General features: G+C 36.9%; 5 protein-coding genes across 7 annotated transcripts; 2 read left to right on the top strand and 3 right to left on the bottom strand.

Annotated features, from left to right (window-relative positions):
- The first annotated feature begins 10,298 nt into the window (after window positions 1–10,298).
- LOC109083317 lies at window positions 10,299–23,535 on the top strand. The gene is made up of 4 exons (XM_042718937.1): window positions 10,299–10,350; window positions 10,497–10,534; window positions 10,734–10,831; window positions 19,568–23,535. Exons 3-4 carry the CDS (start codon window positions 10,738–10,740, stop codon window positions 23,311–23,313), a joined length of 3,840 nt encoding a protein of 1,279 aa, XP_042574871.1. The 5' UTR covers window positions 10,299–10,350; window positions 10,497–10,534; window positions 10,734–10,737; the 3' UTR covers window positions 23,314–23,535.
- Window positions 23,536–39,690: 16,155 nt separating this feature from the next.
- fzd8b (frizzled class receptor 8b) lies at window positions 39,691–43,562 on the top strand. Its single transcript, XM_042718932.1, has one exon. It carries the CDS (start codon window positions 39,888–39,890, stop codon window positions 41,613–41,615), a length of 1,728 nt encoding a protein of 575 aa, XP_042574866.1. The 5' UTR covers window positions 39,691–39,887; the 3' UTR covers window positions 41,616–43,562.
- Window positions 43,472–46,946, bottom strand: LOC109106950 (tripartite motif-containing protein 16-like). Of its 3 annotated transcripts, none has more exons than XM_042718936.1 (6): window positions 45,833–46,529; window positions 45,663–45,758; window positions 45,326–45,559; window positions 44,964–45,108; window positions 44,349–44,408; window positions 43,472–44,249 (listed from the first exon to the last, which is right to left on the bottom strand). In XM_042718936.1, the coding sequence occupies exons 1-6, from the start codon at window positions 46,421–46,423 to the stop codon at window positions 43,720–43,722; spliced, it is 1,656 nt and encodes a 551-aa protein (XP_042574870.1). In that variant the 5' UTR covers window positions 46,424–46,529; the 3' UTR covers window positions 43,472–43,719. The 3 variants fall into 3 exon arrangements, with proteins under 3 accessions (XP_042574870.1, XP_042574869.1, XP_018975767.1); XM_042718935.1 differs by lacking the exon at window positions 44,964–45,108 and having other exon boundaries at window positions 43,829–44,249; window positions 45,833–46,430; window positions 46,522–46,946; XM_019120222.2 differs by lacking the exon at window positions 44,964–45,108 and having other exon boundaries at window positions 43,829–44,249; window positions 45,833–46,427; window positions 46,522–46,946.
- Window positions 46,947–47,081: 135 nt separating this feature from the next.
- Window positions 47,082–61,433, bottom strand: LOC109106949 (tripartite motif-containing protein 16-like protein). Its single transcript, XM_042718934.1, has 7 exons — window positions 61,372–61,433; window positions 50,026–50,623; window positions 49,834–49,929; window positions 49,525–49,758; window positions 48,930–49,077; window positions 48,738–48,800; window positions 47,082–47,978 (listed from the first exon to the last, which is right to left on the bottom strand). Exons 1-7 carry the CDS (start codon window positions 61,380–61,382, stop codon window positions 47,440–47,442), a joined length of 1,689 nt encoding a protein of 562 aa, XP_042574868.1. The 5' UTR covers window positions 61,383–61,433; the 3' UTR covers window positions 47,082–47,439.
- Window positions 61,434–64,048: 2,615 nt separating this feature from the next.
- On the bottom strand, window positions 64,049–67,586 carry LOC109076698 (tripartite motif-containing protein 16-like). Its single transcript, XM_042718933.1, has 6 exons — window positions 66,954–67,586; window positions 66,577–66,672; window positions 66,198–66,431; window positions 65,808–65,961; window positions 65,603–65,662; window positions 64,049–65,490 (listed from the first exon to the last, which is right to left on the bottom strand). Exons 1-6 carry the CDS (start codon window positions 67,566–67,568, stop codon window positions 64,952–64,954), a joined length of 1,698 nt encoding a protein of 565 aa, XP_042574867.1. The 5' UTR covers window positions 67,569–67,586; the 3' UTR covers window positions 64,049–64,951.
- Between the last annotated feature and the right edge of the window lie 773 nt (window positions 67,587–68,359).

Here is a 68,359-nt window from a genome sequence, read left to right as displayed (position 1 = left end):
ACTAAGTATTGATATATAAATATAACATTTCTGTCCCCCTCACTTCTGAAATGATGGCTACGCCCCTGAAGGAATTGTTGAATAAAATCATTATTTTTGTTTTCTTTGCTTACAAAAAGTGTTCCCGTCGCTTCATATAACCCAGATTGCATGTCTGATGGCAGATAACGATATTTCATACGTTTTATGGACCTTGACACTGTTATTTACTTGGCAGTCTACGGGACAGTCACAAACCTTGCGGTTTTCATCTAAAATATCTTAAATTGTGTTCTGAAGACGAACTGAGCTTTTACAGGTTTGGAACGACATGGGGGTAAGTGATTAATGACAAAATTTTCATTTTGGCGTGGAGTATCCCTTTAATAAAACAACACTTGACCCTTGAAGACTTGCACTCTTTATTTTATTTATAGTTCTAACTACTTGTTTCCTTTTTATTTAAACAAAGAAGACCCTCCAACACCAGCATTCTGTATTCTTTTTCTATTGTATTGTATTGTATTCTACTTGTTTGCTTTTTATTTATTATAAAAAAATACCTTGCTACCTGTACTACATTAGGCTAACCAGGACTTGTCATACTTGCATATTATTGCTCTTTTGTTGGTTCTGATTGATTCTATTGTACTCATTTGTAAGACGCTTTGGATGAAAGCATCTGCTAAATGACTTCATTTAAATGTGTGTGTATATCTCTTTAGAAAACTATAATAACTAAACACAGCTCTGCTTCACGTCAGTTGGTTCTTGGCTTTCACCTTGTGCATTAAAATAGTTAAATGCACAGCTAGCCGTACATTATCCCTTACATACACACACAGTATATATATATATATATATATATATATATATATATATATATATATATATATATATATATACTGCCGTTCAAAAGTTTGGGATTAGTAAGATTTTTGATGTTTTTTAATGGAGTCTCTTATGCTCATCAAGACTTTATTTATTTGATAAAAAATACAGAAAAGTAAGTTGGGGTAAGTAAGCTTATCTAAAAACTTTTTTTTTGATGGCCTGAAGACAGAAATGCCCCTGCATTTGGGAAAGCAAAGAATCAGTAAAATTACATTCAATGACAAGGAAGCAAAAGTACCACAGACACAGAGATAGAGGATCCAAATACAAAGAATTGCTGAAAAGGCTTTACGGAAAAAGGAAGCAAAACTTGGATATTGATACAGTGACACGTGGGACTTAAGAATGAAAGTTCAAAGGTATCATGAACTGCAATTTTTTATAGTATTTTCTGAGGTCCACTTATAATGTTAGTTTGATTTTTTTTTTAAATCACATTTTAGAACTAATTAACTATTTTTTATCCTGTTTTTGAGCCTCTGCAGAACAGTCTGTTTTTATTGGCGGGGCACATTCAAGACTCACAAGTAAATGCCCACTGCTATGATTGCTTAACAGTTTTAGATTAAAATAACAGATGATAGATGGAACCCATTGTAATTGGCAGTTCTGTCTGCACTGGATGTGGCACTGCATTGACACAACAAATCCCAGACATCCCGGTCTATTTCTGATATACTCAAAGCATTCGTGCTGCTTCTAAAGTGAAAGAGAAATGGATTCATGACATGATGCTATAGCGCTCGCGTCAGATATAGATACAGTGAAAGCATCACAAGAAAGACTATTTTTCACAACTTACACTTCACAGTGTCTAATAATTTTGTAATGACATCTATATTGTTCTGTTGAAGGAGTAATCCTTTGTTTGCATCTCTCTATTTTTTTCTCTCCTCTACTACAAGCGCGTTTCAGTGGGTCGGGCTAAAGATGCAGTGATGTAGCAGTAGCCATTGATCTACACAATGGGTGAATTCCAAATAGCTTTTTTGCGCCCTTGAATGGCACTTCGGGAAGGGGATGCCATTTGTAGGGACGTTCCAAACGAAAGTGAACAACTGAATCCCTTCACGAAGGGCACTTCCAGAAGTCCATTAGCGAAGAGAACATGCGATGGATTCCATTTATGATCATGTGATCTCAGGTTAGGGGATCCTGCAATGCATTCTAAAGCAAAGTTGGGGTTGATTTCGACTTCACATACAAATGTTAGTAGAATAGGCTAATTAAATTTGTCTTTATTTTAATGTAATCCAAAATATTTTTCATAAGTAATAGAAATTTGATTTAAGATGGTAGTGAAAGCATGTTTAGCTTGAAAAACAGACACAATTATACAAATGTTTGAATAAAATAATAAGAAGAAATATTTATTTGCAACAACTGATGGAGTGCTGAATGCTGCACACATGCATGGCATTGTCAAGGTAACATTTTGTCAATCATTCCCTTCGCCAAGGGAGTTCCAAATGCTCATATGAAACAGTAATGCCCTACACCCTTCAAAGAACACACTTCAAGGGCTCTGCCCTTAGGGATGCTCACTTCCGTTTGGAATTCACCAAATGTGTAATAAAAAATAAAAAAATAAAAATGTGTTTATGGAAATAAAAACAAGATTTATGCTAGCACATAAAAAGCTCTAATTTGTATATCTTAAACATAAGATATTAATGGCTGTTTTTTGTTGGTCAATCACTTCATGCCTCATGTGTTTTTAAACTGTCGGCTCCCACTCTTTTCACTCTGGCCTGTTTTGAAGGGAATAACAATGCTGTTGGATTCAGAGCCATCCGTGAGTTACAGCAGATGATAATCTTTAAAATGTGCAGTGCTGCAAAAAATCGTACATAAAAAATAGTTATTAACCAAATTCACTGTTAATTTGTTGGAAATGGTGAAATGCTATGAGCAGTAAGCAAGACAGAACACATTTGAAAAAAAGAGAAGAGACGCTGAACAAAAACACGACTAAACAAGTTGTCAAGAATACCAGATTATTTTATAAACACCAAAAAGGGGACTCTAAATCCCATCTAATCCAGGTATTTTAGTTTTTTTTTTTTTTTTTTTTTTTTGCACTGTACACATTGTTAATGTGAGGATATTTTAGGCCTCTTTTTGGGCAATATATTTTGGAATCCATATCATTGTATCCATATCATTGTATCTTCCTATACCTCCATTATTGTAGCATGTTCCAGTACCAAATGAACAGAGAGGCCTGCACTCTCTACTTCAAAACTAAGCAGCAGAGATAACTGAGGAACACAGGAAAACAAGAACATTTAAGATAAAGGCCAGGAGACTGCTTGTCACAGTATGCATCAGTCACTTGGTGGAGAAGCATGAATATTAAGTATATAAACTGAATTTACTCTATGGTCTTTGCCCTGTCAGATAACAGTTTTGATATTGTACATGCCTGGCTGGAATTCAGTGTCTGTGGATTTTGCTCTGCTCTGTTCTCAGGTACCCATCAAGTGCTAAAAAGCTCGTTTTAGTCACCACTTTCCCATGTTTGTGGGTGAGCGTAAAAAATGAGATGGATTTGTAAGCAATGTCTAATTAATGTCAAAAACAACCAAATGTGATTTGTGTAGAATACTGTTTGTTGCATTATTGTCAAGTGGCCTTTAATGTTTCATGATATCCACTTCATTATTTTAATGAGATGTGGCCATGTGTAAATGTGTTTGTGAATGGTTTAAAAGTCTTGCACATTTATAAAAATAGCTTACTTCTGTATCACAAAATAAGGTAGATACTAACTTACAGCCTGTAACATCATAAAAATTATTTTAGTCTAACTTTTATCTCAAAGTATGTCCAACACCTACAAAGTATTCTGAAAAAAAAAGTTATATTGTTGAAATCTTTACTTTGTTCTTATTTTAGGAGAATTTTTAGGATCCACATTCTGGATTATTGGAAATGAGACTGCGTAACATTGGTGGAAACTAAGAGCAGGTCAGCATTGTTACTCAAAGAGCAAGATAATCTGTGAGGCTTGACCAGGATCTAGGATCTTGAACAGGACTAGCAGTATGTCCAGTGAGTAGATCAACATTATTAAACAACTCAAGCCCTCTTCAGAGAACATATCTTCAATTAAACCAGCAATGGAGAGGATGTAAATCAGGCATAGGTCTTGGATATCAAAGAGGACTCCCACAATGACTGAAAATGCAATGCTTCTTTGATATGCCAATTCTGGTAGGTCTGGTATTTATTTTCTTGTGTTACTTAAGATATTTTAATAGACAATGCAAGAGATCTGATATTGATAGTAACACAATTGATTTAGAATATATTCTGAAAATGTTACCTCTTTATGTTGAGTTTGGAAAAATAACAAATGGAAAGACTGAGAAGTTGAAAGCTGAAGCTGCTGTATCTCTTATAGAGGGAATGGAAGTCCAAACAGGTATGCATGTGTGAGCTCATGACTTTCACACATCTCCTGTGTATAATTTGTTATAACAAATATAAAATTTCACTAAAATATGTTTTGACCTGAAAGGACAGATGCAGGTAACTGCACATGCAGTTGGTCTGTTTAGGTTAGCTGGTGCAAATCTATGGAGCAAGTGTACAGTAATCATAACAATGGTACACAGTCTTAATGAAGTAAAAAAAAAAAAAACAGTTGGTAGAGAAAAAAATACTTTTTATATTCACTTCACTCAATGTGTTTAACATTGAAAACCTAATGAACAACATTCTAAAGCCTAATGAAACCAAAACCCAAACATCATGGTTGCAGCAGTTACTTGCAATCCAGAGAAGGAATGCCATTCCAAAGCGGAAGCAAATGTTCAGATTTTAATTAAATATTACCGAGACAAACAATTTTTTCAGTGGATTAACTTGCACGAATTAATTTTTCATCCCAATGCTCGCTAAGTAAATAAAATCAATCAGTAAACTCTGGGTGAAACTAGTCATGTGCACCACAGCTGAGTTTCATCTTCCCTTTATTTACTTTCTATCTGAGACTGAGATATCTGATATTGAAACACCACATTCTGTTCCTCTTAAAACTGACATTCCTACTTCCTACTCCTACATGTTGCCTTTTTTGTAGCCCAAATGTATTCATCAAATACGTCTATAGCAGATGTAACAAAAAGTATTACTTGTACACAATTACAATTTTACAATATTTCCAAGAGTGACAGTCATTGAGAAATAATTCAAAATGTTTCTTAATGTTTGTCTGATCTAAAATGTTTTCTTTAAATGTATCCAAAAGTATTTTTTTTTAGATTAATTTTGTTATCAGAAATGTTATTCACTAGTCTCATCTTGTTAACCATAAGTGTAATTGATGTTGGTAACAAGTTTTGATGAATACTGTTTTTAATAGTTAGTTAATTACAATTGCATTTGGGTCATGAAGCAAAATTAAAAAATTTCTATGTACACTGAACAAAATTATAAACACAACACTTTTGTTTTTGCCCCCATATTTCATGAGCTGAACTCAAAGATCTAAGACTTTTTCTATGTACACTAAAGGCCTATTTCTCTCAAATATTGTTCACAAATCTGTCTAAATCTGTGTTAGTGAGCACTTCTCCTTTGCCGAGAAAATCCATCAACCTCACAGGTGTGGCATATCAAGATGCTGATTAGACAGCATGATTATTGCACAGGTGTGCCTTAGGCTGGCCACAATAAAAGGCCACTCTAAAATGTGCAATTTTACTGTATTGGGGGGTCCAAAAACCAGTCAGTATATGATGTGACCACCATTTGGCTCAAGTAGTGCAACACATCTCCTTCGCATAGAGTTGATCAGGTTGTTGATTGTGGCCTGTGGAATGTTGGTTCACTCCTGTTCAACGGCTGTGCGAAGTTGCTAGATGTTGGCAGGAACTGGAACACGCTTTCATTTACGCCGATCCAGAGCATCCCAAACATGCTCAATGGGTGACATGTTCGGTGAGTATGCTGGCCATGCAAGAACTGGGATGTTTTCAGCTTCCAGGAATTGTGTACAGATCCTTGTGTAACCCCTCTCTCCTGGGTCCTCACCGCCACACCTCGCACTCGCTCTGAGTGGGCCTCGAACCCGGGTCTCCGGGATGGGAGGCGGACACACTAACAAGAAGGCTAAATGACTGCAGTCACTAGCGTCTGTCGCTAGTGCGTCTCTTGAGATCGGGGAGTGAGGTTTATCTGCACAGCACCTACTCGCTGGCTTCTGTTACACCTACCCCCCTAAACCTCACTCCCATCCGGGTCACGGCACCAATGTAACCTCTCTCTCCCGGGTTGTGTACATAGAAAAAGTCTTAGATCTTTGAGTTCAGCTCATGAAAAATGGGGGCAAAAACAAGTGTGTTGTGTTTATAATTTTGTTCAGTGTATTTTTAAAATTAACTGTCATTGACAAATTCAGGTTTTTGTTGATTTAAAAAGTTTCATCTTTAAATCATCTTTCTTTGAGATTAAGTTAATTATGTTGATCATAGACTGATTATGTTGATTATGTTATGACAAAAGATATCCACTAGTCTTAACAATGTATGATTGTTTCAGTTAACCATAAATGAAGCTGATGTTGCATACAGTTTTTAATATTTAGTATACTGTATTGTAGCGAATAGCTGTAGTACATTACAAAGCTTTTGTGCCATCTTTTATCTTAAGCAGAATTTATGCAAATAAGATTCATAACATTTTGTGGGCCTGTGTGCATACATTGTTCTCTACCTTGACAACATTTGGCCATAAACTAAATAGATAAAATTTTTGCATCTGCCTGTTTTGTTTTGTAGGATTACAAATACTGTCCATGTTTTATATTTTTGTTACATTAAAGCATTAATTAGCAGGGGAAGGGGACGTTGCTCAAAAGCACATCAATATCAGTCCATCACAACATCATAAGTCATTTAAGACATATATCTGAAAAATATGTTGCATGATCAAGTAGCTGCTGTTTTGACCTACTACAAAAACCCTAATCAGCCAGATCTTGTTTTGTGATGCAAATGCTAAAGGATGATCAACATGTAACTTTAACAGTAAATAAAGTAAAAGTGGTGCTCTAAATTTACTGATAATTAAAATAAAGTACAGAAAGTACAGTTGTTATAAGTCCAATGTATGTATAAATTTTGCAATAAACAGTACAATTATTTTTACACTGCAGGTGTTTTTTTTTTTTAAAGAAAACAAATACAGGCCTACGGCATTAATCTGTAGTATGAATATTTAAAAGTAAATAAAGCTAATTAAATGTTTGACCAGATCAGATATTGCTCCATTTGAACTTGACCGGCTAATTTTTTTTTTTTTTAAGTTGTTTTGTGAAATTGTATATCTTTGAGAGAAGCAGTCAATTAGCGGAAGTTGAAGGAAGCTTGCTTCACATATATTTCAGTTTTTATGAATGACCTTTACTATGAACTTTCAAATCCCTATTATTATTACTAACACTCGCAAACCATGCATCACCCACTGACCTGGCCCTGACAGAGACCTGGGTCAAACTAAAGCACACTGCTACACCTGCAGCACTCACCAATAATTTCTCTTTTTCCACACTCCCTATCTGACTGGAAGAGATGAAGGTACTGGTCTACTTATCTCTAATGATTGGAAATGTAATCCTTAACCATCTCTGGGTATCAACAGCTTCTTTGAATCACATTCAGTTACTATTACCCACCCTCTTAAAATCTATTTTGTATTTGTTAATCGACCCCCAGGTCCACTAGGTAACGTCTTGGAGGAGTTAGATGTGTTGCTCTCAAACTTCCCTGAGGAAGGTACTCCTTAGTTATGCTTGGAGACTTCAACGTCCACCTAGATAAACCTCAAGCTGCAGACTTCCACATTCTGCTTGCCTCTTTTGATCTCAAGCGAATGCTAACTGCGGCTACCCACAAATCAGGTTACCAACTGGACCTTATTTACACAAGCCACTCAGAGACAGATTAATGCATGGGCCTACCAGGCACATGTCCAGGGCACATGTGCTGATTACTCCACTGCACATCTCGTATCACTTCCTCTTCACTTCCTCCCTTAAACTTTTCTCATCACATGATGCTAACAGTGCCTTTCTCACACAAAACAACCTTCTGGACAGCAACCAGTCTGGCTTTAGAAGTGTAATCACACTCCAGTGGTTCCAGCCTTACCTCTCAGATCAAGTGCCTCAAGGTATCTTGGAGGGGTGAGGTGTCCAAGTCTCAATATCTAGCTACTGGGGTCCCTCAGGGCTCAGTTCTTGGACCACTCCTCTTCTCTATCTACATGGCTTCACTAGGTTCTGTCATTCAGAAACATTGCTTTTCATATCACTGCTATGCTGATGACACTCAACTTTACCTCTCATTCCCATCCTGGTGATCTGACAATAACTGCTTGCATCTCAGCATGTCTAACAGACATTTCTTTCTGGATGAAGAACCATCACCTCCAACTCAACCTTGCCAATACAGAAATGCTTGTGATTTCAGACAACTCTGCACTTTTCACCCATCACAATTTCTCCATCCAGCTAGGCACATCAACCATAACACCTTCCAGGACAACCTTGGAGTTATGACTGATGATCAGCTGATTTTCACAGACCACACTGCTAAAATTGCCCAGTCCTGCAGATTTGCCTTATAGAACATTAGGAAGATCAGGCCCTTTCTATCAGAACACACAACTCCTTATTTAAGCACTTGGTCTGCCCAGGCTTTGCAACTAATCCATAATGTTGCTGCAACAATGGTCATTTTTTTAGAGCTGAAAAGAGCGCATGTCACACCTCTGTTCATCAATTTGCACTGGCTACCAACATCTGCTCGCATAAAATTTAAGGCATTGATGTTTGCCTAAACAACCGCTGGTTCTGCACCCCTTTATATATATATATATATATATATATATATATATATATAATATATATAATATATATATATATATATATATATTCATAGATAGATAGATAGATTTATGTTTTGATGGTCTGAGGCCCCTGATCTGAATGCTGCTTAGGAATGTTAAGAATCAGCTAAATGACATTCAAGAAACAAGGAAGCAAAAGTATCCACAGACACAGAGCAAGTGAATCTAAATATAAAGAATGTGACATGCCATTTTTCAGGAAAAAGGAAGCAAACCTTGGATACTGTTTTAGTGACACGTGGGATCAAAAATGAAAGTTTAAATGTAGCTTTATGACAGATTTTTATAATACAAAAATCCAGAAGTAATTTTTATTTTTTTATTTTATTTATTTTACCTTTATTTTACCAGGAAATAATCCCATTGAGATTCAGAATCTCTTTTTCAAGGGAGTCCTGGCCAAGACAGCAGAAAAATAGTTCCATACTAAAAATACAGATACAAACATTTAAACAAAAAACAACAAAAAAAGACATTTTGGCAATTTTACATCTCAACATGATCACCAGCAGCACTCAGTAAGAGCACATGTGCATTTAGTACTCAAAAAGTAATTTATCCTCATTTTAAATTGTGTCATTGTTGGTAAGTAATCAAATTTGAGCTGATTCTGGAATTTATTCCAGGAAAAAGGTGCAAAAACTTTAAAGGCACTTTCACCCAAGACAGTTCGCGTCCGTGGGATATCATACAAGATTTGCCCATATGATCTAAGATTACATTTCCTGGTAGTGACTTTAAGAGTCAGAAGAGAACATAAATAAGGAGGAAGTTTACAAAGTATGGCCTTAAAAAGAAAAATATACCAGTAATGAAACAGGATACCAGCAATCAGCAAACATACAGGAATTTAAGAAAAAGATTTACACAGAAGTAGAAGGGGACGTTGCTCAAAAGCACATCAACATCTGTCCATCAAAACATAACCAGTCCTTTGTATAAAATTTATGTAAATGCTAAAGGATGAATGACCAGCGTGCACTTTTTCAGTAAAGTAAAAGTGGTTCTCTAAACTAACTGATAAACAAAACGAAGTACAGAAATGGTTGATATAAGTTCAATGGATGTAACCAAAAATCTTGCAATAAACAGTAAAAATATTTTTACACTACAGGTTTTTATTTATTTATTTATTTATTAAGGCAAACAAATACAGGCCTACAATTCCATTAATGTGTAGTATAGAGATATAAAAGTTAACAAAAATGAAAGCTAATTAAAAATTTGACCAGATCAGATATTGCTCCATTTAAACTTTGTTTAAAATTTTGTGAAATTATATAGCTGTGACTGAAATACAAAACATTTTGTTTCAGTTTGTACATAAAGCTCTTTGTACATGTAAAGACTCAGAAACCTTATAGTTATTTATAACTTTACAGAGTACACACATCACTTTTAGGTCACGTCTACATAATTTTATTTTCTATTCAAGAGTCACTTGCCCAATCGCACTGTTTTAAGGTGTGGCCATAACTCTATAAAACCCCCAGCACTCAGTTCACAATGATCAAGGTCTGAAACTTAGACTGAAAAGGACAGAAAAGTACATACAAAGAGGTATGTACTATTAAATTATGTCATCTCTGAAATGCTATACTGGGGCATAAGTGCAATTAGGTCTCCCTTACATAGCATGCTTTAGTAATTGCTCAATTATTTCTCTATAGACTGCATAATCTTATTGATTTATTGTTATTTTTCAGGTGTTTATACAGGTGGGAAAAAATCCATCCAAGTTCAGGTATTTTTTTTCTTCTGAAAACAAACAACTTTTTACTTTTTGTTAATTGAAGGTTAATTTTGAAAACTTTTCACCATGCCCTCAACAATTATATTTACTACTGTTAAAATGCCATTTATGTATAGCTTTTATTGTCTTACATTTGACCTGCTCTTTAAATACTTTAAATACTATTAAGGCTTATTTTGTCAACTTTTAGAAAGATGTCGAACTCGGAGACCATTGAACTGGCTTGTCTTGGCCGCCCTTTTCAATTAGGAATGCTTTATGACTGCCGAAGAGATTGCCTCATTCCAGGTAAAAAACATTTCCAAGATTTCAGTTAGCTTAAATTATATGTATAATGTATAATGCCAATGTTACTGATTTTTCTGTCATGACAAAATAAACAAAAACTACAGAAAAGACAAAGTTTAGGCATTTAGATCAATAGTTAAATAGATCAATAGTTTTCGATTATAAAACTATTCGTTTCTGATACAAAATAATCATATTACAAGGACCATTTATATTAGTTTAGCATTTTATATATATTTAATTTATTTTGTTAATTTTATGACAATATATTATTATTATTATTATTATTATTATTATTATTTGAAATATTACCATGATCATATTATAATATTCACTGGTACAATGCAATAAATGTCCAAGACTCTACGGGATCTGGGTAACGGTGCATTCACATGGGGCGTCAGCATTAACACTTCTCATTTACTCTGAATGAGTAATGTCATGCGTTGCTGAACTGAATTCTGAATCCTTTGCTTCACACCACTGGCATTTCTTGCAGCAGAAGTTGGACAATTTTCAACTTTTCAACCACCAACACAGGCGTCAGCCAATCAGATCGCCTTATGCAAATACACTAGCGCAGATGCTAGCCAATTACGTTCATGCAACACCAGAAAATTTATGTGATTGGCTGTTGTTACTATGAAGGCTGCATCAGCACCAAGCTTCAGACTCTCCCTCCATCAAGCATTGATGCTTATGCCCCATGTGAATGTACCATAACTGAAGTGGCTGCTATATGCTTGCTAGGAATTATTTAATTATGTTATCCTGGTATCGAAAACGTAACTGTTTACAAGATAACTAACAAACTGATAAGACCTTAAAAGAGTTTAATCCTTAATCAATTTTTTTGTATCGCAATAATTATTTCTGCGTAAGACCGAGAAATGATAGAAGACCTTAAAAGAGTTTAATCCTTAATCAATTTTTTTGTATCGCAATAATTATTTATGTGGTGAAATGCCGTGAAATAAGTGGTATGACTGTATCGTATCCCAAATATTGGTCTAGTTTGAACTTGCCGCTTGCTAGCAACTGCTTTCTTCACTTTGTATTAAGTATTTAATTTATACAGCAGTTCTTGGTCCCACTTTATATTAGGTGACCTTAATTACTAAATAACAACAAAAAAAATAATAATATAAAACAACGTTATTGTTTACAAAAAACACTTTACAACACTGTACTTATATTTAAAAAAATACCTGCATGTAATTACATCATTAATTTCTGTAATACATTTATAATTACACTGTTGACCAATCCCTTACACATTAATCCACCCTTAAACCTACCCATACCACTAAACCCTAACTTCACCTGTATCCCACCTCACTAGAAGCAAAAGTGCTTTGCAATACAATATGAACACAATAAGTATATTGTACTTATTTTTTGATGTAAGTACATAGTAGTTAAGCCCACCTAATGTGACCCAGTTCTATCTGGTCCTTGAATCTGATTGGCTGAGAGGTCTGTCCAAGCATGAGATATTCACCCAATATCACCACGAGAACCACTTCCCCATTTGTATCACTCCTCTTGCAGCACTTTAGCATTTCTCACAGTAAGTGTCATGGAGGATGCACAAAATCCACTAAAATCTTAAAAATAATACTGTTGTTGTGTCACAGAATGTTCTTTTAAAAGTTTTTTTAGGCAGAATGTGGTTGTTTAGACTTCAAATATGCGGTTTGTTAATAAAGATAATGCCTATTTGAAAATTTGTTTCAATGTTTTCGGAGATGTGAGCTCCAGGCCATCAGCGGCCGTTCAACGCTCATGATCCCGCCAAGAGCAGCCTTACCTCTGCCAGCTCTTCTGGAATTTTCCGCTGACCCTGATGTTTCTATAGTGGTTAAACGTGAGATATAATTCGATTTGGGTAAATCTAATGGGTGATCTTTCATCATTAATCTATTTGTTCAAGAGCAAATAATTTTGGCTGAGGGCAAAGCTTTATAATTATAACTATATAACTATATCGTCGCTGCCCGATGAAACTCACGTATGTCCAAAACGGTTACTTTTCAGGAAGTGAAAAAAAACACTGTATTTCAAAAGTAGTTGAATGTAGCGTTGTCATACTTGGTACGGCATCTTTACATGTAACCATATTCTTGCCAGTGTAATGATATAATCCACATTTGACCAAAATTGAGTTTAATGGACATACGTATTTACAGTAACGGTGGTCGATACGCGTTCTTTCGATCATTAATTAGAATGGCCAAGTCGCGTTTCATATTGACAGATGAATACGCTCAGTTTATTAAGTCGCCTACGTCTTAGTTTTATTAAATACGCTTAGTTTATTTAATATTAATTATAAATTTATTAAATGTCTCTTGCAAACTATGAAGGGACAATGAATCAATACACTGACATGGTAATGCTAGACAGATACTTTGTTTGCACAGTCCTACCGTAATTTTGTCACTCCTAGACGTACGTCTGGCGTCAGGAGGGAAACGTTTACCTCGATGAAGGAAAGTCATTGTCTCACCAGGCTATGTTTATTTGGCAATGTATTGCCGAAAAGAAAAGTGAAAATGAAGTGCAGTTCCAGTAAACTCGATGAAACTTCACGAGACCGGTCGAGATGCTTCCACAGGGCGGGAGATACGCGGCGTGATTGACAGCTTTGACACCAAATGGATATACGTGAAAATCAGATGACATATTTCACAACTTTTCATTGGCCATTTAGATATGTGAAGCATATGTATAACGGAAACCGGAAATGAACCTGGACATTCAATCCGTCGAAAAATCTCGAAATCGGCAAAATGGACATACGTGGTTTTCATCGGACAGCGACGATATATTAGGGGTTGCACGACTACTGATTTCTGCTAGTCGATTACTTATTTAAAAAATACTCGAGTTACTCGACTACTCGTGGTTCAAGCTACTGTAAATGAATAGACATTAAATAGTTTTTATTCAATACTTTTATTAATTAACTAATTAAGTAATAGCCTAATGCAACAATTACATAACATACGTTAACTGTCAGAACTCTATAATTATGACATTACTTATTTTTAATTTTCATGTAACCATTATTTGTATCTGTAAACAGTCACAAAATTATTAGTATCTGTTTTCGGATAAAAACCATGTGTCCGTACAGTTACTTGATAAGACCGTTATGACTATATATTTTCTCGTAGTTATATCACTGAACAAATATGCTGCGTTAAAGTAAAATATACTTATTCATTTCAAAAAATAAATGAATCATATAAGCAGAGACGTCATGACAAACGTTTAGTGATCATTTGAAGACGACTGAATGAATTCAAGACGCACATTTTCATTACGCAGAATTCTCTAAGCGAGTCTTTTTTAACTTACTAAACAAATGTGCGTGTGCCAAGCAAACCAGCAAAAGATAAAGAAGCAAACATAGAAAATCTATCTGCATCTAAGTTGATTATTAGCCTGCTTTTAAGAGAGAGAACTGGTTTGGTTTTTGAGAGACTGAAGCGCGCAACGCGGCTGTTTGATTGGTGAGCGCGCGCGCTGTGCTTATTCTATTCATTCATGTAGCTTACGGTTTAAATCATTGCCTTTTAAATATATGCAAATAATAGACCGTGTATGATGTATTATTATAGGTGATATTACTCTTGCCAAGCTCTGATTTCTGAGATGCACGGAGAGGCAACACTAATGCGGTGTTTGATTTGTGCTCTTTTCACTCATAAAGTTTATATTCATTCACTTCACACGCTCATTATTGAGTGACTTTAGAGGTCTGTGTATAAATATTGCGCTGATCCCCTGGCTTCACACTGTTATCTAAGCAAAACAGCATATTGTGCCAGCTTCATCAGCGAATATTATTCAGGCAATTATTCCTTGTCCGTTATATATGTTTTTGAAGCCATTATCCGTGCCATCCCGAATAAGGTATTGGGCTTCTGGCACACCCCTAATTATTAAATTACATTTTTTAACATATTTACATGTAACATAGAGAAGGTGATAGAAAGTATACATCTACACGCAATATTGGTAATCCTATAATTTTTGCGTTTTAGGCAAACTGTGCATGCATTATGGTTAATGCACGCTCAACGTATCGAGTGTGTTTCCGACAGCGCCGACTGGTGGTTAAAGTAGTCGATCACTCGACTACTCGACTAGTAACTCTGTGTAACACGTACTATATATATAATATATATATATATATAGATAAATATATATATATATGGTGTGTGTATAATATATGTGAGTATGAGATGGAGCGCAAAAATAAAACCCTGCCCTCTATTCAGTATTCCATTTCAGTTGGAAGAATGTCGCTATACTGAAATAAAGTTGGCAACATTCACGCAGACTTATATATATATAAGTCTAACAGTTGGAAAGTGAAATTGAAAGTGACATGACATACAACCAAGTATGGTGACCCATACTCAGAATTCGTGCTCTGCATTTAACCCATCCAAAGTGCACACACACAGCAGTGAACACACACACACCGTGAACACACAACCGGAGCAGTGGGCAGCCATTTATGTTGTGATGCCCGGGGAGCAGCAGGGGGTTCGGTGCCTTGCTCAAGGGCACCTCAGTCATGGTATTGCCGGCCCAAGACTTGAACCCACAACCTTAGGGTTAGGAGTCAAACTCTCTAACCATTAGGCCACGATTTGCCCTAACACAGAATGAGCTAGCCAGGAGTCGAACCTAGAATCTTCTGATCCGTAGTCAGACGCATTATCTATTGTGCCACTGGCCCACCGTCAAAGGGGTATGGTTAAGGATATCTCAATACTAGCAATGGGTGCTAACAAAATGAATACTGTACATTTTGATTCCATGCAGACTGAATTGCTTAGAAACTTTATAATGGCTGTTGTTGTTTATTAAATATTATGGCTCAATAAATTATATTTTATGTAAATAGCAGTATTTAAATATAGCTGCAAGCATTGATCATTGGTATCCAAACATGGTGTCCTTGGATAGAGGATACAGTTATAGTTCAATGGCCATGTATCTTTTCAAACGTATTTAAATGAGTATTTAAGTGTCTTATTATGGAAGTATTACTTTATGGACTGCATTCAAATAGTCAAAAAATATTGTTTGTTCATTTTAACTAGACCATGCAGTCATGCCTGACAACTTGACAATTGTTTTCTGAATTTAGGATATGTAAATATGAAGGTATTTTGGAGATCACAGATTCTTTGGAAACTTATTGTTTCAGCCTTTAAACTTTTTGAAACTATAATGAATTTTCTGCATAGTTAATCTATTGAACCATTTACAAAGATATTTTGGGGTGCATTTTTCATGCTTTTAGTGGACAAACCAGAAGAGAATGACATAAAATTATGGGGTGGAGAGTTGGGAACGGGATTGGCAAAGGACCCCAACTCGGGTCGCCAGAGGTGCAGTTGCACTATATATAAGTGCGTTAACCACTTGGCTATCAGCAGCAATAACAAAGATTTTTAACTATGTGAGCTTGTGCCTCCCTCTGGTCGACAACATTAGTATTACGGCCTTCATCTCGCATTTCCATCAATATAAATGGATATTTTATAAATTGCTGTTAGCATCCAGGGCATCAGAAACTCATGAAGGTTAGCATGTTAACTGGTTGGCATGTGTACACTTCAAGGCAATATGTAGGCTACTACAATAAAAAGAGGAAATTTTTATATTAACTGGACAGCAATAAATAAAATAAAGTCATTACATTCAACTTGACAAATGTTTTTAATATCATTTGGATATATTCAAATGAAGGGTTACATTTAATGATCTTTAAAGCCGCAGTCTGTAAGTTTTGCCTCTTTGTCGCCATCTCTGTTTGAAAACCAGCAATTGCAGTTATTTGCACTATTATCTTCATTATGTGGGTTATGCGTCAGTGTGGCTCCTCAGCAAGGATGAATCTACACACAAAAAAATGACTCTTTGACTGAACATGATTCAATCATGGACAGTGGTTCCACATGTTTGTACCATGTTATTTGGACATGAATAAATCAAGTTATTAGGATGTCTACTTTTATTTGAGTTTACTCAGTTTGCTTTAGTTCATCCTACATGAAATATCTGAGTAGAGATAATGTGTTTACATCATGTAGAATCACTGTCCACGCAAGTTCAGCCAAAGTGATATATAAATATTTAGCAAGTAAGGTATAACTTTCTTTACACATATGATGTTAGTTTTTGGCAGATAAAGATGGTACTATGTGTACATCATGGACTAGCACTCTCACTGGAATCACTTTTTTTAATCAAAAGTATTTTAGACTTTTTTTTAAGCAGGTCCTCAACCCAACCACACGCTACACACTTCATTCACCACAATGGTAACTCACACAAAATACACCAATAGAAAGTCTTTTTTAAAATTCCCACATAATAGAGCATTACACATGAAAAGTCACCCTATTATCATATTTTACTAAAAATGCATAAAATAACACTTTATTTCAACATTTTCTCTCCCCATATCCAGTCCTGTGCTCAGCATGATGGGAAGTGTAAAACTTATTTTGAGATACTTGATTTAAACATGTTCTTCAAAATGAAAACAATGAGTTAAGCCAAAAAGCAACCATTTCCAGTCAAACAAGATGCAGTCATGTTTGAATGACAAACCTGATATATAGTGTTAAATCAAAATGAATTGTTTAAATAAAGTGAACAACATCAAAAAAAAATTTTTTTTTGAGTGTTAATGTTTTGATGTGTGGATACACTGGTGTGGATACTGTACTTAGGAATCACAGATTCTAGGCTAAGTCTTGGAATATATGACCCAAATAATAATTTTCACCTGATAATTTCATCTGAGTAAGTAAGTAATAAGTCTGCCAAGTTTGTTCTGAAAAAAACAAAAACAAAAAAACTGAGAAAAAAAAGCATTACAATAACTCGTGCTACCAATGGTGTTTATATCTAAAGATCGCTTAGCTCATATCACATCAAACAAATTATTACTATTGTTATACCTCATTCTCAAAAAATGCGCTGCACACATCTGAATATTTGGGTTGAAGTGTTCTGGAACAGTGTTGCAAATACAACTTAACCACTTATTCGTGTCCTCTTTTGGAAGGCCAAACTAAGTGGTTTCACTTTCACAATGAAACACACAGCGTCTCCACAACACGGCAGCAACAGAGAGAATAAAAGTTATGCCGCCTTTCTTTGCATGAACATTTGGGCAGCATGATGCAAATATTGATGTAGACATGTGGGAGCGTGTTAGAATGAGCTGTTTTAGGTAGGAGTGGTTGACTCTTAACTTTTATAAAGAATATCTCTTTGGATTTAAGACTTTAGTATTTGTAACTTTACAGATCTTCTGTATGCACCAAGAGCTTGTAACACTCCAAAGAGAAAGGAAAATTTAAATCGCGTCAAATGACCCCTTTAATATAAAATTCAACTGGTATGACAATTAGAGATCGACTGTACAGTGTACAGAAATTGAAATCAGCAGGCTAATACACACTATAGTCTATGGCCATTCGGAAATACTAGTAGTGAATTTCACTGTTATATTTACCAGTTTTCATAATATAGACAAAGAGAGTGCAAAAGTCTTTGGTATTCATTTATACACACACACACACACACACACACACACACACACACACACACACACACACACACACACACACACACACACACACACATATATATATATACATAAATATATATATATAAAAGAAATAGCTATGTGCTTCAGTAACTAGCTCCCCATCTAAGAGGGTTTTTAGTGTCAGTGAGAACATAGTTTCATGCCACAGAGCTTCTCTTAAAACCGCAGACAGTTGACAGGCTTGTGTTCTTAGATAAAAAAACGTGTAAAAAAAATAAAATAAATTTAAAGTAAAATACTTATCCCAGTTTAATTATTTCCCCCAGTTGCATAGTTTAAATTGTGAATTGCATGCACTAAAAGGTTGACAGAATGCACTTTCTGTCCTTGTTTTGCACTACTTGAGTTACATATAGGCCTACATGTGTCAATTAAATAAAAAAGTGATCACTTGTTCTAGATTTGTTTTTAACTGTTTAAATTACCTGTTCAATCAAATTTTTTATTTATTTATTTATTTTTTAAATGGGGCAAAAGAAAATAATTGTTTTTTTTAAATCCAAATGCGAACATATCGAGATATATATATCGAATATCGTAAAAATTTTGACAATATCGAGATATAATTTTTTTATATATCGCCCAGCCCTATTCCCCAATACTAAATACTTTCATTAAATACTACTATTATTTATATAAAACATTATTTATTGAATAATTATATTTAATAAACAACTATAACAGCCATCATAAAAATTGCTAGGCAATACAGTCAGAAGTACAAAGGCAGTATACAGCATTGAAGTTACATAAAATATAACGTGATGAGATTTTACTCTCAGCCAAAACTATTTGTTCTGGAATAAATAATAGAGCAATGAGACCAAAGACTACCCATGAGATTACCCAAAACAAATTACAACAAAATCTTAACCACCATAGAGACAAAATATCCAAAAACAAATTCCATAACATCTAGCTCACATCTCTAAAAACACTGCTTGTTCATGAGCACTGCGGCCACTGCTCACATGTCCAAAAAGCTAATTTTTAAATAGATGTTATCTTTATTAACAAACTGCATCTTTAAAGATTAAACAAGTGTTTTTTTTTATAATTATTTATTTATTCATTTATTTTTTCAGGAATAACCCTTTGGGATGCTGAGATGCTGCAGAAGAATATTAATGTACGACCACAGCCAAACACTGACTTTAAAATTATTGCCACAGATTCAAGTGAAGACAAAGTCAATGCCCTTAATGTCTCTGCATCTCTTGAAGCCAGCTTTCTGAGTGGAATGGTCAGTGTAAAAGGATCAGCAGACTATTTAAATGACAAGAAATCATCTAAACATCAGTCTCGAGTCACCTTACATTATCATACAACCTCACGCTTTGAGCAGTTAACTATGGAGCATCTTGGGGCAGGGAACGTAAAGCACTGCAATATATTTCAGGAGGGCTCAGCCACACATGTTGTTACGGCTCTACTGTATGGAGCTCAAGCATTCTTTATTTTTGATCGCGAGGTTTCGTCCAATGAAAACCATCAAAATATACAAGGTGAACTCCAAGCATCAATCAAAAAGATACCTTTCATATCAGTAGAGGGCCAGGCATCTTTGAAAATGAAAGAAATGGAACAAGAGAAAATTGACAAGTTCAGCTGCACTTTTCATGGAGATTTTGCTCTGGAAAACAATCCGGTCTCCTATATGGATGCCATCAAGGTGTACTCAGAGCTACCAAAACTGTTGGGAGAAAATGGAGAAAATGCTGTGCCCATGACCGTGTGGCTTTACCCTCTAAAAAAACTAGATTCAGCAGCCGCTCAGTTAGTCAGGGAGATCAGTGTTAGCCTAATACGACGAGTCCAACGAATCATGGATGAAATGCATAACTGTGACATTCAATGTCAAGATCTGATGAGGGACAGTATTGCCATTCAATTCCCTGAAATCGCAGCTAAGATCAGAAAATGTAAAGACTTCTGTTCAGATTATAAAATTGTTTTTCAGAAACATCTCTGCAGGGTTCTTCCATCCATAAGGGGTGGAGGTAAAGAAGAACAGGAGCTTGCTGATGCCCTGAATGACAAAGAAAGATCCCCATTTCAGGGTGCTCTGGTAACCAAGTATCTAAATGAGCGAGAGCGAGAGATGAATGTTGTTAGATCGTACCTTGACATCATGAAAGATGTTACTGTTCTTTCATCCAGCAACGAATTGGACAAAGTTGTCTTGAAGGCATCCAATAACTATGTGATAGCTTTTGCACTCACCTCCTTAAATGAAAAGGAACTGTACCTTTCAGACTTGGAGAATTACCTGAAGGCACAATCTAGTAACAATGGAGAGCAAATAAGTTATGATCAAAACTCCTCAAAGAAGACAGGGAACTGGTTTTCATCAGGAGATGCAACTACACTGACCAGGGAAACCATACAGGCCTTCCTAGATTTCAAAGAAGCCAATAAAGGAAGGACAAACATTGAATTTTGCATTGCATCAATCCCAGATGAACTCAGCACTGCCTCTTCAATTCATGTTTATGAAAGGGGGAGACTCATCAGCTCACAGTATGAGCTTCCCTCAAAACCACCAATGCCGGTTTTCTTGAGTGTTGAGCATGACTGCATACATCTGCAAATCAAACCTCCTGACCGCGGGGTTAGCTGTGTGGACTCATACTGTATTTTATATCAGTCTGCACAGAGCTCTGAATGGACAGAGATGTATACTGATGGGGTTTCAGATCAGGTCACCGTCAAGCAGTTAAAACCACAGAAAGAGTATTGTTTTACCTGCAAAGCTGTGTGCCGTCCAGGAGTAAGTCTGACAAGTGACACAACATCCTTCTTCAGGACTCGTCCATGTGCTCCTCCCGGAGCACCTACATTGAAACAGGTAGAATCTGAGACGGCAACTGTAGTCTGGGATGTTCCTACATCTGTGGGTGAGGATGTTCTGGTCACCGGATACGTGTTGGAGTTCAGAGAATGCGCAAAGGATCAGGAAAATGAAAAACCTTGGAAGTCTGTGAAATCTACAAACAGGGAGTGCACTCTTCAGGGACTGAAACAAGACACAGCTTACACAGTCAGAGTTTTTGCAAACTGTGGTAATGATGGAGTGAGTCTCCCCAGTCCTGAAACTGTGTTTTCGGCCAGTTTTAAGGGTAAAGAAACAAATAAGGATGGGAGTGGGTTGTTCTTGAATCAGTCTTCACGAATAAAAAAGGGCAATCCATCAATCTATTCACTGACACTACACCAAAAAATGGCAGAGAATGTAAGTTTTAATCAGTATGTTTTCGGAAGAAAAGTGGAGGATGTGAAAAACAAAGTAATTCTTCTTTTGGGATCAACAGGTGCAGGAAAAACCACGCTCATTAATGTGATGGCCAATTACATACTAGGTGTAAAATGTCAGGATACATATCGCTTCAAACTAATCAATGAAGTGACCAATCGCACACAGGCCGAGAGTCAGACATCTATTGTCTCATCTTTTGAGCTGTACAATCAGCCTGGCTTTGAAATTCCCTACTCCCTCACAATTGTAGACACACCAGGATTTGGTGATACAAGAGGAATCGCGCACGATAAACTGATTACAGAGCAGATTAAAAGCTTTCTCTGTAGCCCTTTGGGAATCGATCACATTGATGCCGTCTGCTTCGTTGTCCAGGCCTCTCTTGCCCGCCTTAGTGCCAACCAGAGGTACATCTTTGACTCAGTCTTGTCCATTTTTGGCAAAGACATTGCAGAGAACATCATAGTTTTAGTGACATTTGCAGATGGTAAAGACATCCCAGTTCTAGAAGCCATCAAAGCAGCAGATCTGCCCTGTCAAAAGAACAAAAAGGGACAACCCACCCATTTCAAGTTCAACAATTCAGCTGTGTACGCTGACAAAAAAATAGCAGAGCCTACAACCTCTGACAATGATTCAGATGATGATGATGATGATGGAGGAGATAAACTGATAGAGCTTGTCTGGGACAAAACCTTTAAACAGATGAAGGCTTTTTTCAAGACACTTGGGGACATTGAAAGTAAAGATCTGACAATGACTATAAAGGTCTTGGAGGAACGAGAGCGTCTTGAGAAAGCCATGGCAAGTCTGACCCCTCAAATAACCGCTGGTCTCTCTAAAATGAGTGAAATCAAAAAATTCAAGCAATGTTTGGAAAGTGAGAGTGACAACATGGCACAAAATGAGAATTTTGAACAAGAGGTAGAGGTGATGAAAGCAAACAGAACCCCTGTGAACTGTTTTACCATGAATTGCAACACTTGCTTCTTCACATGTCACTCCAACTGCTTCCTCCCTGCAGAAGATGCTGTGAAAACTTGTGCTGTGATGGAGAATGACCACTGCATTATCTGCCCTGAAAACTGCCATTACTCTGCTCATTCAAGGGAAAATTTCATGTGGACATATGAAACAAAAATAGAGAAAAAAACCGTTAAAGAGCTAAAAGACAACTTCATGGCTGCTAAAGGAAGGTTCATGGACTCAAAGCAAATGCTTGATGCACTTGAAAACGAACTCCATGGAATTGAGGACAGACTAATGAAGCTGATTAAACTGTCCTCTGATTGCTTAAGAAGACTAGATGAAATTGCACTGAAGTCAAAATCTCTCTCCACAGCCGAATATCTTGAAATCCTGATTAAAACCGAGAAGGAGGAGAAAAGTCCTGGCTTTGAGGACCGCATTGTTGGACTCGAGAAGATGAAACAAGAAACACTTATCCTGGAAAAGATTGCTAAAGGAGAAAGTTTGCTCGAAAGGGAACACAAGATCATGGTGGAGAGAGAGAAGCGAATGAAGACAGTTGCCCAGAAAATTCTGAAAATCAAGAAAGCTATTAGTGCCTTATAGCCACAGAGCAATCAGGAAACATACGATCAAAGTATGCAAGTGCCTGACTCGATGGCCAGGAGATGTCCTAAACCAAATCAAAGCTGATTATTATAAGAGAATTAGGAAAAAATGTTAATTTGCTAAACATGGTGTTGCTGAACAAACATGAATGCTTCATTTGCATGTGGATCAAACTTTATCAATAAAAGAGAACATCAATAAAACTGAATTTATCAGTAATTTAAGCTGTTTTTTTGTCTCTTTGATGATGCATGTTTTTTTTAGCTTAAAGGGTTAGTTCACTCGATAGTTCACATCTTCTAATCACCCTCGAAGCATCCTAGGTGTATGTGACTTTCCTCTTTCAGAATAATCTAATCGAAGTTATATTAAAAATTGTCCTTGCTCTTCCAAGCCTTTCAATGGGGTAAGCAGGTATTTGTTGTCAGCTGTTCAGAAGACGTGAAATAAAGTGCGAGCGACTGTAATAAAACGTCCATCACACAGCTCCGGGGGTGAATAAAGGCCCCCTGTAGTGAATCCATGCATTTTTATAAGATAAATATCCAAGGCTGCGTTCAGCCATGACAAAAATGGTGCAAAACGTTTTTTTTTTTTTAAATGGAAACGGTGGTGCATTGAACACCCTGTTCTGATAACACAAGAGAATATACTATGCAATAAAATTTACTTCAGTAGAAGTGGAACCATACAAACCTGGGTCAATCCTGTTGTACAGTACCTTCTGAGATCTGCAAAATAGAAATAAACATAATTATGATATAATTATGTTTTATTCTCACTTTTTTTTTGTAATTTAAGTATTTCTGTAAAAGTGTATGACAGGCTTTATGCTTTGTCAAGACAGGTAGCACTAAGTGTTTTAAAGTCAGACAAACCAACAAACAAATATTATTGTTCATAAGCTCTTTATATGTATACTATATAAAATACTATACTATACAATGTATTTACTCAAGAGCACTGGTAGATGGTGACAAACTATTATCAGGGAGCTAGAAATGCAAACCAGCATCTGTTCACATAATGGACAAACTGCAATTATGAGTCCTTGAAGAACAGAAGAGAAACTGGTCATAGCTAATGAAACTGGTAATATATATATTTTTTTTAACCAGGAAGGTTCCATTAAGCTACACTATCATCAAGATGGACAACAGAAAATAACAATTTCAAAGAAGTACATAACACCACACAATAAACAAACACAAAACACCAGTGTCTGAAAAACAACACAAATCCTAATCAGCTATTTAAACATTTACACAGTTCTGTAAAAATAAAAAAAATAAAAAATATTTTTAAACAAAGCGAGAGATGGTACAGATTCCATATTCAATATACCTTGAAGCTCATTCAATACACAATTAAAAAAAAAAAAAATTTTTTTACATTTCTCTTCTCTTTTATAAAAACTGGCATCTTAAGTAAAAGTCTGTCTGTTGATCTAGTATTATAAATCTAGCATAAATCTAGCAAGGTTTATGTATATCATGGATTTTTTATTTATTAATATTTATTACTTTAAAGCAGAATGCATTGGCTGTCAATGTTTTTTGTCATTGTTCACCAGCTGGAAAAATAATATTTTCAACAATATCATTCCTCTGTGCCGTTAATATTATGGTTAGTGTGTGGACTGCTATTATTTAAAATTTAGAACGATTTGGGTGAATTCCAAATGGAAGTCAACATTCCTATGCGCCTACCTAAACTGAATTATTCTACTTACATTTAAATCGAAACCAACCTAAACTTTGCTTCAAAATCCATCACAAGAACTCTTAACCCAAGATCATGTTTTATAGTACTCTTTAAACTATTATATCAGATGACATGAACAGTAAAAGGTTGTTTACTTGCCATTAGAACATTATAACTTTTTTAAATGAATGCAAAACTATTTACAGTTGAAGCAACCTGGAGTAAAGTGTCTTGCTCCAGTGCACTATATATGATAAGGAAGTAGGACTGCATTTTTCATCAGCTCTCTGGTTAAGGACCTGCTGAAGAGGCTTAGACAGAAACAAACTCAAGGTCACAGTCATGACAGAATGGTCCCAATCCAGACCATTTTTAGGCCACCACTTTGTGATGGGGTTTTGACGGAGCTTTTCTCATTAAACTTGTGTTCCAAGTACATACTAAAGCTCTGATGGTGCTTGATTAGTTTAATCTCCAACATGTGCAGCCAGCCGCGCAATCACTTCAGCTTAATAAACAAGACCACCAAACACAGGAAACATCCAATATAAACTCACTCATTACCATGCCAACAGGGAAACCAGGCAGGAAATGTCTCATGAAGCTCATTCCCATCTGGCTTATGGATGTAAGGATATGATAAAGCCAATGGACATGTAGGTCAAATTCTGATTATTAATCTTTACAACAATGAGGACGTCATGAAATGTGAAACAGTTTGAGCAGGAATGTATGTGACCGGACGGCGACAGCTCAACACTTTTTGAGAGGAGACAAACAATTCCACAGGATATCTCAGAGATGGAATTCAAAATAAAAGAAAACAAACGGATGTAAAACTCATTGAATTGAAAAACCGAATGGAGAGAGAGACTAAAAGGTCTATTCGGATGTGTATATTTGTTTGGGAATTTGAGGGATTATTTATTTTGGTTTGGTCAAGTCACTTGTCTGTCTTCCTGTTATAGTAGCTGTTTCCTGAGGTGTTCATTGAATCAAAATGTATTTCTAGTCCAAACAGAAAAAGCACAGAAAACAGAGAGATAGATGCCTTGTGCAGTCATGTTTTTCACTCTTACGCTCTTTATATCGTCTTATCCTCTCTCTTTAGAGTTTTTGTGTGTCTGCATGAATGCATTTACAAAATCTCCTTCTGATCCACTGCTGAAATCCATCAGATATTCAGAATCTCTTAACAGAAGAACAGATCAGCTGCAAGCAAACATCCAACGGAAGGTTTTTTTTTTCTTTTCTTTTTTACTGTTGGTAATAATGGTAGTTGCAATAAAAGAAAAAAATCCTTAAAATAATATCACAATAATATTACATTTCTACATTCTAATTTACCTTCACATTTATTTCTTTGAAGTAATAGAGTGTGTTTTCATGAGTCACAAAAAAAAGGAACAACAAGAAATCGCATGCAGAAACCTATGTACAGTATAAGACTAATTTATAGGGGCTGTATTTATCATGGTGTATGAAATTTTCAATCCTTCAATCCTTGGATGGTAACGTTATCTGTCCCTTTACCATCCAAATCCATCTCCTGTCACATATTTCAATCTTTCTCTCACTATCTGCTAAATAGCACTGGGAATCTCAGAGCATTTTGAATCCAGCAGGAGGAGGATGTTATACAGTCAGCTGGAGAACAGCTTCTTAGCTGGCAATATTTTAAAAAGATGAGGCTATCTCGTGCAGATATGCTGTGGCGATTTGTAGAATGTCATCTCACAGGTTTGGTGGAGAATTTAGATTTTGCATCTTCCTATCAGGAACTTGCAGACTGATACAACAAATTATTATTATTATTATTATTATTATTATTATTTGTATTGTAGAAGATGAACAGTGGATTGGAAACATTTACTATCCATTCTGAAAAAAAAAGAAAAAAACATAAATTAATAAGAAAAAAAGTTTGCAGTGTTTACAAAGGTTTACAAGAGTGTTTACAACAATACAGGAAATAAGAAATATAATTTTAATATATATATATATATATATATATATATATATATATATATATATATATATGCTACATAATTGTAAATGACCTTGAAGAGTGAGAGAAAGAGTGAGGTGCAGGCTGTGATATACACAGAGATGACATTACATAGAGGAGCCAAGAACTGAACTGTCCAGACACACAAAGAACACACATGAAATATGTAGCAGTGCAAACATAAGGCTTGAGGTCTGTGTGTTTGAATGCCTCTGTGAAATCTAGCTAACACATGTTTGGAAAGAACAGATTCAGAGGTGAGTGAGAAATGACAGGGGGCCTGTTCAGATTTTACAGTGTGTAGTGAAAAACATACTACATTTAAAAACCAAGCTGTTAGCACACATGCAAACACAAGCAGTTTCTAGTTCAACTGGAGTATAGCACTTTAGCAGTGCCAAGGTCATGGGTTCAGTACACACACACACACACACACACACACACACACACACACACACACACACACACACACACACACACACACACACACACACACACTGTTCAAAAGTCTGTGGAAAGTAAGATTTTTAAATGTATTTGAAATAAGTCTCACCATAATGCTCCCCAATTCTGCATTTATTTGATCATAATTTCACAAAAAATATTACTTACATTTCAATTTTACAATTTAAAGTAACTTTATTTGAATATATTTTAAAATGTAATTTATTCATGTGATGGCAAAGCTGGATTTTCAGCTTCATTTCTCCAGTCTTCAGAAATCATTTGAATATGTTGATTTGCTGCTCAAGAAACATTTCTTATTATTATCATCAATTGAAAACAGTTTTTGCTGCTTTATATTTTTTTGTGGATTTTTTTTTCTTTTGGATTCTTTAATGAATTTATATTTTTTCTGTAAATTGTGTGCAGTTAAACTTATTTATAATGCATAAAACATCATGTAGTACTGTATGTGTTTAACACTTGCTGCTGGCAATCATAGGGGGAAAGGGCTTTGAGACTATATTTATGTTTTCATTCAGACAAAACAAAGTCTATTTTGAATATATGTTTAGATTATTAGGCATATTACAAATGATTACTTCTCATGTTTTCTCAGAGTTTCTGTGTTAGTATGGTTTGGATAACAGTGTCTGCTAAATGACCAACTAGGCCTATTTTTATAACAGTGCCATCTGAGAGACATATGCCAAATCACAATAATAAAATTAACTAGAAATAAATAATAAACCTTTACTATGCATTCACTATTCAACATCGATAAATGGTTGTTGACAAATAGAGACGTTTCTTGATCTACAAGTAAGCCTGACTCTGAAAAGGCTCAAAATAAACCTAAACTAAGAAAATTATAGTAGTGACTAGCGCTAGGTTTCACATGTGTGGGAGCAGAGAACGAACAGCTGTGTTGTATGCTTGTCTTGTCAAATGAAGCTTTGAAACCGAACAAAGGCAAAGGCACTCTGAGGAAAAGCATAGCAAATATGTGCCCAAGCCTACTGAGTTTTTTTGAGAACAAAATTAAAGTGTTGGACGTGTTGGAGTTCAGAGAATGCACAAAGGATCAGGAAAATGAAAAGCCTTGGAAGTCTGTGGAATCTTACACTCTTCAGGGACTGAATGAAGACACAATTTCACAGTCAGAGTTTTTGCAAACTCTGGTAATGCTGGAATGAGTCTCCCCAGTCCTGAAACTGTGTTTGTTTTCTTCAAACATGCAGAATGAAACTCAACTAGCAGCAAAAAGGCTTTCTGAAACCATTCAAACATTTAGAACCTACATTATTGACTATATCAATAAAAGGAAAAATAATGTGAAGATTCTGTTACTTGGGAATTTCTTTGTTAAGTTATCGATAGATTTGGGTTCAGTAAATTTTTTTTACAAAGTATAAGACACTATACTCATCACCAACAGCTATATGTTATGGCAGTCTGTCTAATTCAATAGTTTTACAAAGAGGATGTAGACAGGGTTGCCCCATCAGTCCTTCTCTTTTTTTGAACCTTTGGCTCAAGGGATAAGACAGGATGGTGGTTTAGAGGGGATAGTTATAGGAGGAGAAGAGTACAAAATCTGTTTGTACGCGGATGATGTACTGGTGACACAACAAAACCCTGGCTTAGAAGTGCCTTTGTGGATGGACATCTTAAAGTTATATGGGAGCTATTGTGGATATACACTCAACATTCACAAGACTCAGGCTTTGAAACTAAATTTTGCTCCCACACAAGAATTAATAAATAAGTGACTCATTCTGGAGAGATTTTGGAAGGATTTTTTATGATCAGATTTTTTATAACCCCTATGCAAAAATTTAAGTTCTCTGGGAAACAGCACACTTGATGGAGGGAGTGCAGTTCTGTATAAGCTGACTCTGCCCACATTTTTTGGTTATGTCCACATATTTAGTCTTTTTGAGGAAGGGCGGAACAATTAATATCTAGGGTTATTAATCGTTGTGGTGCGGCTGAAACAGAAGAGCGTACGCTGCCTGCGTACTGCTCAGATTTGCCAAATGGCACTACGCTGATTTGGAGAGACACAAAGGAGAGGAATTGTTAAATAAAGTCGATATTTTTGTTTTCTTTATGTACAAAAAGTATTCTCATCGCTTCATAACGTTACGGTTGAATCACTGATGGCAGATGGACTATTCTGATGATGCTTTTCATACTTTCCTGGACCTTGACACTGTTATATATTTGGCAGTCTATGGGACAGTCTCAAGCCTCCCTGTTTTCATCCAAAATATCTTTAATTGTGTTCCAAAGACGAACGAAGCTTTTTACGGGTTTGGAACGACATGGGGGTAAGTTAGTTATGACAACATTTTCATTTTGGGGTGGAGTAACGCTTTAACATTTGTGTCATTTCCCATTATGTTCCTAGGGGTCACTTCCCAACACTGTTACGGGTGAAATTACCTGAAAGTTTAAATAAGTGTGATAATTATCTCTTAAAGATTTTTTTTAATTGCATGTAAGAAAGAAGTTACTAAATGTTGGCTCAAGATAATCAAACCCCATATCATATTAACTAAATTAAATTTCATTTCAAATTTACAATCAAGTTAAATGAAAACAAAAAGCAAATAATACTCCGCTTAGAGAAAAATTTAAATTAACATTTTTATTTAAATAGTCATTTTTAACTTGACATGTTGATGTGCAGAACACATATTGGCTATAAAAAAAATCTGACTACCTGATGATGGGTACACACACAGTTAAGGGTATGGGTGAAATTACCTGAAAGTGAAATCTTCTGTCGACCAAATAAGTGTCATTTAGAAAACTTAATCAGAAACTCGTTCTGTAGGTTGGCCAAACTATCTCAGGAGGATGAAAAGCTGGCAGTGTCATTATAATACAAAATACTTAAATATTAAATCAAATATTTCAGAAAACATTCCCCTGCAAACTTTGCAACATGGCAATCATCTTGAGTAGTTTGTAGATGTATGTTTGTGTTAGACAAGTGCTAGATAAAGCTTGTCTGTCTCTTTAGTTAACATTAGTCCTAAATACCACTACAATACAGCTTTACAAATACACAAACATCTGCTGACAATTAGTGTGAGGTGGCTGTCAAACAGTGATTATCAGCCTCATTAAGGGGGAGGCGAATCTCATTATCAGTGTTTAGAGTCCTGACGACATAGATTAGTGTTGGGCAGTTTGACTCAACCCTCGCCCCTCGAACACACACACAAACACAGACCACACAGAGGGGTAATGAGTCTTGAATACACAACTCACTTGACCAATACGTTATAGTAAACCTCCCGAAAGCTTCATTCAATCAAACTCTTAAACAAACATCAATACCCTTCCAATAACATGACAGGCTAATTTCATTACTCTAATGTCTTCAAATGCTATTTCACTTCTTATTTGGGTAGTTGATACAGTGTCCCAGGACTTTATTTTTATTTTTTTTATTTTTTTTTTGACTAACATCAAGATTTTATTTTAATATTTCTATGAATGCATAAGACATTTTAGTATCATCATTCCTCTAAAAGTTTTCCAAAATTTTAATCACAACTAGTTTATTTTAAATCATGCTGCTGTGTGACAAATGGATTTTTTTTTTTTAAGGAATACCTAATTCTCTGTAAACTAATTTGAGCTCATTAAAATAATATGCAACAAAACTATAAAAGACTTCACAAATGCTTTTTAAAATAGTTTGGAATGTACCACGAGACGCTGCAACACTTGTCAAGTTTTCAAATGGATTTTATTGTACCTACCTAATTACTTAAGATGCAGAAAAATCAGTCAACTGTAAATAAATGTAAAATTGTAAAGCTGATTTCATACAGTGCATCAAACACCAGAGGCAGACAGTGAAGTATTTTTACTCTGCTTTAAAAGTATACTTTTCAAGTGTCTGTACTTTATCAAAGTGTTTTTCTTTAGAAAACTTTACTTCACAACATTCCAAAGCATAATATTGTACTTTTTACCACACTGTTTCATATTAAATATCCTTTAATATGTAATTACATTAGAAATCTATTACTTTCTTACTTTTACTCAAGTAAAAGAAATTCAAAGATTTACTTGAGTACAAGAAAGTACTACATTTTTTAATTTTCTTAAGTATTAAAGGTAAAACAATCAACAACTTTTATTTATGAAATGTAGTTCAGTAAAAAGTAAGACATTATGCTTTGGAATGTAGTGTAATAAAGTTTTCCAAAGAAAAACACTCTGATAAACTACAGACACTTTTTAAATGTACTTGAGTAACGTAAAAATACTTCACTACTGTCCGTCTCTGTCAAACACCATTCAATCAGTAACGGAAAACAATGGTATGAAGAATATAAAGAAGTCAGCTCAAACTTTTTGATCAGTAGGCCTACATGGATGTGCAATATTTCAAATAGGCCTACTATACCGCATAAAAGCTTTTGTCAGTGTTTCTTATATAATCTGTACTGCACCATGATTTCACTAGTTCAGCTTCTTATCTGATAAACTGTATCTACTGTTGAACTTATCACTGATTCTCCAATCAGGCGGAAAATAAATGTTTAGATTTATTTATGCTTATACACATGAGCAGTACTGTATACAATTGGCCTACACATCCCACTACATACTTCACAGATTTAGACCTCTTAAAGTTTTATAGAAGTTACTTTACCCTAAATTACAGTACCAGCGCACTGTATACAGTGATGGTTTTAAATGATACTATAATATCGACTGATTATGGTATGAATGATTGTAAACAACAACATAATGCTACAATGGTTGTTTTGGTACTTTAAGTGCTTTTGTTTGTAGTGGTATTTTGATCATTAAGTGTCTTTATCTTCAGTTCAGAGTAGTTCAGACGCCGCACGGGCAGGTCGCAGGTGTTGATCATAAATACTTTCTTCATCCCTGGCAAACTAGAAGAGTTTTTCTTTCACTTGTGTGTAGGTAAATATCCACTTCTTCTACTAATACTCTCGTTTCCTGTGGGTTTCTTACTGTTTAACATATTGAGAAACCTCGGCAAAGGATTCAGCGTGTGATCTGCTAGAGATGATTCAGACTGAACCACGAATCGATTCATTAACCGTTAGCCATTTGTTAACCCCGTTTTCTGATTCAATTAGAAGAACCGACTCAAAAGAGTGATTTTATATTTTTACTTCCCAGCAGATTTCTACTAGTGCTCCTTCCTATTATTTTAAGGTTTGTTTTGTTTAGTTAAATACACAAGTTGCATTGTTTTGGAAAATAGCCTATTGCTGAACAATTGTAGCCTAACAGTTTATAAGTTGTTTTTTAATTGCAAATGTTTGTATGAGTAAAGGAGTGTATGTGTGTGGTAGAGTGAAGGAGTATGTTTTGATTAACCTTTTGATGTTTAGTTTTCCTCAAAACAGTATAAAATTACCCTGCCCAACTTAAACTGAGGACACGGACACACACACACACACACAAACCTGAGGTGGACAAAATGTTCCACTCTTCTTGGTAATTCCCAATGTCCTGATTTCTCATTTTATCCCTTCACCAAATAATGATTATGTGTTGACAGCGGTTAAAAGCATGTCCTTAGATTAACAAACTGTCTGAGAAGAGTTACATATATTAGCACAATTATGTAACAAATTGGACACTCACATCAGCCTAAATACAGAACATGGACCTGCATTTTAAACAAGCATGTTTTTCAAAGCTATATGCTAAACCTATTGCAAAACAGAGAGTCTCAGTGTGTCTGGGCAGAATGCCAGTGAGAAGCTATTGACCTGGGGGCCAAAAATAACCCAACGCTTGTTAAACCTTCAAATGACTGTTAGTTTTCAATCAATAAAGCACAAGACATGGAAAATTTACTTTAACTGTTGGTTTGCCAACATTTGCATTTGACAGATGCTTTTATCCAAAGCAATGAGGGAACTATCTCAGCTGCATGTCCAATTTATATGTTGACATCAATCAAAAGCCAAAACATCAATCATTCAGTCCAAATGAATTCTCATGAGTCTACATCAAGAACAATCAATAGCCATTCACAGGTCAAGGTTGAGTAGGTTGATGTTCTACATTTGCTGAAATGCAAATTGCACTTGGTATTGTCTCCTACAATGGAATACACTTTCCATTTTCATAAAGGATGCAAACAAATATTTAAGTCTGACAAATCAGTTACAAAATAAATAAAAAATATTGATCAAACAATGAGGGAAGAAACTCGTCCCCCTCTATGTGTATAATGGTTATAGCCTTGGTTTCCAATGTAATACAAACCCTCTTTTTTTTCTTTTATCATATTTTTCTTTATACATTATTTAAACTACCAAACATGAAACTGGATTTTAAAAAAATGCCCCCCAGCACTGCACATTTTATGTGTCTCCCTAATCAAACACACCTGATTCAACTCATTGAATCATTGACAATAGTGTAGTCAATGCACTGCATAGTTTAGCTCCAACCCTGATCAAAGTCACCTGCCTGTGATTTTCTAATGATCCCAAAGACACTGATTAACATTGATTAGCATGCTCAGGTGTGTTTGTTTAGGGTTAGAGCTAAACTTTACAGGAAAGTGGATCTCGTGGTCCAGATTTGAGGATCTCTGGTGTAGATAGATACATTAAGTGTAGATAGTTAGAAAACATTTTAAAAACACACCTCCACACAATATCTTGTGTCCTGCAGCGTAGAGATCCATCATAATACATCTAGTCTGCCTCTCTCTTCTTTTGGAAAAGTCAATCATGAAGGAAGATGTTTATTGCTCTAATTAAGCAGACACATTCACAGATTCTTATTCCATGCCATTTAACAGGCTTTAGAAAGGCAGCGAGAGATGGAGAGAAGGCTATTGTGGAGACATAAATGTGTCTGTCTGAATATGCTGCCTAATTATGTCCTTTGAGACTAGGACAAGAGGAGAGGGGAATGAGAGAATGAAGAGGGGGAAACGCAGGATGAGGAAGAGGGAGAGAGAGAATAGAGGGGGAGGAGATATGCGAGTGCCTCAAGGAGTCTGAGAGACAGAGGTCTTAAGCCACAGATGAATGGAAGAAGACAAACTAAGCAGATGTAAGAATGACAGAGAGAGAGAGAGTTGGGGGAGGGCCGGACAGACAAAAAGAAAAAGAAAAGCCATTGAGAGGAAGTAAAGAACACTAGATACACAAAAGTAAAACAAGAGCAATACTTTCAGTCAGCCTTTCTATTATAAAGTGGAGGACTGTATACAAGAGACTTAATGACAAAGACACACACACACAATGTCTCATTTAGAGATTAACATTGAATGCAACATTTATTTATGAGGTATTTATATATTTTTGTTAAATATATACATGTAAATGTTATATGTAAATATAAATGTAAATATGTTCAAAATATATACTGTATGTGTGTATTTATATATGCATAATAAATATACACAGTACACGTAAACAAAAAAATCGTGAATAATTGTTTGACATCATTAATTTTTTTTTTATTCTTTACCTTTAGCATTATTCTACATTTTCTGTCTCAAGATAAGCACATTTACCTTTTTCCCCACTATACACTTGACATGCAGTACCTGCAGTTTTTATCACTGCAGTCCTGAATACTGTACATGGAAACAGATTTACTTACCTTTCTATGAATTCCTGAGAGGAAATTCACATTAGTCTTCAAATACATTTGGAAATATTTCCAAAAAAACTAGTGCATGATTAATTTTGAAACAATTTTCACAAATAATTACAAAGAAACAAAAGTCCCTTTATTGACTTTATTTAATACAGTATATTTAATATATTAAATATATATTTAATATAAAGTCAATCAAGTGATGTAAAAAATGAGTGAAAAATAGTTCACCAAAAATTACAAATCTTTTTTTTTTTTGAACACCAAAGATACATATTGATGAAATATATTAATAAATGTCTCAATGTTTTTGACTCCAGTGTTCTCTTTTAGTTCTGCAAAAGGAATAATCTCATACAGGTTTGGAAGTTGGAACCATTTTTTTTGTAATCAGAAAATTGAATTTAAAATGCAAAAACATACTATTTAAATATCTGCATATTGTGTACCACACATACCTTTTCTTCAAATAATAGGTAGTATTCAATAAGTATGCCATTCCAACACAGCCTCTCATATTCTCTCTCTTGGTATTAAGGGCTACAGCTGCATTGCTTTTGGGCTGATTGGATTTCTTCATGAGTGGCCCATGTCATGCTTTCTCAGTCGAGGATGAACTGGGCCCCTGGTTCCCTGGGATCAGCCGTCTGGATGCACAGTCAGTTCTGCAGGTGTAAAATCCCAAAGGAGACATGTGCACATAAAACAGCATGAACATTGTGGTTAATGATGAAGTGAGATTTTTTTATTTACATTGCCATTATTTACTAACCTCATGTTGTAAAAAATATAAAAACATTCTTAATCAAAAAAAAAATATTTAAAGATTTCCACTCCAAACACTAAATTTACTTACTATTATATATGGGGAAGTTGTGGCCTAATGGTTAGAGAGTTTGACTCCTAACCCTAAGGTTGTGGGTTTGAGTCTCGGGCCCGCAATACCACGACTGAGGTGCCCTTGAGCAAGGCACCGAACCCCCAACTGCTCCCCGGGTGCTGCAGCATAAATGGCTGCCCACAGCTCCGGGTGTGTGTTCATGGTGTGTGTGTGTTCACTGCTGTGTGTGTGCACTTTGGATGGGTTAAATGCAGAGCACGAATTCTGAGTATGGGTCACCATACTTTCACTGCTGTATGTCACGTCACTTTCATTTTTCACTTTCATATAATAGCAATTAATTATGCATAAATACATGCAAGTAACCCTAAATCAAACCCTAACCATATAATAAGTACATGTAGTTATTTAATAATACATAATACTTAAATGTATAATTACACTGTAACAACGACACCTTAAAATATGGTTAATTATTCAGAGAAATATCCTTGCCAGTTAATTTAATATAATGAAGAAAGAGAACTGGGGCTGAAAAGCTGCAAAGTGACAAATAAAAGTTGTCCATATGAGTTATGAAAGTGACAGTGAAAGTGAAGTGACATACAGCCAAGTATGGTGACCCATACTCAGAATTCGTGCTCTGCATTTAACCCATCCAAAGTGCACACACACATCAGTAAACACACACACACCGTGAACACACACCCGGAGCAGTGGGCAGCCATTTATGCTGCGGCACCCGGGAGCAGTAGGTGGTTCGGTGCCTTGCTCAAGGGCACCTCAGTCGTGTTATTGCCGGCCCGAGACTCGAACCCACAACCTTAGGGTTAGGAGTTAAACTGTCTAACTATTAGGCCATGACTTCCCCCACAAAGTCTACAAGTCTGCACATAGTCTACAAGAGATCTCTCTCTGATTTTAGATAGAGATGTCAGTGTATTCCATGTTTTGTTTGGAAATCCCATAACAGTGTGCATGTTTCTCAGACTAGACTGCCAGGTGCCGTCTGGGTGGGCTTGTTGCCATGGTGAGGAATCTGGTGAATGCATTTGAGAAAGGTAGAAGGGGGAAAAGGACACAGAAGATGTAGGAAGATTCTGACAGGAGCAAACATAACAGCGGATCACTGCTGCTTAATGTGGAATTGAGCCAGAGTTTGTGTGTGTGTGAAATGTAAGGTCATTTCACGGTCTAAAAAAGATGTGTCGTGTGGGTGTCATTTAGCCTTGTTTTATTAGTGTTTCTGGGGTCAACCTTTTTGTTTTTAAGTCAGTTTGAGTAAATATTGCAAATGCAGTATCTATTTAAAAAAAATAAAAAATTCCCCAGCAATTCTGTGAGTGTTTTGTGACATTTATATTTTGCTACATTTGTTCACTGAAAGGTTATCTGGGAAACTCAAAATGGTTCTTCAATGGCATTGGTGTGAAAACTCCATTTTGGAACCTTTATTTTTAAGAGTGTTTTTAAGATCAGTAACTTTGTTGTAGTATTTGTCATGATGGAAGCATCTGTTATGTAAATGAATACATGTAAAGATTGTCACACTTTGTTCAGATAATCAAAGCCTGTGTGTTTACAAGGCACATAGGTCCCACCCAGACAAACACATTCACAGTGTGACAGACAATAAGTCAATGAGATTGTTAATGACTTGCCATACACATCACATGAATTAATATATTTTCTTAAAGTGTCATTATATGTAAGTGTCATTAAGTATTCTGCATCAAGTACAAACATGCAGGTTATTCCGTAAATGCTTCCTGTGTGTGTGTAAGCCAGGTGTAAACTTGGGCTCATCTGTGTTTCTGTGGATCACACAGACACATTCTGACGGGAGAGTCAGACAAAATTAATGCAGTGGCATTGGAGGCCAGTGTGCATCCAGACTCAATGTATTATCATTACCTGAAGAAAGAGAGAGGAGAAAAAGTTGATGATTTTGAGCCTATCTGTGTTAATCAGTACATGCCCTATTAGGCTGCAAGACTCCAAAATATCCAAAATAACAGAGCACCATTAAAACCAATGAAGGTATACAGTAGTTGGGAAGACTGGGACTACAAGTATAACCAAAAAAAATAAAATAAATAAAATCCCTTGTTAATTTGATAGGTAGATAATCAAAGAATTGTCAGATTGGGTCAAGTTGTCACATGTCATCATAATGTGTTGTCAAAAAATTGGTTTGATATTTTGTATGTTACATGTTAGTTTTTCCGTATTTTACCAAACATATGTTTAAAATTTGCATAATAACCCATAATATATGATATGCACTGGCAGGTTCCCACGACAATTAAAAAAATTCTTATAAGAACTGTTTTCTCTGCAATAATGGCTTTTTTGGGGCCAAATATTTAAAAAAAAAATTAACTTTCATAAATGAACCTACACTAATATTCACTGGAGAAAAAGTGTTCAACTTCGTAAAGCACCGGTCTCACCTACTTCTCTCTATAAATAGCCTAATTCAATTTGTTTTGGACTTGTACCAACTAATTAGCAGACTTAAAGAACGTGTGTTTGTACGCATTGTATCCGCAGTCTTTTACACACAGGAAACCCGGTGCATTCACGCTTGCACCAGTCAGCTTGTCCCGGCTTGTGCGGTAATTGCCCCCCGCCGAGACGCTAAACGGAACATCAGCGACGCAATTAGAGCGAACAAGAAGCTCGCAGCGCGCGACAGCCCTCCCCCCCGCGCGCGCTGTAACGAGCGCACATCCAACTTTACGCACTGAGAAGTCGCTCGTGTATGAATTGCGTTTAGTGGCCCCAAAAGATGTTTGGACGCTTAATCATACATTAAATGGATGAATTTGATTGCAAGTGACATATGCAAACAAGCTGTAATCCCCCCACCGCCGCCCAGAACTACATTTCTGACACATTTTATCAAATGTATTTTTAATGCACGTATTAAGTCAGTTCAACTCTAGTTCGCATCTCATCGAGGAATTACTACGTAAATATTTATAATACATTTTCAGTGAATGAATTCAGATTAAATGGTTTGAACTGATTTTTATTTACATCTACTTAATCGTTAGAAAACCTTTTTGACAAAGTCAGTTAAACGTTTCTATTTTTAAACCCAAGGCCAGGCAAACTTCTGTTCATGTTTAATGGAATGTTTCATTTAATTAATTCAAAGAATCGGGTTATTGTTTTAAAATTTAACCCATAAAACTTTTCCCAAAATATTTCACTTAAAGTGTGGGTTTGGTATTTTGTTTTGAAACTCAATCACTTTAAAAGTTGCATAAGTGTCCAAACAGATTTTTAGGGCACTGTATAAATGTCAAGTAAAACCTTGCAGGAATTTGGGCATTATTGTGCTGGCAAGAAAAGTGCATTTTATCGTTTAGTATGCCAGTTTTGTCTCTTTAGTACAGCTCTTACTTTTTAGTCTCCTTTTAAATATAATTAATGTAGACTAAATGCGAGTTCAACTATGCAACAATTACATGTTGCGGGGGAGAGATTAGCAACAACCCAAACATGCCATGAGACTTGTTTACAACCACAAATTCAGTGTTTGGACAAAGGGTGGGATGTAAACAGAGGTAAAATAATTTAAGACATACAAATCGTTGGTAGTTCAAACATTTACTCAAAACTCTCCGGGGATACTTGATTAAATTATCGTGAGGCTCCGCCCCTGGAGTTCTATGATTGGGCGCCGAGATGAGGAGGCGTGTCACGGCTATCCTTTATATATGGACACACACGCTCCACTGTTTGACAGCCAAAACAAACTAGAAGCTGTAGAGAATTGCACTTGCATTCAGATTATTCTACTGCAAATTTGAATACATTTTATCAGTTTAATTAAGTGTCATAATTCAGTAACCAGACGACATTGCTCACATGCAAGCGCATCCTTTGTTTAGAAGACCGGGAGCGGGTGCGTGCAACTGACCAAGGATGGACTCGCCTATGCAGGGGTCCCACCGGCCTCCACTCGCGCTCTGTCTCCTGCTGCTGTGGAGCTCCGTGTGCGCTCGTGAGCCGGTCTGTCAGGAGATTTCGGTGCCATTGTGTAGAGGGATCGGTTACAACTACACCTACATGCCCAACCAATTCAACCACGACACCCAGGATGAAGCTGGTCTCGAGGTGCACCAGTTCTGGCCCCTCGTGGAGATCCAGTGTTCCCCGGACCTGCGCTTCTTTCTTTGCAGTCTGTACACGCCCATTTGCCTCGAGGACTATAAGAAGCCTCTGCCGCCTTGCAGGAGCGTGTGCGAACGGGCGAAAGCGGGGTGCGCGCCTCTGATGAGGCAGTACGGTTTCCCGTGGCCGGACCGAATGAGATGCGATCTTCTCCCTGTGCAGGGAGATCCAAACACTCTGTGTATGGACTACAACAGGACTGAAACTACAGTCTCACCAGCTGCTCCAAAACCAACCAGCCGACCGGGGAAGCCATACAACCGGAAAAATAAAAGCAGTCATGGGTCTTCTTCATGTGAACCGGAGTGTCACTGTCGTGCGCCTATGGTGACCGTGAGCAGTGACCGGCATCCGTTGTATAACCGGGTAAAGACTGGGCAGATCCCCAATTGCGTAATGCCATGCCACAACCCATATCTTTCTCAGGAGGAAAGGACATTTGCCACATTTTGGATCGGAGTTTGGTCGGTTTTGTGTTTCTTGTCCACCTTCGCCACAGTTGCCACTTTCCTAATTGACACTGAGAGGTTTAAATACCCCGAGCGTCCGATTATTTTCCTGTCCGCCTGCTATATGTTCGTGTCCGTGGGGTACATCATCAGACTCATCGCGGGCCACGAAAGAGTCGCGTGCAATCGGGATAACGACATGGACTATATCCACTATGAAACTACGGGGCCCGCGCTTTGCACGCTTGTATTTGTACTCATCTATTTTTTTGGGATGGCGAGCGCCATCTGGTGGGTGATCCTGACGTTTACATGGTTCCTCGCGGCAGGGATGAAGTGGGGAAACGAAGCGATCGCACGGTACTCGCAGTATTTTCACCTGGCCGCGTGGCTCATTCCGAGCGTCAAATCTATCGCCGCGCTCGCGCTGAGCTCGGTGGACGGGGACTCGGTCGCAGGAATCTGCTATGTGGGCAACCAAAACTTGGAAAACCTGCGGGGATTCGTGGTCGCGCCACTGGTGATTTATCTTTTTATCGGAACGGTATTTTTATTCGCGGGCTTCGTGTCTTTGTTTCGGATTAGGAATGTTATTAAACAAGGAGGAACGAAAACGGACAAACTCGAGAGGTTGATGATTCGCATCGGGGTATTTACAGCCCTGCATACGGTCGTTGCCATGGTGGTCGTGGCTTGTTACGTCTACGAACAGCACAATCGTGAAGCGTGGGAAATCGCGCATGCGTGTAACTGCCCTTCGGATAAAAAAGCTCAGAAACCGGATTACGCAGTGTTCATGCTCAAGTATTTCATGTGCCTTTTAGTGGGGATCACGTCGGGTGCGTGGACGTGGTCCGGTAAAACTTTGGACTCGTGGCGAGCCCTTTGCACGCGCCGCTGCTGCATCTGGGGGAGTAAAGGCACGAGCGGTTCGGTTTACAGTGACGCTAGCACGGGACTGACGTGGAGGTCCGGTACAGCAAGTTCGGTTTTGTGCGCTCCAAAACAAATGCCACTGTCCCGAGTGTGATAAAAGCGGAACTTCCTAAAAGACTTTGCAAACTGATCAGCTGCTGGTTTCCTGATATAGCCGCCTATGAGAGATGCCTATTACCAGTATTAGGTGAGACAGGGGATAGTTTGTCTTTATAAATAGCCTACTGTGACGAATATTCACTGGAGTTAAAAAAAAAGAAGTGTGACGACCAGTCCCGACCTCTTCAACTAAACTAAATGCCAGTCATTAAATCACAGCTCAAGCCTGTGAATGAGGTTATGAATGTGCCTTTAAAAGTGTCCATACGGGTTTTTATATTTTCTTATGTATTTATATTAAAATGTTATTTTTAAAACAACGATATAGAATGTTTAACATTTATACAAGATTGTGTGTATTTATCATTTACTCTTGACAGAAAACTATTTTGACAATAAAACACTATGTGAGATATAACGTTTTTAATGTTTATTTAAGGTCTCTATTATTCCTCACAAACATTCATACCCGTGGGAAAGTGGCAGAGTATCTGTCGATTGCAACAACAGCTAGAAGGACAATATTTGGCTTTGTTAAAAAAAAATAATAGCAAATTTTGTTTGAGAGTTTAAAATGATTCATATTTCTCAGTACAGGTACAGGGCCTATATACAAATAAAACATTAACTAAAAATCATCAAAATAATTTTTCATCACACCTGTAAGATGGAGAATTAAAGGTGCTTCAATACAACATGCAAAGTTCATGTGCTGATATCATTTGTCTGTTGGATTATAAGGGAAAAATTAAGTTTTAATACAAAAACAAAAAGAGACTACCCTACTCCTAAAATCATAATGCACAGAAGCAGGTTCAAAATGTAATACAGAGTTGATATGGCACAATAATTTCTATGAAAAAATTACACTTGTGTAGTGTGGGGACAATAAACATAACATTTCAAATTTTACAAATAATACAGCCAAAACTGTACTTGTAAGGATAGATATGTGCAAATAGCATAGAAACCATGTTTAAATATGAGTTCGGTTTCCCATACATAATATTGTGAAAAGATTCAGGGAATCCAGAGAAATTACAGTAGATGTAGGGCAAGGCAGAAAACCTCAGTTGAATGTGCTTGACCTTTGAGCCCTCAGATAGCATTGCAAGATGTCAGGCTATAGCCACGTGGGCACAGGAGTACTTCAGAAAACCACTGACATTTACCACAGTCTGCTGCTGCATCAAGAAATGCAACTCTGTTACTCTAGGAGAAAGCTATACATCAGATCTATGCAATGCTGTCGGGTTCTCTGGGCCAGAGCTCTACTCAGATAGTCCAAAAGACTGAAATTGTGTGCTGTACTCAGATCAGTCCACATTTCAACTTGTTTCTGGGAAAAATTGATTTCGAGTTCTCAGTCCCAAAGGGACCATCCAAACTTTCATCAGCTATAGAAGCAAAATCAAACGTTGGTCTTGGTATGGGGGTTCAGGACAAAAATTTTGCTTGCAAAACTTATATAATCAGTAGCCTCAATTCCCAAACAATGACACATTATAATTAAATTGTGTATACAATGAAAATAGTTCGGGGCTGAGGCAACAGCCCTGCAAGGGTTCCTGTGCAGCTCAATATGAGCTCACCGGGGACCTTTCCCCTCCTCACCACCTTAAATATTGACTTACATCTGCATGTGCACAAAATTATTTATAACAAGTCATTAATTTTTTGTCTATTTAATTACGAAGCATTTTCCGCTTCTGGGTTTAAAAAATGTTAAGTAGTTTACTAGCTTGTAAAAATGCACAGCAAAAATAGGCCAGTAGATGGCGCTCTCTCTCTCGCTCACACACACAAACACACACACACACACACACACACATACACACTACCAGTATTTTAGTGAAAGAATGTAAAATGCTACAACAAAACTGTTAAAATGTTAACTGTGATACATTTAGCCACTATTGAATGAAACATATAACCTATTTAATAGCCTGTTTATCACCATTAAAAACAAGAGTGTTTACAACATGCATTACAAATATAAGTGCCATCACCTTTGTTAACCAGGTTAGGTGAGGATCGGACTGGACCAAGCATCCCACATGATGCTTAAACTTGTAATAAGACACTATTATTCATATAATCTACAGAGATAACAGTTTCACTGTTGATCCCAAATATATCCTAAACCCAGGATAGAGCTGTTGAGTGAATGTGGTCTGGACTCTGTGGATGAGGGTCATTGTGTCAAAGACGTTGTAGAAGGACAGAATTCCTGCACTGTGATCCACATACACTCCAATTTTACAGGAGCTGGAGATCACAGGGAGTTCAGTCTTTATGCTATTGTGACAGAATGAGTAACGGGATTTAGAGCAGAACAATCTCCAGGACTGATCATTTAACCCAAACCCACACTCAAAACCACTTCCCTTCCTTCTGATGCTCTTATATGACACTGATATATGTACCCCGGACATCCCATTCCACTCAATCTCCCAGTAACAGCGTCCACACACACTCTCTCTACACAACACCTGAAAAAAATCATGAAATCGGTCTGGATGAACAGGATACCGCTGATCAGCCCCAATAAATGTAGCCACTCTGTTGCCTTCAGACAGACGGATGTAATTATGTGCAGTGTTCGAATCCAGGGTGAGCTGGCGGGAATCTGGGGGGAAAAACAGATTTACACCAGGAAATGAAAAAAATAAATATAATTTATAATTTGAATGTTAATTGTCACAAGAAAGCAAATTGCGAGACTTACATTGCAAGAACTCGGCTCTGGTCCTAAACTCAGGGGTGGAAACAATCTCGACATATGCCACTAATGAAACCAAGAGACATTCACAATGTTAAAAATCTACACAATTTCCACTTTTATTTGTATTTTATATATATATTTTTCCAGTTTCTTCTAGTAAGTATTTTATGAGTTAATCCATCTCAAGTGGTCCAGTGGTTGCTTGACCATTTTTGATTTTGACTACCTCTATGTAATCGATATTGCAAAACCTCCATTTATATAAATTCATTGCAGGCCAAAACACAAAGACAGTCACTGTGGTTAAACCATAAATACCATGACTTAGGTGCCCTTGAGCAAGGCATCGAACCCCCAACTGCTCCCCGGGCGCCGCAGCATAAAAAAAATGGCTGCCCACTGCTCCGGGTGTGTGTTCACAGTGTGTGTGTGTGTTCACTGGTCTGTGTGTGTGCACTTTGGATGGGTTAAATGCAGAGCACGAATTCTGAGTATGGGTCACCATACTTGGCTGAATGTCACGTCACTTTTTTTTTTCACTTTTTAAACCAAATTAAGCAAGAAAATAGACTGGTTATTTTGTAATCCAGTCACATAAATGTAATCAATCATAAAAACAAGAAACACTAAATATACTCTCTATTGCTTCCTTACAGAGATCCTGAAGCATAGAGATAGATTTCCGCACATTATCATAAGAAAAGAATGAACTGATATTGATGTTTTCTGTAGATGCAGGGACAACAGAGAGAGACTGGAAACTCTACAAAAACACATAAATGGATAGATCAAAATGAATAAAGTTTTCAAGTGGTCAAGCACATTTAGAATTTTTCAATATTTTCAGACTCAAAAACAAACTTAGCACAAACTGATTCAAGATTAAGTAAAATCCTGTTGATCAGCAAAAAAAAAAAAAAAAAAAAAACTCCTTGTAATATTAATAACATCCTAAAGGTCCCTTTTTTCAAATCTGTTACCTGTAGGAAATGGATGTGATCATCTGTGTGTAAAAACTGCTCAAGCTCAGTGTCTCTCCTTCTCATATCATCAATCTCTTGCTTCAGTTGCTCTAAGAGTCCTTCAGCTCGCCTCACTTCAGTCTTTTCTCGATCTCTGATCATCTGTATCACCTCAGAGCGTCTTCTCTCAATGGAGTGCATCAGTTCAGTAAAGATCCTCTCGCTGTCCTTCACTGCTGCCTGTGCAGAGCGCTGTTAGAGCACACACAGAGAATCTTCAGTTTAATCTGTTAGCCACAGTGGAACCACTCTTCTAACATCCAGCATTTATTTTTCTCCTTTGTTAATAACTCACCTTATGAGTATCCACAGCCTCTTTCAGCTTCTGAAGCTCCTTCTCTTTCTCCTGGATTCTCTGCTGAAACTTTCTTTGAATGTCCCATAATTGTTTCTGTAACAGTTACAGATAACATGTAGCTCCAGCATCATAAAAGCCTCACTTTTACTAATACTAGCTTTCCATACCTGTTTCTCGGTCCTCTCTGCTTCAGCCGAAACAGTGAGATGATTTTTATGTTCATCCATCGTGCACAAAAAACAAATACACTTTTGGTCAGTAGAACAGAAAACCTCCAGCAGTCTGCAATGTTGAGAGCAGATCATCTCCTTGAGTCGACCAGTGGCATTAACCAAATTGTGTTTCTTGTTTTTAAAGAATCTGTCATGTTGTTTAAGGTGATTTTGACAGTAAGAGTTTAGACACATCAGACAGGACCTGACGGCTTTGTATTTTCTCCCTGTGCAGACGTCACACTCCACATCTCCAGGTCCAGCATGACTTGTAGTAGGAAAAACTGTTTGGACTTTTGTTGTCTTCAGTTTCTCCACCATTTCAGCCAGCATCACATTCTTGTTTAAAGCAGGTCTTGGACTGAAGGTCTGTCTGCACTGAGGGCAGCTGTAAACTCTCTTCTGATCATCTTGATTCCAGTACTCTGCAATACAGTTCATACAGTAGCTGTGTCCACAGGGGATGGTCACTGGATCCTTCAGTAGATCCAGACAGATTGAACAGCTGAACTGATCCTGAACCACTGAAATACTGGCTTCTGCCATTTCACTGCTTTTACACAAAAACAGAGAAATACAGCTGAACAGCACTTGTGGAGCGAGGTTTAGGCCTATATAAGGTGTGTTTTGTAGATGTGACTCACCTGAAAACTTAGGAATCTAGTGATAGCTTCTGGTTTTTACCAGACCGAAATGTTCCCTGGTTCTGCGTAAAAATGAAACTGAAACTAGCCTGTTTGAGTAAATGCAAAGACAAAATCAACCAGTAGAATGCCTGTGTTGCGTCTGTGCTTAGTGTTGCAAAAAAAACAAAAAAAAAAAATATTACCATACTAAGTTAGTTAGTTTTACGTAACCTAAGACAAAGCACATCTCATTTATATTATCTGCATTGCTTTCCCAGAAGTGCTAGTATTTCATTAACATTTATGTCTTAGATTTAAATTTCATTTTGGCCTAAAACAACCTTTATTGAAAACCCCAATTATTTCCACTGTATTATTGCAGCGATATGAAAGCATGACCTTTTTTGTGTATAATTTTCAAACTTCAGTCGTATCTAAAGTGTCTGAACTGTAGATCATTGCCATACAAATGTTGTCTAAACTCAAAATACTGCTACTGTTACACAGTGCGCATACAGTACATTACATATTATTTTCAGATCATTTCAATTGAAACGATCATAAATGAAACAGACAAATCAGTAAAATCCTTTTACGTTATATTGCTTTGTATAACTGCAATATGACTTACAGTATTTCTTAGTTGTCATTGTCAGCAAAGCATTTTCATCTCTAATCATCATTCGTTGCATAGTGTTACAGAACAGATCTTAATTACAATTACAAAAAAAAAAAAAAAAAGGGGTTCCCTTTTATCGCTTTAGACACAGACCGAGTTTCCTGTACAGTTTGTGTTCTAGTGAGGTATTTAATGAATCCACTTTCTAGTTTAGTAAGCTGTACTTGGGATTGTCACTGTAAGGATGGAGGGAGCTGCTAACCACATAATCATTTATTTTTACTAGAATGCTTCAACCTGAAGTATGACACTATTATTCACAGAATCTCTGCAGATGACAGTTTCAGCGTTGATCCAAAATTGATCCCAAATCCTGGATAGAGCGGTTGAGTGAATGTGGTTTGGATTCTGTAGATGAGGGTCATTGTGTCAGAGACGCTGTAGAAGGACAGAATCCCTGCTCCGTGATCCACATACACTCCTATTCTAGATGAACTGTAGAATACAGGGAGCTTAATTGTTTTCTGATTGTGTCTGAATGCACACCTGGTGTCAGAGCAGGACAATCTCCAGGACTGATTATTAAATCCAAATACACACTCAAAACCTCCCCCCTTCCTGCTGATGCTCTTATACGACACTGAGATTCCCACACCAGCCACCCCACTCCACTCCACCTCCCAGTAGCAGCGTCCACACACACTCTCTCTACACAACACCTGAGAAAAACCATGAAAGCGGTCTGGATGAACAGGATACTGCTGATCAGCCCCAATAAATTTAGCCACTCTATTGCCTTCAGACAGACGGAGATATTTATGTGCAGTGTTCGGATCCAGGGTGAGCTCGTGGGAATCTGAAAACAAATTTGCACCATTTTAAATATTACAGTACATTAAAATAACCTTCTCTCTTATTCTGTTGTTAATTCTAATGAGAAAGAGAATTTAGATTTGTCATAGTTAAAGTTTTACCGTGTCAATGTTTTCGACAATTATGTGTTTGATTAATCCATTTTACAGGTTTTATTACAGTTAACTTGCACTAAACAACCAGAAGGTTAAGAATTAGTAAATAACCACGAAACATTAAACTAAAGCATATGCAAAAGTGAAAATATAGAGACAACCCACAATTATAAACAAACCTAACCGGATATATAGGAAAATAAACCAAGAACAGAAACCAATCAGAACAGTGTGAATAAACAAGTTGCTGTGCAAGCAGCATGGTGATATGCAGGTATAACACATATAAATAATAATAATAATAATAATAATAATAATAATAATATTATATATATATATATATATATATATATATATATATATATATATATATATATATATAAATTATAATAATAATAATATAGCTTGCTCTATTCTTTTTCTATTCCATCTCTTTTTTATTTATTATATCATTTAAAAAACCTTACTACAGGTGCTGCGTTAAGCTAACTGAGACGTATTTTAGCATATCGTTGCTCTTTTGTTGATTTTGATTGCTTTCATGGTCCTCATTTGTTAAGTCACTTTGGATAAAAGTAATGGTAATAAAAGTAATAAACCATGGTAATCACTAATTTATTTCTCTTGAGGACTGTATCAACACTTACATTGCAAAAACTCATCTCTGGTCCTGAGTTCAGAGGCGGTAACATTCTCCATGTGTGGTATTACTAAAACCAAGAGACATACGGTGTTATTTACATTGATACATAGAGAATTTGATCAGTTTCTTCTAGTGCTTGTTTATGATATGATACATTATTTCAAACAGATTACTGAATTACCAACTTTAACTTTACCATATATATTTTCTGTTGCTTTCTTGCAGAGGTCCTCAAGTTTCTCTCTTAGCATAGAGACAGATTCATCAACATCATCATAAGAGAGAAGTGAAGTGATACTGATGTTGTCTTTAGACGCAGGAGGAACAGCGAAAGACTGGAAACTCTACAAAGGGACCAATTCAGAACAGATTTAATTCACAATAACAAGATAATCCATTAATAAATAAATAAATAGTAGGGCTGCACGATTAATCGCATGCATTTGTCATGCGTGTCTCATCAGTAAAGCCGGTTCCGTGATTAGCGGTAAATGTCTGTCACCTGTTTTCAAACGGGAGCGGCAGTTAATACACAGAGCCGTAGTTCACTGACAAGCTACGCAATATTCTGTTCATAATTGAGATTAATCGCATTCGATTATGAACACGATATTGCGTAGCTTGTCAGTGAACTATGGCTCTGTGTATGAACTCCCGGTGCATTTGAAAACAGTTGACGGATATTTACCGCTAATCACGGAACCGGCTTTACTGATGAGACACGCATGACAAATGCATGCGATTAATCGTGCAGCCCTAATAAATAGCTAATAAATAACTAAATCTGTTACCTGTATGAAATGGATGTGGTTTTCTGTGTGTAAAAGCTGCTGCAGCTCCGCATCTCTCCTCCTTAGATCATCAATCTCCTGCTGCAGTTGCTTCAAGAGTCCTTCAGCTCGCCTCAATTCAGCCTTTTCTCTATCTCTGATCATCTGTATCACCTCAGAGCGTCTTCTCTCAATGGAGCGGATCAGTTCAGTAAAGATCCTCTCGCTGTCCTTCACTGCTGCCTGTGCAGAGTGCTGTTACGAGACAAAAACAAGTCCGAAAAGAGCTCTAAAAGAGCCTAAAAATTTCTTAATCCCCTTGAAACTCACTTTATGAGTCTTCACAGCATCTTTCAGCTCCTGAATCTCCTTCTCTCTTTCCTGGATTCTCTTCCGGAACTTCCTTTCTATGAACCAAAGCTGTTTCTGTAACAGCAACAAATAACACACAACTGTTAAGTGTCCTGCATCATAAATGTATGTGGAACTAGCATTTGCAATAACAATATGTGCATTTCCTACCTGTTTCTTAGTCCTCTCTGCTTTAGTTGAAATAGTGTGATGATTTTTGTGTTCATTCATTGTACACAACAAACAAATACATTGTTGGTCTGTGCGACAGTAAACCTCCAGCAGTCGGTCGTGTTGAGAGCAGATCATCTCCTTGAGTCGTCCAGTGGCATTTATCAAATTGTGTCTCTTATCTTTAAAGAAACTGTCATGTTGTTCTAGGTGACACTGACAGTAAGAGTTCAGGCACAACAGGCAGGACCTGACGGCTTTGTATTTTCTCCCTGTGCAGACGTCACACTCCACATCTCCAGGTCCAGCGTAACTCAGAGCAGGACGAGCTGTTTGGGCTTTTGTCTTCTTCAGTTTCTCCACCATTTCAGCAAACACCACATTCTTGTTTAAAGCAGGTCTTGGACTGAAGGTCTGTCTGCACTGAGGGCAGCTGTAAACTCTCTTCTGATCATCTTGATTCCAGCAGTCTGTGATGCAGTTCATGCAGTAGCTGTGTCCACAGGGGATGGTCACTGGATCCTTCAGTAGATCCAGACAGATCGGACAACTGAACTGATCCTCGCCCACTGAAATACTGGCTTCTGCCATTTCACTGCTTGTACACAAAAACAGAGCCACTTGGAAGAGCAGTGAACTTTAACTTTACGGTTATGTGTTCCAGAGAGTGGAGCAGGTGTTTAAAAGCGTGAACGCATTTGTTATTCCTCAACAGCGCTTTATCTATCAACACAGTAATGTTTATACGAATTTTTTTTTTTTTTTTTTTTTTTTTTTTTTTTTTTGCCTTTATTTCAACAACATTACAACCAAACAAGGTACATGAACATATTTTACAAAAAATAACCACAATTATTCAGACTTGGTTGAGCATAACCAAACTCATAAAAAAAAAAAAATAAAAAAAAAAAAAAAAAAAAACAAATAAAATAAAAATACAAAAAAAAAAAAAAACAATACTACAAAATGGGCTTTATAAATTAAATTAAATAATTCCAACATAGAGGTCAGTTTAAGGGCTTTTTTATTCTTAACAAATTTTAAGGATTTATATAAAAGTTTTAGCTCGTTACACCAATGAATAAAGTTGGGTTTAGATTTAAACCATCTGCATTTGTGAATAAAAAACCTCCCAAAACAAATCAGAGAATTGAGAAAAAATTCTAACTCTTTGTTTTCATGAAAAATACCAAACCTAACTACCTTCACATTGAATGGTGATAATTCAACATCTTTGGAACATAACCACAATATTTGCATCTCACTCCAAAAGAAGTGAACTGAATCACACCAAAAAAAAAACATGCTCTAGAGTTTCAATACTTTTTTCACAAAAAACACAATCATTTGTATCAAAATTAAATTTTAACCTTAAAAATTCTTTGGTAGGGTAAATCTCATTTATAATCTTGAAGCACACCTCTTTAACTTTTGGAGGGAGGGGGTAAGACAAATAGTTTTTTTTTTTTTTCTAATTTTTTTTTAACTTCATTCCTATCAAAATCTTTAAGCACATATTCTCGTCTAATTGGGTTTGGATATAAAACCTGTGAAATCAACTTTCTAGTAACTCTATTAGAGCATTTTTTATTACAAAAATCATGACCTTCTAAGGAAAGCTGCCTCAATTCCGGGGAAACTTTGGAGTTCACAATATCTTCTTTAACGATTACTCTTAAAGCAACTGGAATGGCTCTAATAATTCGATTGTAAATATTAATGGTACATTGCAGTCGGAATTTCTCACAAAACTCTCTATGTAATAACAAATTCCCATTATCATCCAAAAAATGGGCAACAGCCCAAATCCCTTTGGATTTCCATTCCTCAAAAAAAACTGATTTTCTACCAAATTTTATATATCTATTATTCCAAACTGGAGTGTTATGAGGCGTAAAATTATGCTTAAACAATAATTTCCAATAAAGCAGCACTTGCTGATGGAAGTCAGAAAGTTTTACTGGTAAAGAGGTACACTCAAAATCACAACGTAAAAGGAAATTAATTCCACCCAATTTTTTAAAAATTGCACTTGGGACAATATACCAAAAGGATTGATGATTACATATGAAGGATTTTAAACCATTTTAATTTCAATACACCATTCATAACGTCAAAATCAATCGCATTTACTCCACCATCTTCATACTTTTTAATCATGTCATCCTTTCTTATGTACTGACACTTATTCCTCCAAATAAATTTAAAATTCATCTTATTTATTGCTTTAATCATTTTTATTGAAATGGGCATGGAAAAGGCTGGGTAGATGAGTCTAGACAAACTATCCATTTTGGACAAAAGAACTCTTCCAAAGATTGTAAGATCCCTTTGCAGCCATCTATTCAATATCAATTTACACTTCTCTATGTTATTCCATACATTTTTATTCTCCATTGTTACTTTCTCTCTAGAGATAACAATCCCTAAATATTTTACTTCCTTCTTTATTTGAATATTAAATAATGATTGCAAAGGAAACTCATGTAAAGTTAACATTACACATTTCTTTAAATTCAAATACAGCCCAGAAGCCTTAGAAAACATATTAACCGAATGTAAAGCTAAAGGAATTTGTTGTTCATTTTTTAAAAACAACGTTGTGTCGTCTGCAAATTGGCTTATTATTATTTGTCTATCCAACACTGATAACCCTTCAATACCATTATTTTTAATCAATATCGATAGCAACTCTGCTACTATAATAAACAATAATGGGGAACTACTACAACCTTGACGAATTCCCCTTTTAATAGGGAATCGTGTGCAAGTTCTATGTCCTAGAGCTACCGAACTATTAATATCATTATATAACATTTCAATTAAATTTATAAATCTTCTTCCAAAACCAAAGTGCTTCAGAGTTTTCAAAATAAATGGATGCTCTACCGCATCAAATGCTTTAAAGAAATCTAAAAAAATAAGAAATCCACTTCCCTGAACCACCTCACTATAGTCAAGTAAGTCTAAAACCAATCTAACATTGTTATGAATTGACCTTCCTTCTAAAAAGCCTGACTGTGTCTCACTAATTATGGTAGAAATACCTTTTTTCAGTCTAGCAGCAATAGCCCCAGAAAAAATCTTATAATCCGTATTGAGTAAAGAAATAGGCCTCAAATTATCTAAAACTCTTTTATCTTTGCCAGCTTTAGGAATAAGTGTAATTAATCCTTGCTTCATACTTTCTATCAACTCTTTCTTTTCAATAGCTTCTGCTAGGGCATTAAATAATAAAATCCTTAAATCCTTCCAAAAAAATTTAAAAAAATTATTAGTGAGCCCATCAGTCCCTGGAGATTTATTTAAAGGCAACTTCATAACAACTGAATCCAATTCTTCAACTCTAAGATCCGAATCACATAACTTTTTAAAAGAGTTATCAATGTGTGGAATATTGTTTCGAATTTTAGCAAAAAAAGAGATCCGAGTCATCTGAAGAAAAATCGGAAGAATATAAATTAGAATAAAACAGAAACACTTCTTTTTCAATTCTTCTTAAATCTTTGCATTCTTCATTTTGGATCATTAAACTATCAATGGAGTTTCCTTTGTTGCCTATTTTTTTTTCCAAATTACTAAAATATGAAGAGTTCTTTTCGCCATCCTCAATCCACCTGGCACGTGACCTTACAAAGGCCCCTTGTGCCCTCTCCAGATAAAGATTATCTAATTTATTTTGCAGCTCCATCAGCCTATTTTTTTCCTCATTATTTAACACAGGATTAATACAGCACAAACTTATTTCACGAATTAGGTTATTTTCAAAAATCTTTTTTTCTTTATATATTTTCTTAGAAAATTGTATGGAGAATTCTCTAATTTTAAATTTTAAAAATTCCCATTTGCTTACATTACAGTCAAAAGAATCATTTATCTCTATATTTCTAATCAATTCCTTAATTTTACTACAAAATTCTTCATTTTGTAAAAGATGGGCATTGAACTTCCAATAACCTTTGTTTCTAAATTGCTTACCTACAGGTTCTAGCACAAGATCAATAAAGCAGTGATCGGTTAACGGAGCTTTAAAAATTGAAGATTGAGAAACAAATTTTATAATATTGTTACTTACCAACCAATAATCAATTCTGGATTTGCTCTCCCCATTGGGTTTAAACCAGGAAAAACATTCAGCGTCAGGATATAAATCTCTCCAAATGTCATACAAATTATTTTCGGATTTCAAAAATTCAATGGAAACATTAAGCCGCTGTTTGTTAAGTCTGGGAGGCCATCTGTCCTTCCACTCATCTGGAACCATATTCCAATCCCCTCCTACTATAATATTATCTGTTGGGTATTTTACTTTAGTTTCTGTAATCACCTCAGAGACATCTTCTATTAATTTCTGATTTTGAGCTGCATTGTTAAAGCCATAAATATTAAATAAAATGAAAAAAATATCATCAATTTTAAGTACCACCATTAGCCAATGACCATTACCATCAACTTTATAACTAATGACTTCCCCAGGACATTTGTTGGAAACATATTGCCACACCTCCAGAACGGTTAGAACCATGACTGAAAAAAAAATCTTATCACCCCATTGATTAGTCCAAAAAAAGAGGCATCCGAGTCTGTTGAATGAGTCTCTTGTAAAAACAGGCAATGAACTTTTTTGCCCTTTACCAAAACAAAAACACTGCCTTTCTCTTTACAATGTCTTTCAAGCCCCTAACATTGAGAGAACCAAAAACAAATTTGGTCTTAACCATAAAACTCTACAACAACAAAAAAAGAAGAAAAGAATAAAAGCAAAAATTAAACTATAAAACACCTACTTGACACTCAGAATCTGCTTAACCTGTAAACTTACAATTAGAGCTCCAGTTGCCCAATGAAACAAAATTACCCACTGTCCTAAAATTAACACCTTATCCATCAACATTAATCTGCCGCCCTTCAATAAAGCCATACGGACCGCGAAAGAAAGCCTTCTTTCCTGCCCGTCTAGCTTGATCAATTTGAGGCCAGAGCTTTTGCCTTTCCTCTAAATCCTCACGAGGAAGCATCTCCGCGAATCGAATCCCTTTCTTTTTTTGCAGACTGGAGAATCTTTGCTTAGACGCCAGATTTCGTCCTTCACCCGTCTTTTGTACAAATAGCACGATGACGTTCCTGCTTCTACTGTCCATCTTTCTTCCCAGCCGATGAACCACATCAACAGCTTCTTCCAGCTTTGGCTCCAAATCGGGTGCAATCTTACCAAGGGTTTGGATAACAACTGATCTGATGTCTTCGTCTTTTTTCTCTTCTATGCCTTTGATACGGAGGCACCATCTCATTCTGTATCTTTCATGTTCTCTAACCCTCACCTTAAGATCCCGGTTCTCCTTACGAAGATCATCATTTTGTAACTCCAAGTCCTTCACTCTTTTTTTGCACTCATTCACCTCTTCCGTGTTGAACTGAATCGCCTTCGTTAAGCTTGCAATCATAACGCTGCTCTGTTTGGATTGTTCGCTTAAATCCGCCAACTTCTCATCCACCCTCCTTTCCAGATTTAGAATCGCCTCCAATATAGTTTCATTGGAGATTCCGGACTTCCCACCCTCAGTATTTGGCTTAGGTTTTTTTTTCCGCAGATATCTTACTCGGAGTTGAAGGCAGGGAACCATTTCCACGTTCTCGTTTATTATTCACAACAATCTCCATTGCATAATCATGCTCCATGTCTATCGCCTCATCTTTCTTTTTCAACATTACATGAGGAATCTTTGCCTTTGGGGTCAAGTTTTAGTTTGGCAGGTTTAACTAATTTTTGTGCGGACATTTTGATGTAAAACAGTAGGAACTGCTCACCTTAAAGTAACATTGGGGAACAACTGACACGAGCTTCGACAAACGCGTCTGCTCAACCCGCCATATTCGAAACTCCACACTTAATTCCAATACTTCTTCTTCTTCTTCTTGTAGAATTCCGGCAGTGTAGACGCTGCTGAGCGTATTACTGCCCTCCACAGGTCAAAATTTAAACTAAATTCTTACATACAGTCCTGTATCATCCAACAACTCAATAACCCCCTCACACAACAATTTACGCTAATCACTGTGACCAAACAAAGATAAAAGAGTAAAAGCCTTAACTCCAAGTCCTGCCAGTTTAAAAATTAATATATTTCTTTCTGCCCTATACTTCCTGCAATTTAGGAAAACATGCCCTACCGTCTCAAGACTCCCACATTCACACAATCCAGAAACATGCTTTCCTACAATCCACAAAGAATAATTTAACGCACAGTGCCCCAACCTCAATCTACACATTATAACTGAGTCCCTGCGGGGCAAAATGATACATGAACATCTTTTCTTAACTATAGGTTGTATTGAAAAGAGTAGTGTCTACCCCTAATTTCCTTTTCCCACCCCCTCTGCCATTCATTTATTAAGCCCGCTTTAATTTGTTCCCTCAGTTCCACTCTCCCTAATAATACATGGACATCTACTTCTCTTCCTAAGCTCTCCTTTGCAATTTTATCCCTCCCGCTCATTCCCCCTCACCCCAGCATGTCCGGGAACCCAGCAAAACCTGATGTTGCAGACAAATCTAATTCTAAACAACACAATTAAAATATCATTTACAATGTCAGGACGAGCTTTTGATTTTCCTACTTTTAAATTTTCTAGAGCAGCTACAGAATCAGAGCAAATAATGACTTCCCTAGGTTTTCCTTCCTCACTCCACCATAGAGCCCATAAAATTGCCATTAATTCGGCAGTGAGAACAGAACTTCCATTAGAAATACATCGACCAATTTCCAGCCCTAGCTGTTCCACATATACCCCAAAACAAGCTTTCCCCACTAACTGGATCTCTAGACCCATCTGTAAAAACAATCATAGTACTTCCACTAATTGAATTAAGATATTCCTCTATTTTTGGTGCCACCTCCAATTTATCTTTTTCCTGATGAAAACCAAGCTCAACACACATTTCAGGCATCACCCAATAGGGCATAGGTAACCAACTTGTGTGTTCTACGATACTTCCCTGATCCATACTCATCTTCCCTGCCCACTTATTTATTATGACAAAAAAAATTATTGTATCTATTATTTCCAGCATCCTCTTGCAACAAACACCTTGCTGGGAAGATATGATTACACCCACTAAGTTTTACCCAGTACTCTAACCCTAACTTAATGCGTCTTAACCATAAGGGCATTTCTCCCATTTCAATGAGCAGGCCAGGTACTTGGGTGGATCTGAAGGCCCCACAACAAAGCCTCAAAGCTCTTGCCTGCACCACATCCAACCTAGCCAAAACAGTTTTGGAAGCAGATCCATACACAAAGCACCCATAATCAAGAGCAGATCTGATAATGGCCTGAAAAATAAGCAACATTGTCTCCCTATTAGCCCCCCACCCACACCCAGCCAGACTTCTCATCACATTCAAAACTTTTTCACACTTCAACACAATTTTACCTACATGCACGGCCCAAGTCATACGCTCTTCAAACCAAATACCCAAAAATTTAAAAACCTTTACCTTCTCCAATGGAGACCCATACATATATAACCCTATATTAGGTAACTTTCTTTTAAAACCAAAAATCATATATTTTGTCTTAGAAGCAGAGATTTTGAAGCCCCATGTATTTCCCCATTCCTCTACAGATACTAACACTCTTTGTATCTGTTTTAAAAACAAACTCTACATTACGCCCTCTTTTCCAAATAGCCCCGTCATCTGCAAATAAAGATAACCCGAATCCTCTCTCTATTTTATCAAAGATATCATTTATCATTATATTAAATAAAACTGGACTTATTACACTTCCCTGTGGGGTTCCATTCTCTATGTCCACAGTTTTTTGAACTAACACTACCAACCTTTACTTGAATTGTTCTTTTCATTAAAAATTCCTTTATCCAATTAAACATTCGTCCCCGAACTCCCCATGTTAAAATTTTTAATCATCAAACCCTCCTTCCACAAAGAATCATAAGCTTTCTCAATATCCAGAAATACACTCACTACTACTTCCTTATTACTAAATGCCCTCTTAATATCTTGATCCTAAAACTGCAACTGACTCCATTGTAGATCTTCCATTTCTAAAACCATTCTGTACATCAACAAATTGTCTTCTAGTTTCTAAAAAATATACTAATCTGTTAGTTACCATCCTCTCCATAATCTTACAGGTCACTGCTGTGAGTGCTATAGGACGGTATGAATTAGGGTCAGATGCCTCTTTCCCTGGTTTCAAGACAGGGACCACAACTGCATGTTTCCACTCCTTTGGCAAATGACCCTCTGCCCACACAGCATTAAACAAAGCTAAGATTTCTTCAAGTACAAAATAAACAATAAAATAAAACAAAACACAAAAAACCCTATCTCTCCCTGGGGTAGAATTTGCCCCAGAAATAATTGCATCCTTTAACTCTTTTAAAGAAAAGAACAAATTAATAGGATTTTCATTTTCTAAGCTCCTCTCCAGTTTCCACTGATTAACTTCCATCAATTCAGCCCTCTTCCTACACCTCTCAACCCCCATTCTCTCTGATCTATGCACAGCTTGAAAACTCTCAACAAACATGTCTGCTTTTTCCTTATTGGAAACTGCTACCACCTCTCCCTTCTGTAACACTGGTATCAGTCTTCTCTTATATACTCCTGACATTCTACGTACCGCTGACCACAAATGCCTTACTGATGTCTCAGGACCTAACGTACCACAAAACTTCCTCCAACTATTTATTTTTGCATCCTTTATAATTCGTCTTGCTACTGCCCTTAGACGTTTGTACTCTATTACATTAACCAACATTGGGTATTTTCTTAATCTTCTATATGCTTTATTCCTACCCCTTACAGCTTTGTCACATTCTTTACTCCACCAAGGAACCAGCATACGTGACCTAGGTTCCTGTTTCACAGGAATAGTATAGCAAGCAGCCTCATGTATCATGAGACTAATTGAAGTATTCCAGTTATCTATAGAACCCTCACTATCAACATTTCCTACTAAGCTTTGAGCTTTCTCCTGGTATTTATCCCATTTGGCCTGAGAAAAGTTATATCTAGGGTCATTCTTTTCCACTTCTCTTCTCAAATCCCTACCAAACCCTGCACAATATTGGATAATGATCACTTCCTAGTGAATATGAATCTATAACATCCCATTCACCAATTCTAGCTAAGTTTGATGAAGAAATTGATAAATCTATATGACTGTATGTATTTCTCCCAATATTATACCTAGTCGGTCTTCAGTCATTTAACACTACCAACTTATACTTATCTAAAAATTCTTCTACTATTACACCATTTTTATCCCTGTGATCACTCCCCCATATTGGATTGTGTGCATTAAAATCTCCAATCCATATAACAGGACACCTTACCTTCTCCATTATCTCATCAAAATCTAACAATACCAAAGGTTGGCAGGGGTTATAATAATTTATCACCGTAATAGAACTGATACTACTCCAAACCTCCACAGCCAAACACTCAATATTAGAAATAATTTCAACCTTTCTATATTGCAACCCATTCTTAACAAAGGTTGCACAACCCCCGCCTGATCTATCTATCCTATCTAATCTCAAACATTCATAACCTGGAATTACAAAAATCTAAACAGGGCTTTAGCCATGTCTCTTGGACACATATCAAAATCTGGTACTTCTTTAAAATCATCTACAAACCTTTTTAACTCCTGCCCATTTCCTATCAAACTCCGGGCGTTCCATTGAAGAATATACCACATTAAAATACTAATGAGGATCCTCATCATCCACCTCACAAACGTCTTCCATACTGCTAGCCTTCAACATCTGTGATCTGTTTATACACTGACTCTCCATCATGTATTGATGCAACTTTTCTGGCAACTGTTTTATACTCAGATACCTTTCAGCCGCCCCCACCACTAACCTAATGACATCCGACCGGTTAGCTGCTTTCTTAGTTCCTACCAATACATCAGAAACAAAAGACAAAAATGACTCCTTACTAAAAATTAACTTGTCAGATGAAGATACAGATGGCAGATTTGACATAGGAACCTGGCTTCCTAGTACCTCTCTTTCACCAGAACTCCCATTTCCACTTTCTCTAGCCACTCTTTGAACCGCCTCTGCATATGTTACCTTGTTCTGATCCCTCACAACCTGCACCCGCCTAGCTTGAACAAAGTGCACACAACCGTGAAACCCTGCTGCATGAACCCCATCACAGTTAGGGCACTTAGGAGTCTCTGACTTACAATTTTGTATTATATGATCTCCACCACACTTTGCACACTTTCTTTTTCCCCGACATGACCCAGCAACATGCCCAAACTTCTGACAATTATAGCAGCGCAACGGTGGTTTAATGTACTCCCTTACATAATAAGCCATACTCCCTAGAAACACTCTTTGTGGCAGTACACCATCTTTAAACGTTAACAGGATGGGCGGATCCCCAGCTCCATCTCTACGCTTAAATCTTACCACATCAGTTACTTGGGCTCCCTTAACATTTTCTAAAATTTCCTTTTCAGATAAGCCAGCAAACATTCCATATACTACTCCTTTGACACCCTGCTTGCTTCCTCTTGGGACCAAAGTCTCCACCTTAACCACCAACTTCCCCACACCTCTAGCATCAACATACTGTTTCCTACTTTTGCAACAAACTCTTAACATTCCATTATATAATATCTTAGCCTGAAAATCCTTTCCTATCTGATTCTCCAAAGCATTAGTTACCTTTAATGGATTAATTGCTCTGAATCCTGCATCTCCTTGGTTAGCTCCCTTGACTTTAAACAGCACCACTAACTCTTCAGAACTTCCTGTTCTCCTAACTTTATTTCCTTCATCTCCTGACATTTCAGGTCTTTCACTTGATGCCTCCCTCTTAGAACCCCCCTTTTCCTTAACCACTGTATGCAACACCCACCACCATCATCATCATCATCACCCCTTCCACTCCCTGACGCCATAGGCCTCCAATATCACCTCCTTTTCCCAACACTAATCTAATATTATTATTACTTCTACAAAAAAAAAAAAAAAAAAAAAAAAAAAAAAAAAACAAGGCCCGTATATCTTCGTCTTGTTTAAGCTCCTAAGAAAAGCCGACGCAGCGTCCCACGCCTTCGAAAGCTCCGACAATCGCTATTTGGCCTTCTCAACCAGCTTGTTCACTCGTTTTTCCGTTTATACGAATTTGTTTGCAGACGGGCTGATAAAAACACCAGCCTACCTGAGAATACGCAGCAAGCGCGGTGAAAAAACAGAAAAAAAAAACACACTGCCTGGGTACAGTGCTCGCGTAATGTGATGATGACATGCAGAGCAATAAAAAAAAAAAAAGTATACTTAGTAGTTTTTACCAGCGCTGCATTCCGCGTCAAAATATCACGCCTTTGGCCCCTTGTTGACTCCGTCACCCATGAACTCGGATGTACGTCATTACGTGTAATACGAACGCCTGCTACATAGAAACCCGTTTCCGCCACTGAATAAAAAATAACAATGGCAATTGCGACTTTTTATCTCACAATTCTGTGTGATATAAACACACAATTGCGAGTTATTAAGTCAAATTTGTGAGATATAAACTCCAATTGTGAGACATATTAGCACCCCCAACCCCCTCAACTGGACTTTAACTCGCAATTGCGAGTTTGTATCACACAATTCTGAGAAAAAAAGTCAGAATTGAGAGATATAAACTCGCAATTGCGAGGAAAAAAAAAAGTTTATATATGCAATTCTGACTTTATAACTCGCAGCTGCGACTTTATTTCTCAAAATTCTGTGAAAAAAAAAATCAGAATTGTGATATAAAATGTCGCACTAACCTTTTTTATTCAGTGGCGGAAACAGGCTTCTATAAAGAGAATATATATTAAGAAACTACATTTTATTGGTCTATTCCTAGCGTTCCTTTTGTTTGAGAAATGATCCAAATGAACGACCCAACGTATAAACCGTAGTTCTGTTTTTTTTTTTTTCGTTTATTTATTGTACACCTTGTCACACAGCAGCTTTTAGGCATTGCTCTATTTTTGTTATTAGTCAGAAATTACAAGGAGGCAGCTTCCCTCAATAGAAAGTCAATGGAGAGCGTTACGGTGTGGGCGTGGCTCTGTCTCTATTTATTGTATTGTTTTCTACATTCCACGAGTCATTCTGAAAATAAAAAAGCAATCAAATACACATTCCTAGCATACTCTCTCTTTTCTATTAATATTTGGGGAAGTCGTGGCCTATGGGTAAGAGAGCTTGACTCCTAACCCTAAGGTTGTGGGTTCGAGTCTCGGGCCGGCAATAACACGACTGAGGTGCCCTTGAGCAAGGCACCGAACCCCCAACTGCTCCCGGGTGCCGCAGCATAAATGGCTGCCCACTGCTCTGTGTGTGTGTTCACTGCTGTGTGTGTGCACTTTGAATGGGTTAAATGCAGAGCACGAATTCTAAGTATGGGTCACCATACTTGGCTGTATGTCATGTCACTTTTTTTCACTTTCACTAATAGCCTGTAGGTTTCTGAACTACTGTGCCAAGCTGTCTGGATCCAGAGAGGCATGCTTTTCAAGAAAACAAGCGACTTTTCTGGAAATTAACATTTGAATACGTTCTTGCAAAATTAGCATCCTTATCCGAGATGCAATCACACTGAGTAGATCACACCTCAGTATTGTCTCATCTGCATTTCTTTCCCTTCACTCTCTCTTTTCTGTTCTTCATGCTGAGATCAACCAAAATCTATGCTTTTTGTGAACAATTACTATAGCCTACTTTACATGTTTGACATCGTTTGAAATGTCTCAGTGCAACTGGTACAAAGGTCTCATCCCCAAAGAAGTAAACTCAAAGGTACTCAAGTTTTTAAGAGTTTATGGACATTTTTTATGGGTATTTACTGAAGAGGGTGTGCCTGCTCCCAGGGTCTTTTCTCTTGAGGTGTGGGGTCATCATTAATGTAGAGTCCAATTGTTACTTTAGGCTCCATTTGGAGGATTTCTTGTCTTGAAAGAAATGTTGCAAAAGGCAAAATGATACACAGTCAACCATTGTCTTGATATAATGTTACTGTCATTAGATGTACACTACATTTAATATATTTGTAGAAGCTCTACTTCATCTATACTGCTGAAGGACACAGTTTCACTGATGAGCCATGGGTTATGCCAAACCCCCGATGAAGCCTTTGAGTAAATGTGGTATGTTTCCCAGGCGGCATATATAGGTCGAATTAATTCTCTGCCAGCAGGAGGCGCTGTTGTAGTGATCGAGGTTTTCCCGGTAACGGCTGTACACATAGCAGCGCTCCTTTCAAAAAACACTGCTTTATCAGACATTACCATAGACTGTAAAAAACATGGACGTTGTGTCCGTGACGTCACCCGTAGGTTTCCAAAGAGTGTTTTTGAAGCCTAAAGTAGGCGGAGCTGACCATCGCCATCTTGGCAGCACATCACCGCGCGTCACTCCTGGATAATCAAAAATGGTCAGAAAGGTGGGAGTTGGTTGCTGAAACCACGCCCACCTATCGCGATGGTGGTGACAGCAGCGACAATCCACCTGTCACTCAAGTTGCCACGCCCTTAATTATGCAGAACTTTAACTTTAAATATAATTTAAATGGATAAGTTATAAAAAAAAAAAATTCACCCCCCTAACAGTTGTCATGAAGGGCAAAATTAGCTATATAGACCAAAAACATTTTTTGAACCAGGCCGTAAACATGTTTTTTCTGCTGTAAAGTTGGGCATTTTAACATTGGGAGTCTTTGGGATTGACTCCCTTTTGTAGCCAGCCTCTAGCGGCCAGTCAATGAATTGCAGTTTAAGTCACTTCCGTGTTGGCTTCACAAGAGAGAGTGGGAGGCTGCCGGACATTACATGCAAGATTAAATGAAAATGACATCCAATTTTCTTAAGACAGTCACGGTTACCTTTAGAAACACAGTTATATAAAAATACCCGCACTCAATGAATGGGAAACACTGTAGTCTCATAATTGAAGTGTACATTTTGCAGATAATATCATTATCCAGTATTGTACTGTCAGCAATTTATTATAAAAATGTTTTCATAATTGTAACATACATATTTGCATACAGAATTATTCAGGTGCATGTGTAATAACTTCTAAAACTAGAGGCTACTGCAGCACTTCATAGTCTTGTCTGATGCACTCAACCAAACATTCTTACCATGACCTCGTTTTCTCAAGTTGGGGGGTATAAACATGGACCAAGGTACTTATTGAGTAGTTGATGGTAGGTGCCATTGCAGTTGGAACTTTGAAAGTTAGTTAGGGAAATGGCAGTAACTGTGCAGCACAGTCCTTTTAAATGGGGACATATGACAATCAGAAGTTGCAAGTGCAAATATGAGTCTGGTATAGCTACTGTATAATTCCAAAATAAAATCCATCTACACACATAATTATTAGCAATGTAGGTCATCAAAAATCCCTATTGGACCAATTAGTAAAGAGAATCAGTGTCGTTAAAGATTAGGCAAGTTAACTGCAATGGCACCTACCATCAACTACTCAATAAGCATTCAGTTATATGGAAAACAGCACATCTCCAACACATTAAACTGCGCGTCTCCGTCAGCCACACACACAGCCTTTCTGTCAGAGCATCTGACGGGGTGAGCGCGAGCCGCTTTGAACTGAAACCATAAACTATAGGCTACTAGGAGAGAAATTATTTAAAAGCAAAACAAATAAAAAAACGCTCTGATTGGTTGAACTCTTCATCTTTTTCTGTTGCTTGTTTTGAATACTGCGCATGGACAGGGGCGTCACTAGATTTTTGCGTAGTTTAAAGGTGACAAATCGTACCAGCGTACTTTGAGGCCAAAATGCGTAGCCGCTACGCAAAATGCGTACAGGTTGGCAGGTCTGCAATACCCATCCCCTTTATCATGATGCTAAATATGCCACTATTATTCATAGAATTTGTGAAGACAACAGTTTCACTCTTGATTCAAAATTGATGGCAAACCCAGGATAGAGCGGTTGAGTAAATGTGGTCTGGACTCTGTAGATGAGGGTCATTGTGTCAGAGACGCTGTAGAAGGACAGAATCCCTGCTCTGTGATCAACATACACTCCTATTCTATGGGAGCTGGAGACCACAGGGAGTTTAATCTCTTTCTGATTGTGTCTGAATGCATAACTGGAGTCAGAGCAGGACAATCTCCAGGACTGATCATTAAATCCAAATACACAATCATCACCCTCTCCTTTCCTGCTGATGCTCTTATACGACACTGAGATTCCCACACCAGCCACCCCACTCCACTCCACCTCCCAGTAGCAGCGTCCACACACACTCTCTCTACACAACACCTGAGAAAAACCATGAAATCGGTCTGGATGAACAGGATACTGCTGATCAGCCGCAGTAAATGTAGCCACTCTATTGCCTTCAGACAGACGGAGATATTTATGTGCAGTGTTCGGATCCAGGGTGAGCTGGCAGGAATCTGGTTGGAACAGAAAAAAATTACAGTAAAGAAGACTTAGAAGTGTGGTGATGTGTTGCCTTTGTTCATAAATGTCTGACAGTTTGTGAATGCTTTTTGTTATAATACTTACATTGCAAGAATTCATCTATGATCTTGAGTTCTGATGTGGCAACAATCTCCATGCATGTCACTAACGAAACCAACAGACATATATTGTGTAATTCACATGTACAAGCAATATTCAATCAATTCCACTTATGTTATCTCAGCTTGTTTTTGTTTATTATTATTGGATATTTCACTCCTTTAAAGTGAATACATTTCTAGTACTTTACCTCTACCAGATATCTTGTGCATCTCCTCGTTGCAGAGGTCCTCAAGTTTCTCTCTTAGCATAGAGACAGATTCACCAACATCATCATAAGATAGGAGAGAACTGACATTGATGTTTTTTGTGGATTCAGTAGGAACAGAGAGAGACTGAAAACTCTACAGAGGGACAAAGAACAAAATTTGTTTAGTCAAATAGATAAGAGGCTGATTGCTTCTCTTATTAAAGCGATCGTTACGGGTACATAACATATTTGAATCATGACACCATTTCTGCCAGAATAACATCTGCTAATTATACATCACCATTTAAATATTATGATTCAGTGGGCTGAATCATCATGATCTGCAAAGACATGAAAGGATCATTCTAATTTTGTCCGTATCTCTGTTACCTGTAGAAAATGGATGTGATCATCTGTGTGTGAAAGATGATTTAGCTCAGTGTCTCTCTTCCTTAGATCATCAATCTCCTGCTCCAGTTGCTTCAAGAGTTCTTCAGCTCGACTCACTTCAGTCTTTTCTCTATCTCTGATCATCTGTATCACCTCAGAGCGTCTTCTCTCAATGGAGCGGATCAGTTCAGTAAAGATCCTCTCACTGTCCTCCACTGCTGCCTGTGCAGAGCGCTGTTACGACACAGACAATCAGAGCATTCACTTACTGAGCTACACTGGGACTGGAAACTCACAGCATTGGGCTCTTCAATGACTGACTGAAGTCCTAAAAAATGGAAACATTTCTCAACGTTTCTCTAAAAAGCATAAAACTCACCATATGTGTCTTCACAGCTTCTTTCAGCTCCTGAATATTTTTCTCTCTTTCGTGGATTCTCTTCTGGAGCTTTCTTTGAATGTCTGACAGCTGTTTCTGTAACAGATACCAGTAATCAACAATCCTCCCTAAAGTTCACCCAAAAATGAAACTTCTATAACCATTTATTCACCTTCATGCTTCAAACCCATATAATTTTAATTTACAAATTGACTTGAAAAAATGTCCTTTTTTATAGCTTTAAAAGTCACTTTTTGCAGTCCATGAAAGAAATAGTCTAGCATTATTAACATATACATCACTAGCAAGCCCCGTGTCAAGCTAAGGACGGCCCTGTCACTAGCATTTACATAGCCAAATGTGCTCTCAGTTCATACCTGCTTCTCTGTCCTCTCTGCTTTAGCTGAAATTGTGTCATGACTTGTATGCTCATTTATTGTACACAGCAAACAAATACATTGTTGGTCTGTGCGACAGTAAACCTCCAGCAGTCGGTCGTGTTGAGAGCAGATCATCTCCTTGAGTCGACTAGTGGCATTTATCAAATTGTGTCTCTTATCTTTAAAGAAACTGTCATGTTGTTCTAGGTGACACTGACAGTAAGAGTTCAGGCACAACAGGCAGGACTTGACAGCTTTGTATTTTCTCCCTGTGCAGACGTCACACTCCACATCTCCAGGTCCAGCGTAACTGGGAGCAGGGCGAGCTGTTTGGACTTCGATCTTCTTCAGTTTCTCCACCATTTCAGCAAACACCACATTCTTGTTTAAAGCAGGTCTTGGAGTGAAGGTCTGTCTGCACTGAGGGCAGCTGTAAACTCTCTTCTGATCATCTTGATTCCAGCAGTCTGTGATGCAGTTCATACAGTAGCTGTGTCCACAGGGGATGGTCACTGGATCCTTCAGTAGATCCAGACAGATCGGACAACTGAACTGATCCTGAGCCCATAAAATACTGCTTTCTGCCATTACTGCAAGCACACACAGGCACATACAGTGGTCTATCACTCCATATGTCACTCTTCTCATGGTTAAGTGTTTCCTGGTTGTGTGTTTGAGAGACCTGTGCAACAGCAGAGTTTCAAATAATAATGTCCTCTAGGTGTCAGTCTTCTCAAGAAGATTTTAAATTTTATTTGGTTTTGCCTCTCACATTCATCATTTTCAATCATAACATCACAGCATCACAGACGCTTTGGCTAAACAGATTTATTTTTTTTGCATTATATTTATAATAAATGTGACATGCCCCATCTCTCTCTCTCTCTATGCAAAGCCGTTTTAACATTTAATCTCTATTTTCATGCGACTAGTAGGGCCTACTTATTTTTTAGATACTAGTTTCTTTTCATTAAGTTATAGTAATTATTCATTAGTTACTAGTGCTTTATATAGCTATTAGTGCTTATTGTTTAGCCACTAGTGTTTATTCTTTAGGTATTAGTGTCTTTTGTTAAGTTACTAAATCTTATTTATTAGATACTAGTGCTTATTCCAATGGACCCTTTTCACAAGACTGTTATGACGCGTTCAACGGTCATCAGCATCGTAAATCCTTTTACTGAAAGTCATGAAAACACTATCGTGGAGTTTTTCTTTTGCTATTTGAGCAAATGTGAATACAAAAAATATATTTGTGGTACTCTCCCATTCACTGCATTTCAAGTCAACCCAACTATGACTACTTCCGCTGCTGAGAAACCCAGAAATATGAGAAAGGACCATAGTGACTATACTCTTCTTGTTAAGAAAAATAGAACTAGTACTTATTTTTTAGTTACTAG

The sequence above is a fragment of the Cyprinus carpio genome, chromosome B2, assembly GCF_018340385.1.
Source record: "Cyprinus carpio isolate SPL01 chromosome B2, ASM1834038v1, whole genome shotgun sequence".
Lineage (NCBI taxonomy): Eukaryota > Metazoa > Chordata > Actinopteri > Cypriniformes > Cyprinidae > Cyprinus > Cyprinus carpio.
Note: the sequence above shows the minus strand (reverse complement) of the source record. Positions and strands in the feature narration are given on the sequence as shown.

Bases quoted from the DNA above. Each gene is read 5' to 3' on its own strand.
- fzd8b (XM_042718932.1), top strand. From the start codon at position 39,888: ATGGACTCGCCTATGCAGGGGTCCCACCGGCCTCCACTCGCGCTCTGT.
- LOC109106949 (XM_042718934.1), bottom strand. The intron at 49,078-49,524 runs GTAACAGATTTA...GTCCCTTTGTAG, and splicing joins ACCACATCCATTTCATACAG to AGTTTCCAGTCTTTCGCTGT. The intron at 47,979-48,737 runs GTAAGTGTTGAT...ATTTGTTTTCAG, and splicing joins CAGAGATGAGTTTTTGCAAT to ATTCCCACGAGCTCACCCTG.
- LOC109076698 (XM_042718933.1), bottom strand. From the start codon at position 67,568: ATGTGCCTGTGTGTGCTTGCAGTAATGGCAGAAAGCAGTATTTTATGG. The intron at 66,432-66,576 runs GTGAGTTTTATG...GTGTCGTAACAG, and splicing joins AAGCTGTGAAGACACATATG to CGCTCTGCACAGGCAGCAGT. The intron at 65,962-66,197 runs GTAACAGAGATA...GTCCCTCTGTAG, and splicing joins ATCACATCCATTTTCTACAG to AGTTTTCAGTCTCTCTCTGT.
- LOC109106950 (XM_042718936.1), bottom strand. From the start codon at position 46,423: ATGGCAGAAGCCAGTATTTCAGTGGTTCAGGATCAGTTCAGCTGTTCA. The intron at 45,109-45,325 runs GTAACAGATTTG...GTGTTTTTGTAG, and splicing joins ATCACATCCATTTCCTACAG to AGTTTCCAGTCTCTCTCTGT. The intron at 44,409-44,963 runs GTTTTTATGATT...TGGTTTCATTAG, and splicing joins GAGTATATTTAGTGTTTCTT to TGGCATATGTCGAGATTGTT.
- LOC109083317 (XM_042718937.1), top strand. From the start codon at position 10,738: ATGTCGAACTCGGAGACCATTGAACTGGCTTGTCTTGGCCGCCCTTTT. The intron at 10,832-19,567 runs GTAAAAAACATT...TTATTTTTTCAG, and splicing joins AAGAGATTGCCTCATTCCAG to GAATAACCCTTTGGGATGCT.